The sequence below is a fragment of the Adiantum capillus-veneris genome, chromosome 27 (assembly GCF_014529385.1).
Source record: "Adiantum capillus-veneris isolate H3 chromosome 27, ASM1452938v2, whole genome shotgun sequence".
Lineage (NCBI taxonomy): Eukaryota > Viridiplantae > Streptophyta > Polypodiopsida > Polypodiales > Pteridaceae > Adiantum > Adiantum capillus-veneris.
In genome coordinates, this window is record NC_140957.1 from 51,329,822 (window position 1) to 51,401,910 (window position 72,089).

Below are 72,089 nucleotides of genomic sequence, written 5' to 3' on the forward strand. Positions count from 1 at the left end.
AACACAAATAAAGACAACACATACTAACTTGTATGAAAACCTCACTGAGTTGCAAGTGCGCATATGTATTCAAAAATGCACACATACTTACTCTTGACAACTTGAAGCCCACTGGCCCAGGACTTTGCCAAATCAGAGATTACCATATTACAACCCAGCTTGACACACTGATCCCTGCTTTGTAACAGAGCACTAAAGCACAAGGGATGATACTAGTGTCGGCACTCTAGCATGAAGGTTCCGACTACATGTGCGCACTCCAAGGGCTCACCACATGCAACACACATACCAAACACCGGGATCACATTTACCGAATCATTAACCTGGGGCCTAGGATATAGTAGGAACCTCTTCCCAAGCCTGATATCAGACAACATCTCCTTCACAAATAGGGTATGCTCTTGACCTTCCTTCCATTTTTTCTACAGAGTGTCATACTCAGCCTGTTGACAACCAGCGGTCCCAATTAGTTTCAAAAACTACCAAGAAGTCACACCGAGACTGGTACTTCTAAGTACTGTACTACGAAACAAAACCCAAACTACCAAAACCACCAAAACTACCAAAAACTACCAAACTCGGGAATCATATAGTACCAAAAACATATAAATACCCTCAATGCAGAACTAAACTACCCAAACCTTATCAAAACTACCAAAAGCCACTTTTTGCAGCACTTTCAAATAGTACCTAAAAGTACCAAAACTACCAAAATCAAACTACCAAACAAGCTTTTTGCATCACTTTCAAATAGTACCTAAAAGTACCCAAAACTACCAAAATCAAACTACCAAACAAGCTTTTTGCAGCACTTTCAAATAGTACCTAAAAGTACCAAAACTACCAAAATCAAACTACCAAACCCACTTTTTGCAGCACTTTCAAATAGTACCTAAAAGTACCAAAAGTACCAAATCAAACTACAGAAGCCACTTTCTGCAACACTTTCTAATAGTACCTAAAAGTATCAAAAGTACCAAAACTCCCAAAATCAAACTTTCAAATAGTATCAAAACAACCAAAACTACCAAGACTACCAAAGAAACACTTTTTGCAGCACTTTCAAAACCTACCAAAACTACCAAAATTACCAAAATCAAACTACCAATTACACTTTTTCAGCACTTTCAAATAGTACCTAAAAGTACCAAAACTAGAAAAACTACCAAAGCTATCAAAATAAAACTACCATAACAACTTTTGCAGCACTTTCAAAAAGTACCTTAAAGTACCAAAACTTCTTCATAGTACCAGAAATACCAAACCATAAGACAGAAGGAAACCATAAACTACCTAGAATAAAAACAATTCTACCATGAGTACCTAATACTACCAATCCCACCAAACCAAGCATAAACAATTCTATCAAAGGTACCTAACACTACCAATCCCACCAAACCAAGCATAAACAGTTCTACCAAAGGTACCTAACACTACCAATCCCACCAAACCAAGCATAAACAGTTCTACCAAAAACTCCCAAAACTACCAGCACCTGTTGCTCTAGAATATCCTTGTCGAGCAATGACGTATCTTCACTGATTCCGTATCAACGTAGCATCCTTCGAGACTGGCAGCCAAATCAGCTTCTATCACATTGATTTCTGCGTCATCGCCAGTGTTGGCCTCTCTCAGTGTTTCCAGTTGGGTCTCATATTCCTTGATTTCATCCATAATCTGCTTGACAAGTTTATTGGAACCCTCTGCCCTCAAGAGTGTTTCCTTCTTCTGCTTTAGAGACATTGTCAGCTCTTTCAGCCTATCGGCTACCCCGACACATGTCCGAGGGACTCTCCCAACCATAGCTTCAAGGTCCGCAATATAATCAGGTGTCTTCTCCTCATGACGCTGTGGGGGGACTTTCTGTGTAGGGGGCATACTACCGACTGGCATAAGTCGGGGCTTCTTGGTATTTGACGGGTGGCCACCTTGGGACGCACCGTTTGCCTTTTGCCAATTCTCAACCTTCTTTTCCAAGCCTCCTGGTCGGGAGGAACACATGTTGAGTACACTCTCACCAAACCTGGCCCATGCAACCCTGTGGCCCGAAGGGTCCTTTGTGGCTGCATGACACTTCTCATATGCAAAACAGCGGGAAAATTTTGTAGTGATCTCCCCACATGATGGTGGGGCTTGGTACACCTTATGGAACAGGAACCTGCATTCATCCTGAAGCCGTGGCTTCACGTGATTTAAGTAAATCTTTGTCTTCTTCTGGCTGGAATGCCTGAATACAGTGAGCCACTGGTCATCGGGGATGTCATCTTCCGTAAGATCCTTTGGCAGCACCCCCTCCATGCTCAATCCATACTCATCATGAAGCTCTTGTGCTGTATAGCAGAACTTTGTCAAGATAGGGTACTCCTCCATCTTGTTTTTTCCTGCGATGTGGAAACAACACGCAAGTAAAGACATGCCCTCATTATATGCCTCATTTTAGTTGTGCAAAACAAAACACATGGAATGAAATGAATGTATCTCATTCACGTGACAATTGCAAAATTCAGTTGTGTACAAAGCCAAATTTGGTAGTGGTTAGTATCAAATTTGGTACTGGTTAGTACCAAATTTGGTTATACTGACATCCCTACTGAGCTTCAACTTTGTGCTATGCTCATGCACAACATATACTGATTTTTGCACTTGCATGCATGCAAGTTAGCAATCTAAAGAGCAGCTTATACATGTAACTTTGTAACTTTCCTAAACCCTAAATTCCTAAGAAGATCCCAAACATGCACATGTACTTGTTGCATGCAAAAAAAGCAAATGCGGACCTCATCAGATAAAAGACATGCAGAAGCTTGCATGCATGGAAAATAAAATGGTAAATCACCAGAAAACGCATAGCTCTCATAGCACCTACCTTTAGATGTTGTAGATGACCGTGGAGTCTTATCATTGGCAAAAAGAGGCCCAGGCTTAAATGAAGTCTCCATGGACACAGCAGGTTTCTCCCTCTCCACAAAGGAGGCCCCCTTGCTAGCCCTTGTATTTGGGGTGTCGATGTTCCGAGGGGATTTTGCATCCATTGTCCTCTTCTTATTTTTCCCATTGTCCGGTGACGCTTTGGCTGCTGATTTCCTCGCTGGCGTCCTCATCTTCCTGATTGTGAGTAGTCGGGGAGCTTGTTACCTGCAACTATAGTGGTTTGTAGAAGGCGATGTAGTAAGAGAGCAAGGCGGAAGCTGGAAAATGTGTTGAGCAACTGCGCCACTCACAAACGCTGTCTGTGATGGGACTTTTGGCACGGTTTCAAAACACCACTCGCATTACTTATTGCCCCACCCACGTTCTCTTTCACGGAAAGTTTAAATCATACAAATTTCCCTCCTACCATTCTTTAACATAGATGAAAAAAAAGGTTCCCTCCAAAGTGTGGACATATGTAGAAGTACCAACTAGGTAGAAGCAATATATGTCATTTTTTTGTACCACCAAACCATGCTTTCACCCAACTCACCTAACAAGATTTGTTAGCTAAGGATGAAGCTTGACCCGCAGGCGCGTGGAAGCAAGCATAGGGTGTTAACCTATACTCAACCAAATCCTAACTAATTCCTACAGAGGTCTCTACCCAATGTCTAAGCTACAGCCTTCAAGAGTGCATAAGAGAAGATTTCCTACAACACTTTCTAGAGCCGAATACCCATCAAACGATCTCGCAATGCCACAGAACTTGAAGGAGACCCTACTAACACCAATAGGTCACTCTCCCTAAGGTCTACGAACCAAAACCCCAACCCAAAACACCTGGTGAAAAATCACGTAGGATGTCTGACTGAAATTTGTAGGTCGTCGTTTCCAAAATCTAAAGTTCCTAATGTGTAGCTCTACTCAATGCGAACGCGTGGATATGCTGAAATGCAAAAAAGGATAACATATGCTTACCGAATCACCAAATGAAGCTCGTAGGTGGAGCTCACAAAACCGGACCGTACACGCACAATGTAGGTATTGATGCGTAGCTCTCCTCGGGGGCAACACACTTCGCTTCTCCGCACTCGATTCCGACCACTGGTACACGCGTAGCGTCAAGATGAAGCTCGCACTCTCTCTTGTACACAGTACGCTCACTCACAGACTTCAACTTTTTTTTAAATGACAAAGGTTTTTCCATTAAGGTCAAAAAGTGGTATAAATACCTTACAATCTCAAACCCTAATGTTCCAGTTTAACCATCTACTCAATCTAAATGTCAAAACTGGGATACAATCTGGAAACTTCTGTAAGCCCCAATATTTACAAAGGTAAAATGTCGAGTTTTCTCAATTAATGAACAATTACAAAAAATAATAATCCGCCGAGCAGTCATTTTCCGTAGGGTGTGTCCAGCTTCTAACACTCCCCCCCTCCTTGTTCATGTCGTCCGCGACATGGCTGTTGAGCTGCTTCTTCATCGTAGGATTTCTCTCATCTTGAGCAGTGACTCATATCTTGCATGTTGAGCTAGTAGCATCGAGCCGAATATATATGTGCTGATTGTGAAGAAGCTGGTGTAGAAAGCTTCTTCAAAGGCTTGGAGGTGATAGGATGGCAAAAACATGTTCCTTTGATACAATGCATGTAACACCTCGTGGGATGGCTGACTAGACATATCGTATGCACATTTATATGTATCTTGAAAGAAGAAGATATTGTCTGTCGCCTGGCCTGGTTTGAATGTCTCGAAGACTGTCAAAAGTGTTTTGCAAATCTTTCTCATCATGATGCAAGATAGGTCAGGCGAGCCAGTGAACAATTTGATGGCACCCGTTAGGGTTTTCACCATGTATTTCTCACTTATTCTCTCGCCTGCCTTCAAGCCGGGAAGCTTCAGGTAATTTAGCCAAGTAGGTTGGCTTCTTTGCAATAGCTCATGGGCCTTCCACGTTCGCATCCTTGGTAGAGGGCAGAAACTTAGGTTATCTCTGATGACTTTAGGTGCCTCTACCAGATGGATTAGATACTGTGGATACTTTGTCAGCCATGCCTTTCTCCACTTGGGTTGAGAGTCGACTATCAACTTTACCCCTTCAGGCTTGGAGATGTCTGCTTTGTACAGTGGCACTATTGAATCTTCTCTGATTCGCTTGTTGATTGTGGCAGCTTCATATTTCAATAGAGGATATGGGAGAGAGGGCTGTAGCCATTCACACCAAAGGTTGCTGGCATCTATTTTCTGAATAGTCATTGACTTAAAGACCCTCTGCTCCCATTCCAAGGCTTCTTTGGATGTGTCTCTGATTTCCACTTCTATGGCCTTTCGTAGCTTCTCTTCTTCTTCTGGTGTCAGATCTTGTGGCTCTTGAGAGGGTCCTACAAGGATTTCCTCTTGCATGGTGGTGTCCACTGGATCTGCCACATTCTCTAAGTCTATTCCCTCCACGACTCTGCTGGCCTGGTGCTAAACTGATCTTCTATTGGCTGTTGGCCTCTCAGCTCTTCTATTTGCTTTTGGAATGTCTTCTTTTCTTCTTCAGCTTGCTCTCCCATATTCACAAGGAGGTTGTTTAGACTGGCATTTATCTTTTCTACCTTTTCGAGCTTTCCCTTGATGGTTTCTAGCTCATTCTGCATTGCTTTGTGCTCTCCTTTCATGCGGGTTTGCATCACCACTGACCCCTCGGCCATCATCAGCCTCTGCTTTTTCTCCAAGGTTAACTCCTTTTGGAGCTCTTTCATTTGTTCTTCATGAAGCTGACTCTCTAAAGTGGTGTGAGTCGAGCTAGTAGCTCTGACTCTGGCAGGAGATGCCCGTAGCCGTTGGATGGTTTGATATTTGACTTTAATCTAGTATTTTAGCTTGATGACCTCATCCTGGCTAGCCTCAAGCTCAATCTCCGCCTTTTCTTTGGCATTTCTCAGTGTTTCCACTTCCTTAGATTCTTCAGCAAGTTGTAGGGTTAGGTTGTCCCTTTCCCTCTCTGCATTTGTCAATGACCTGCTGATTTTTTTGTATTCTTCTTCAGCTCTTTGCAATCTTTGAGCTGCTGCCTGATTCTCTCGTTCCATCTCTTGGCATCTTTGCAATGCCGTGGCCAGACTGGCTTGCAACTCTGCCTCTTTCTCTATATGCCCTTGGCTTTGTTTTTGGAGAGAGTCAACTTCAGCCTTGATCTGAACTTCATTGGCTTTGAGATTAGCAATCTCACTTTTCGTGGCCATTGATTGTTCCCTGAGCCCTGTTAGCTTGTTCATCACCACATCCCAATCATTGGTGGGTGGTTGCAGGTCCACTATATCAGTGACCATCTCTTTTAGTTCCACTAACCTCAGGCTCTGCATCTTTTCTTTGGGGCTTGTGCTTGCCAAGTCAAATGCTACTGCAGCTGCCTCTTCTCTTGAATATCCCACAGCTAGTAGATCACGAAATGTGTTAAAACTTCTTTTCTCTGGATGTATCTTTTCCTCTTTCTGTTCATCTTCTTCTTGTTGCTCTTGCTCTTGGCTCTTTTCTTGCTGAAAAACTTCTTGTTCCTCCTCCTTTTGTTGGGTTTGTGGAGGGCTACGAGGAGGTGGTGATGGCGGTAGGTTGGACTCCGGGCTTGACGGTGGAGTTGGTGGCTTCTTCTTGAAGTCCCGGCCCGCCTTGGTCTTCCGCTCTCTTTCCTGGCCTTCTTGCTCTTCTAGCAGTTGCCGTCTTACTTCATCCACTTCTTCTTCTGTAAATGGGATGTTAGGGATGTTTTCTGCCGTAGCATCCAGGATCTCAAAATTTTTGATGTAATCTTCAAACCTATCTATGTGCACCCTTCGGGATGATCCCGACATGGCTTCCAGGGACGGCTTCCATAACTCACTCAAATCTCCCTTGAGTGCTCTTTCGGCTCTGAAGCTTTCCATTAGCCGCTATAGCCGTGCTGCTTTCTGTGATTTTGTCTCTTTGATTGGAACTTGTACACTCTCTTTCTTTCCTTTCTTCAACTCTGGTTGCTCCTCTTGCACGGTCTCTAACCGGCGCTTCAATCGTGTGGCAACTCTGGGTGCTTTGGGCGGTTCATCCTCTTTATCTTCCTTGAGCCTTAGCCAATCATTTTGTGATGGAGGGTCAGGCCATCTTCCCTTGGCGTGCAATGCCCCATAAATCACTTTCGTTATCAGCTCACCCGGCACAATGTAGGTGGGGTTCTTGTTGCCCATCTTCACCATATTGTCATGGATATAGGCAACATAGTTGATCACCTTCGGCTTGCTCTTCTGCATTGCCCAGGTGAAGGTTGTGGCAATTGCTCCAGGTGGAATTCTATACTTTTGGTGCTGCTTTGTACACATATGGAAGTACTGGTTATAAATCTGGCTCATGATAGCCACTTTAGGGTTTGCAATGTCTTCAAAGGTATAGTTGCTCTTCTTTTCGGTGTACACCTTGACTTCATCTCTTCTTTTGGTTACACTATCCCCTGTGTTGGAGAGTTCTAGTGTGGCTACCACTACTCTCTCTGTGATTACAATCATAGTGTCTGGCTTGCCGTGTAGATCAGTAACTCTGGCCACTCCATCTTCTTTGATAGTGGTCACAAACTCCCATACTCTTTTTATGTCAATTCCAACTGGCACAACTTCAAAATAGTTATGGAGATCTATCTTCTCCAGGTACTCTGCCATCTTGCTTTTGACAAACTCATTGAGCTCCCGAGGTAGCATGGGTAGCTCTATTACATTTCCTTCAATATCTTTAAACACACCTTGGTAGATCTTCAAGTCATTAGACTCTAGCAAATCCTCCTGAATCCACGTGCTGGTTGGCTTCAGAGTTTCTTCTGGGATGACAAACGGCTCTACTTCTTCCAAGTAATCTTTTATGGTCATCCTCTACTTCTTTTCTGGTGATTTTGCGGCTGCCATAGATCCTGTTGCACTCAATAGTCCGAAGTTAGCGTTCTTTTCATATTAGTCGAGAAACTGAGTTTTAACTATCCAAATGACTTGAAAATTGAAAATAGAACTTAAAATGAACTTGGGAAACTGTGCATGTGCTCACAATATAATTGTGGCCAAAATTTATCATTTAGACATCCTACGCGTAGGATGTCTTTTTCATTAGTTTTTGGTGATACTTGGCATGCTGGTGGTCCTTGACCCGTTGAACATGGCTATGTGATTGGAATTGGGTTTGGGCATCAAAAAGTGCATTTTTGGGCAGATTCAGGCTTTAGGATCACAAATTGGGTAGGATGTCCACAACAGGTGGCAAATGATATTCAAATGGGTTGAAATTTGATATATGGGCTCCTTGCACCATGGTAATGGCTCTCATGATGTCATTTCTTGCACAGAAGGTCAAAATCATGTTGGAGACATCCTACGCGTAGAATGTCTATTTCATCAAAATTGCTTGGGATTTATTCTGTGGGTAGCCCTGGGCATGTGGAACATGGCCCTGTTGTTGGATTTTGATTTGGACAAGAATTGGTGTTGGTAAGACCATGTGTAGTGTTTTTTAGCTCAAAAATTGCATCTTGGATGTGTTGGGGGCCAAAAGTGATGGGAATGGCTTAAAACTTGATATATGAGCTCTTGAAGGTGATATGGATAGATCTGGAATTGAAAACCACCATCAGTGGGCCAAAAATGTCATTTAGACATCCTACGCGTAGGATGTCTACTTCATCGTTTTTTGCATGTGACTACACGGATAGGTTGGCAATGTGCCCATGAATGTATTGTGCAAGTTTCATGTGATTTGGACAATTTTTGGAAGATCCATGGCCTATTATTGCCTCTATGCCCTGACTTTGCATTTTTTGGTGCACATGAGGTCAATTTTTGTCAAATGTGATGAAACTTGGTGGCTAGCATGTAAAGGCTATTCAAAAAATGTGTGCGATGAGAGTTAGGTTTGGTGCCCAGATTTGGCCTTGAGACATCCTACGCGTAGGATGTCTCCTGATGAAATTTTTGTGCAGATTGCTACTGGTGCCTGCCTCCTGAGTCTCTTTTAAGCCCTATTTCAACAGAAAAAGTCAAATAGATAGAAAGTAACTCCCTGTGTGGATTTCAGAGCCTCTGAGCCGTTTTTTGACTTTTGGAGTGCTTTTCGGCGATGAAATTTCTTGATGTTGGTCTTCATAGCTTCCCTATCCCATCGGGATCCTTGCCGTATGGTTTTTGTCGACTTTGGCTTCACCGGAGCTCCATTTGGCAATTTGTCTCTCTAGAAGCACCCGTGGTTGCGTTTACATGTTTTTGATGACTTGTGGTGGTCTACCACCATAGGACTTGGTTGTTGATGGTCTAGGAAAGCCGCTCGTGAAGTTTGATGGCAAACGGACATGCGGTTTGGCCGCGAGAGCTATTTGACGCTTTGTGTGTCTGATGCCGTTTCTGAAATTTAGTGCCGCTTCGGGTCACCTTTTGGTCATGTGGGCTACATAGACTTGTTGAGCATGTCGAGATGCTCCTACCCATGAATTTTGGTAGCATTTGGGCGCCTCTCTGTCGCTTTCCCATTTGGTGGTCTCTTGCGAGGGAATTAGGGTTTTTTCCGATAGTTTTCTACTGCCTTTGGGCATCCAAGACTAGTCTCCTATGCTAGGATAAGATGCCAATGAAGTGTCATTGCTTTTGGGTTAGCCGTTAGGTGGCCACTTCTACTTGTAGGTCTATACTGCCCGCTTTCTGTGTGAACCCTACGCTAGTTTTCACGACAAAACGACAAACATGTGCGAAAAGCTCAAGGTGGTGAGCCTACCTCTCATGTCTGAAGCCTTTCGGGTAGTCATGTGCTTCATAGAAGCTACTAGAAGTTCCGTTCGCTCTAGGTGGCAGAAGCTCTCTCTCAAAAGTCAATAGTGGAAATGAGCTTAAAATGAAGTGAAAATTTCTTATAATGGGGGCCCCTGAACCACTTTTCATAAAATTTTACATGTGCTCCCATCTTCTTGCGAGATGCGGTTTAAGCTCAAAAATTTCTTGATTTGGACTTCATTTGCCCAGTTTACGAGAAATTTGACGCTTCGGTCAAAATCTGGCCAAATCACGCTTTCCGCTCCATTCACATAATTGCAGCCCCACTGTACCATAGGTTGTCCTTTAGTTACTGATCATCCTCATATTTTTTGTTTTTCATTACTATCGTTTTTCACCTGCTTTTTGTATTTTTGAAGTTTTTATGTCGAAAATTAACAAAATTGAAAGAAAAATAGCAAATCAAACCTAAAAAATTCCCAAAAATCATAATAAATCAAAAACATCACCGCAAAACATTATATACACTCACATGAAATTTTTATGACCGGATTTCTCCATTTTACCAATATTTTGCCCAAAAAATGGCTATTTTTATATATATACACAAACCTAGGGGCTTGATTTGGCGTTTGGCCCCATATACCTGTAGATTCATGCTGTATAAGGGCATATGTACTTGGGTTGGTCCAAAAAAATTTGCAATCAAACAACAATCCTTAAAATAGTAAAAAAACATGTCCTTTTTTGCTCTTTTTGCCATTGGGTCCGCATTTGAGAATGCCTTCCCCCCCTCCTAGCCGGAGTCCTCCCGGACGACAAGGTATCGCCTTGGAGTATGTCCATGCATGGTTTGAAAAAATTGTGCTAATGCTTGGCCGTGTAATGTGGCCCTATATTATGCATACTCGGTCAATGCATGGAAAAATTAATGTTGTGCAAGAGAAGGGTATAAGCAAGATGCTTATTGGCATTCGCCGTCAAGGTTTCCTGTCGGTTGTTGATTTGGTTTGTAGATTTTCTTTGCAAGTAAAAGCTGTAAATCTACCGCTCTTTGTTTGATTGTCTTTCTTGCAAAAGTCGCTTGCTTTGCCGCTACTGTTTATATGGCCATGGTTGTCTCCTTGGAGAGAATTGGCTTGGCTAAAATGGCCGGAGACCTTGTCTCTTGTGCTTTCCATTTGTAGCTTTGCTTTGCCGTTTTTTGTAGGTTTATTGCTACTTCCGCGGTTGTCATTGTTTTGTTGCCGATTGGCACCCACATAGATCGATTTGCCGGTTTCATATGCAGTTGTTTGCCTTCCGATGTTGCTTGTACTGAAGGGAGTTCCTGTTGCTTTGGTTTTGGGATCCAAATGCGAGTCACACTTAAGTTGTTGCTGAGCATTTTTTTTGGGATCCATATCTGTTTTATTCCCTTGGTTTTTGCTTGAACTATCTGCTTCTGTTGACTTCTTCTGTTGTATTGTGGTTTGTCTTCCATGTCACCTCTATCCTTCCGCACCCATACTTGTTTTTCACGGGTTGCTAACCTTGATCTTGAAACTGTGGTCTGTGTTATCTTATGTTTGGAGTGAACATGGTTGGTTGTTCCCTGTTTGTTCGCCATGTTTTTCTTTAGTGGCATCCATCCTTTTGGCTCTTTCTCCAATGATTGTGTTGTTGCCATCGGGTTCTTCCGTGGTTACTGAGCAAAGGATATCACGTGTTGTTCTTGTGCATGCTGAATTTTGAACTGCGCATTCCAATCTATATGCACATTATACTCTTTTTGCCAAGGATGTCCCAACAACATGGGGTGTTGTGTGCTTTCATCCTCGACCACATAAAATTTGTGTGGGTAAATATATTGATGTACTTGTACATGTAATATAGTCCAACCCAATGTTTTTAGCGAATGTGATCTACTACTTTCAAGCACTTGTGGTGTAGGATATAGTTGACGTGTAGGCTTGAGCTGTTTGTATAATCTATAAGAGATTAGATTTGCTTGAGCTCCATAATCAAGCAATGCCGTCGATTCAACTTGATTGCTACCCACTTTGACTGCAATTATTGGCTCCACTATGTCTTCATCAAAATTCGTTAGTTAAATGGCATTGATTCGCAACGGTGATCCACATTGTTTCGCAATGGTGATCCACATTGTTGTTCTCATCGTAGAAGCCATCTTTTTGCAATGCGTTCTTTTGCTTCTGCTTGAGCTTCTTCTCGTACCCTTTGTTTCTCCTTCATCCGTTGTTTTTCTTGATGGATTTGTTGAAGCATATCCTGTGTTAGTGGTAAATGATATTTTTTAAATCGACACCCACTAATCCAATTTTGCATTTCTTCTCTTGCTAATGTAGCAAGCTTGACAGCCCCGCTTTGTGAGAGGTCACTAATCACAAAGGGTCACATTCCTCGCTTTTTAAGTTTCTTGGCATGTTGTTTCAAGGTATAAACAAGTACATAATCACCTGTTTTGAACTCTTTCGTGCGCACATGCTTGTCAAAAAACTCTTTTTGTCATCTCTTTTTAGCATAGATCGAAGCTACAACTCTTAAGCGAAGTTCATCCATCTTTTCAAGATCATCTATTCTTGAAGAGAGCTCATGCCCTGTCCATTCTAAGCGTTTCACTACTCCATTAGGAAAAGTTTGGACTCAAAAATGGGCCTTGTAAGAATTGTTGATGTGGCATAGCTTTCAAAAAGTGGGGATCGGTAAATTTTTTGCAAATAAGATCCAAACTTGTCGGAGGTTGGATATTTAGAATCTACTCTTCAAATGCTATCTATTGATATATAGCATGCATGTATTGGACATTGCCTTCATGTAGATCTAGAAAAAGATGATTTTAGATTACCGTAACGGTAACAAAACCTGGCTGATTGAAAAAAAATGGCATAAATTTCATAGAAGTCATCCAAACTTTTCGGACCTTGGCTCTTTAGAATCCATGTTTCAAGAACTTTCCAATGATAGGTCATATCATGGGGTTCTAAGCAATATTTAGAGGGGTCTACCGGGTTGCTTTCTTTTGTACAACTTTGATGATGTGGCACTCTTAAAAGGCCCAAAAATGAGTTCAAAATTTTCCTAATGGTAGAGTTGGAATTAAAAACTCTATGGGTAATATAGCATTTAGGCCAAACACCATGTTGTACGGTGTTGTTCCTATGGATGTTTTGTAAGCTACCCTGTATGCCCATAGTGTTGAGTGTAGCTGTTGATCCCAGTCTGTTCTTGACTCTGATACAATTTGAGTCAAAATCGTGCATAGTGTCTTATTTGTGGCCTCAGCTTGTCCATTTGCTTGTGGATGATATGGAGCAGATTTTCTATGTATGACCATGAATTCCTCTAGCAGATATTCAATGACTTCATTAAGAAAATGTGTTCCTCGATCACTGAAAATTTCTATTGGTAATCCGTATCTTACAAAGACATTCTCATACAAAAATTGTGCAGTGGTTCGTGCATCTGCTTTTTGTGTTGCCTTGGCTTCCGCCCATTTCGTGAGATAGTCAGTAGCCACAATGATATATTGGGTATGGGTGTAATATGCAGGGGGTGAAATAGGCCCCACAAAATCAATGCCCCATTTTGCAAATGCCCTTGCTTCCACCATTGGCCGTAGTGGCATCTCATCTCTCTTTATTGGCACCTTGGTGCGCTGACATGCGTTACAATGCTTTACAAACTCCTCAGCATCCATATGCAATGTAGGCCACCATATTCCTGCGGTTAAGATAATTTTTGCCGTCTTATAAATGGCCTCCACCTATGCCTCTATGTGCGTGTTCTAGAATCAGCAGGTATTCACTTTCACTTGCACAGATTCTAAGTTGATTGTCCTTTCCTCACTTATAGAGTTGGTTCCCAATTAACTGAAAGTCACGAGCCTCCAGCTCTATAGCCCTTTTCCGTGCTCTTGTTATGTTTTCAGGAAACGTCCTTGTGGTTAAGAAATCAATGATATATTGACTCCATGCTGGTGCAATTTTTACCTGAAACAATGTCGTGTGATCCACTGGTCGTTTGGCACTACATATAGTATAATTGTTAACATAAGCATGTGTGTCAGCGTACATAGTTGGCCAATAAACCCCCAATTGTTTCAGTCTCTGATGTGTTTTCATTGTTGAACAATAAAATGCACAATCTTGGACATGTGCTTCTTTAAGATAACACTCGAGTTTCTCCGGATTTATACACAATTGTAGAATTTGGTCCGAGCCTAGGTGATACAGTCGTCCTGCAATCAACTGGAAGTTTTTTGTTTGTCGAATTGTTTGTTGTTTGGATATGTCTTCCTTGTTATCAAACCTTCCTCCAAAGGAAAGAATGCTAACAATTTCCTGAGACCATTTGGGTATCATTTCAATATTGAAAAGATAAGCGTCAGGTATGTCATCATCTACTCCTTCAGGAGCTTCCCCGTTTTGTATCCTTGAAAGATGATCTTCCCGTAGATGTGTTTTACCCTTTTTGACCACCACTGTGAAATCAAACTCTAGCAATATAATAAACCATCGTACAATTTCCCTGTATTGCATGGTTTATTTACCAGATACAAAAGAGCTTGATGATCTCTGAAGAACACAAATTTTTTTGCCAGCAAATAATGCCGAAATTTCTTTACAGCATAAATCATTCCTAACCCCTCTCTTTCGGTGGTTGTGTAGTTATTTTCTACACTATTTAACTATCGGCTTGCATAACAAACTGGAAAATCCATTGTTCCGTCTCCAGGTTGATCCAGAATACTCCCAATTGCATATGCAGAAGCATTAATGTGAACATGGAATATCTTTTCCCAATCTGGTGCTTTAAGTATCGGTGCTGATACAAGGTTTTCCTTAAGCTTTTGGAATGAAGTTTCACACTCTTCAGTCCAGTCGAAATTGACTAGCAAACGATACAAAGGTTGTGCAATGACTGCGTACATATATATGAATCTTCGATAATATCCGCAATGTCCCATGAAGGATTGCACTTGTTTCGCATTAGTAGGCCTGGACAGGTCTACTATGACTTTGATTTTATCTAGGTCAGTGGTTTTCCCATTTCTTGAGACAATGTGTCCTAAGATGCGGCATTGCCTAACCATAAAAATGCACTTTTCCGGGTTAAGACAGATTCGATATGTTCTGCATTTTTCAAATACCTTTTGTAAATGGTCTATATGTTCCTCACGTAGAAGAGAGGTACACAAAGATCATCCATGTATATTTCTAAGAATATTCTCAGGTATTCTTTGAACGCATGCATCATCAACCTCTGAAAGGTAGCTGGGACATTAGTTAAGCCAAAAGGCATAACTCTATACGCATAGATTCCCCATTCTGTGGAAAACGTTGTTTTGTGTTGATCCTCTATTGCAATTGCTAGTTGGTAATACCCTGAAAATCCATCTAGAAAGGAATACGCCTGTTTCCCGGCCACCCTCTCAAGTACATGTTCTATGATCGGCAAGGGATAATTGTCCCTTATGGTGGCTGCATTTACCTTTTTGAGGTTCACACACACTCGCATCTTTCCGTTTTTTTTTGGGACAACCACAATGGGTGATACTCAATCTGTATGTTCGATTTCATAAATGAATTCAGCATCCATCAGCTTGTCAATCTCCACTTTGATTCGTTTAGCAAATGTGTCATTATATGTGTAAGGACGCTGTTTGCTAGGTTTGGCATCTGATTTCAAAGGAATTGTATGTTGGCATATCGATGGATCAACTCCTTTGAGGTCTTTGTAGGACCATGCAAACACATCTTTATACTTATGTTAGCCGTTCTTCTTCTTCAGGCTCTAAATCAGTTGCTATATAGACCGACTGAGGCTTTTCACCTGGTTCAGCGAGGTCTATCCGTTTTACATTTTTCGGCCCATCGTAAGATTCCTGGTTTGTTCTTTCCCTGACTGGTGGTGTCATGATGATTTTTCTGTCCTGGATGGTGAATTTCCGATAGTGGGATGGTACATTCATGTTTCCTTTTTTTGACTCCTCCTTACCATCACTTTCTCGCTCAGTAGTCCATACCTCTCGTAAAGACCGTTTTAATTCTTGGTATTTCCTTTTACAATCCAATTTGGTCCACTCTAGGTCTTTTGTTGTTTCTTTTTTTTATTTTTGAGATTTTTATGATTTTGTTTCTGTTTTAGCTTTTCATACTTGTTTTATTTCCTCTTGAGTTCTTTCCCTTCGCACTCTCGAGAATCTCCCTGATATTTGGTCTTTTACACAATCCTCTGCTTTGACAAGCATTAGATAGTGAGTTTTATCTTTTATCCTGGGCATCAGGTTTTCTCTCATTTTGTTTTCTACTCGTTTTTTCCTATAGTGTTCCTGGCATCTAGGGTGCTGATTGGCAAAATCATAAAACTTGATATTCTCTGTTTTCTCCCCACGCTCGCTTGAGTTGTCTGAACACTCATTATCTGCATCGTTATTTATCTCCAAATGCTTAGAGGAGTTATAAAACTCTTCTTGTTCTGGTGGTTCTACAAACTCATCTCCTCCTAGTATAATGCTTACCATGTAATAGGGTAGCACATCATACCCATCCTTATCATAAAATTTTATCGTTGGACTATCTGTAATGGTACAGACATCCAATGTTGCTAGTATGTGTTCCCATTCCAAAGGTTCTAAGGCATCTTCAGGAAAAGGTTACGGAATATAATCCTTGTCTTCAATCGCTCTTTCTAAGACACATTCCTCTCTTTTTAAGCTCCCACAACGTGAAGCTCCGCACATCCATAGCTCTTTTTGTTGCCCTAACCATGCTGGCCGTTCTGACCCTGCCAATGTAGTTGAATCAAACTCTTCCATTGGTGTCTGGTTGACATCTTTGTAACTATGGTCTTTCAAGTGAATTTTGGTTGTAGTCTCGCTATGTTTGAGGTATATGTTGTCGTAACCCCAATCCTGGACCATCTTTAATTGCCTCATGAATGGTCTTCCCAAGATGATCTCGTAATTGTTCTTTTTGTCGAAATCGACTATTGCAAATGTATGCTCATACTCGATTCCACATGAAGTGACAATTGCTTTTTCTAAGAGTCCTAAAGGCTTTTCCATGAACCCGTCTGCCAATTGTAATTTCATTCTGGTAGCTCTCAAAGCCGGTTTTCCCCATTTTTTCCAGATTTCCTTAGTGGCAATAGCGACTCCTGCTCCGCTGTCAAGAATAGCTTTGGAAACTACTCCTTGGAATTCTACTGGTAGCGTGGTGTTTCCATCTTCTCCCTCGCAATATTCTCCAACCTTGTTTAAAGGTACTGGCCTAGTGTTTAGTTGAGGCCTGTCCAATTCTCTGATCCCTTCTTAAAGCTTTGAGGTGGGATCTTTTACTCCAAATTTTTCTAAGCATTTTCCTATGGTGGTCCACATGTTTGGTAGGAGCCTTAGGAGTTCAGCTAATGTGATTGTGCATGCCACCGAGGTGGACAATGACTCAATCAACCCTTGTGAATCCATCACTCTGTTATAAGACAGTCTTTGAGATGGGATTTCTCTCACCTCAGACTTGGCTTCATACTCTCTTAGGTAAGAGGGTAGAGTTTTTAGCGAGTCTAGTTGGCTGTGCCCAGAACTAATTGATCCCTGGTCTCCCCCTTGTGAATGTATATCAAAGTTCATTTGTGATCTTGCCTCAAATTCTTCAATATGAGGTAAGATCTCACTTTTCTCTTTTCTCGTGCTATTCAGGTGGTAACTCACCCTGTTAGCTTCGTTGGCATCACGGATTTGCTTCCACAGGTCATCTAGACCGTTATAATCCTTATCCATTTCTACTAATGTTTTAGGCTGGAACCCCTCACTTGCCTCATCTGTTGTGTTTGGCACTATGATAGCCTCTCCCCTAGACTCAGAGGCATTCGTGAGTCTTTCCTTTGTTTCTACTTGTCTCTCTAAAGTTGGTTTGATAGGGGTTGGACCACGTACCTGGTACTTCATGCCAACTTGCAGGTTTACCAAGCGGGTTTTCTATCAAGGATTGAGCTGTTTCAATCATTTTTCTACATATTTCCAACCTCTGTTTTTCTATTTCAGCATAAGGATAAGTCATACATCTTTGCTCTTGGGTTTGGTTCTTTTTGAGTCTAGCTTCGTAAGCTTTTAGAAGTGCATCTAACTGCTCATTTAACTTTTCTGCCAACACAGATCCTCCTGATCCTGCACTTTTGGGTTCTGCTATTTCCTTGGGTGATATGGTTGCCACAGTGTGTGAGCTTAGGCTAGCTAGATCCTCTAACCGCTCTAATCTATCCTTCGTGTGTTTTAACTCCTTGGATAGAGCCGTTTGCTTTCGTTCTCTCCTGGCTTTCATACGCGCCTTTCTAGCTTTCCAAGTGCTTCTCTGATTTTTTGTTTCTGAACTTGGGGCATTGGTTTTTGGCTCTTCAATTATGGGTTCGTTCGTCGTTGTTTGAGCTTGGGCTCGTGTTACTGCCTGAATAGGTATGATTGTCTCGTTTTTTGACCCTCCACTGGAAGGCACTGCTTCCAGCATGTTCAAGGTAGTTTTTTCACCTTTGCTTGGGTTCTTAGGAAAATCAAGAATCAAATGAGTAACTCCACACTCGGTGCAATATGCGTTGACTCTAATGATTTCATCATGAGAACAGTCGCTTAGCCAATGGTCTCCGCCACACTTCTAGCAGGGTCCTTTAGGCTGTTGAGGTGCTCCTTGAGCTCCTCTTTGTTGGTATGCATGTCTCTGCCCTCCCATGCCTCCATTGGCTATGAAAAACAATGTTCGTTTATCCAAGCTATATCTTCCTTCTCCTGCTGCCTGTGCAGCGATTGATGGTCCTGTACCTCCCATCATGCTCCATGGTTCTGGTGTTGAGGGTTCTTCCGGTGGATAATAGGCAGGACTTGTAGCATATCCATTGGGATCTTTGTAATATGCATGCATAGGAACCAAAGACTTCTCTTCTGATTCGGATATTGTTGGTGTGTATCTTATGCCGACTGGTCGTAATCCTGATAGGGGTGATTGTTGCCCCAGCACTGGTTGTGGTCTCTCTACGCCTATAGGTCTTGGTAGGTTGTCTACTTGATACCTAGGCATTGGTGGAATTTGAGGAGATGCTACCTGAGCTTGGGAAGCATAAGGTCATTCTCTCACATACCCCTTGTTATAATAACATTCCTCCGTCCCATGGTTTGTCCATTTTTGTTGAATAGCACACCATTTGGGTTGTTTAGCCTGTGGTTTGGCGTACAAGTTAATCTTTTTTAGCACTTTCTCTACAAGCTGCTCTTGGTTTACAGCTACTTCTCCTTTCGGTGTTGTCTTAGCGGACTTGCTTCCACTTTGTTGTGAGGATGAATCATCGTCGAGATCCTTGAATTCGCCCTCTTTGTAGACTGCACAATTTTCTACAAGGTAAAGAGCCTCCTTAGTCAACTCATTTAACATAGTGCTCCTCTTCATATGTAAGTCCTTCTGGAGATCTGCATTCCTTAGTCCTTGGATAAATATAAGCATAAGTCTAGACTGAGTTGCCAGTTCTTCCACAGGCAGAACTTAACATATCTTTTTAGTCGTAGGACTGCTTTTCGAACAGATTCCCCGTCTTTCTGTTTGCATTTATGGATTTGTGAGACTGTATTATGAGCTATCCCCCTTTGTGAGAATTCCTCGATAAACTGGGCAAACACCTCCTCCATAGACTCAAAGTCTCTACGCTCCATAGAGTCAAACCAAGTAGCAGCATCATCCTCTAGGGTTAGTCCAAACCCTGAAAATTGGGTAGGTAAGTCTAACACCTCTTCAACTCTAATTACACGCACAAAGGCTGCTACATGATCTCTAAGATCTGTGTTTCCCATGTATTTCTTGTTTACCCATTTTTGCACTTGAGAAGGTCTAATTCTACGATGGTCTACAAATCTCATCATTGGATCTCCACGTCCTAATCGATATACCTCCTCTGGTCTTCTGTAGTAGGTTGGTTTCTCTCCCAATGGTGCTCCTAAGCCATAATTTCTGACGGTTCTTGCAAGAGATGGTTCATCTCGTCGAATTCGTTCTATGGGTGGTCTTCCAGGCTCTGTTGACCCTTGAATTTTTGGCTTACTCTCGCCTTGATACCGTGAATAGAGTGGTGGTTCTTGTAAATCCCTTACCCCTCGTATGGCTTGATAACCATCTCAGTTTTGGTATTGCTCTTATGTTGCACTCTGTCGAAGCCATGCCTGCAATGATGGCCGAGTTGCTGGTTGGTTTTGGTTGTTGAATGTCTACGGTCGGGTAGAATGTAAGGTCGCGTCATACTCTTCTGAAAAGGGATTTGTCGACTTGCTAAGGGTGTAGGTGTCTCTCGGCACTTCATCGGGGGCATATGTTGATGCTCCTGGAACTGTTGCCTTTTCTACCTCCTCTGGGAGAATACGTTGGTATTCTCTCCCGTACCTATCAACAAAAATGATATCCTTCCCCATAGCAATTTCCGCTACAGGTCGATCAATGTTTGGTGGCGGTTCTTGAGTTTCTGAAACCATTTTCCCTTTTTCCACGTTATCTCCATATCTATTGTAATCCTTAGGGTTACTAACTATCAGATAGTGGTTCCCCTTTTCATCTCGGAATCTATCTCCATCATCATAGACTCGAATTATCTCCAGTCTCTGAGCAGGTCTTTCTTCAATACAAATACACTTGCGTCCTCGATAGTCAGAATAAACTAGGGCTCCCCTCGAGTTTGTTCCTTCTAAGAAGATTACAGTGAACTTGGAATCATTCGAAGGATTTAAGGAGGTGCTTCCCCTTGGCATTGGTCCATCATAGGTGAAACCTCCTGGTTGTTGACTACCCATCATGAAGAAGGATTTGTCTGATGAAGTGTCAGTATCACTACCCTCCTCAATAATTGGTGCTAGTGGATCTAGCCTTGCCAGAGTTACACTCTCCTCGGTGGACAATAAGCTACCTTGGTCACCTACCACCTTTTGGTCTCTAAAAATGTATCTAGGCTGATCTTAAATTCATCAAACTTAGCAATGAAATTTATCACAAATCCAACCACTTCACCTGGCAAAGGATCAGTTTCTGCACAACTTCTTGCTTTGCCGTTGAATGTACCTGTACACAAGCATTTAATTTCGGCAATCGAATCAAAGCATCTAACCGCTAGAGGTGATTTTAGTAATGATTGGTATAACTGGAGAGTTAACCTCAACCACTACTGTATTTTATACACTTCTTATGTTCTGGATTAGGTCTGCTAATCTGGAACTGTACTTCCCTTGGATGTCGGTCAATTTACCTGAAAAAGTCTTAATTTTGTCTTTGCTCCGTCAAAAGGTCAAACAAGGTCCAAATTCACTTCTGAAAGAAGTTCTGGAACCCTTAAGTCAAATGGAACATCACTGTATAACCTCAGTCAAATTTTCTCTTTCCTAAGCCCCAGTAGACATCCTACGCGTAGGATGTCTCCTGCTCTGTTTTGCCTGGGTTTTTGCACTATGGATTCCCCTTGATGTGCTGAGTCCACAACTGTTTTTACTTTTTGATTTGGACACCTATAAGCTGGTCAATGGATCAGAAATCTGTTCCGACAGCCTGATGTTGGTCTGACCAGTCTAATCAACTCCAATTTGGACCAAAATTGACTAGGAGGCTTACCTTAGGCTATACAACACCCTGCTATGCCCACAGTCAGTTTCTGGCTCCAATTTCATGCATTAGACATTCTACGCGTAGAATGTCTAATTGCTCAGAATGGATTCAAATGCAAAGCACAGACTCCCCTTAAGGTGCTGATCACTTTGGTATGCTCAAAATTAAGTTTGGAGTGCAAAATCACATAGATGATATCCTACACGTAGGATGTCTTTTTGGTTTGTTTGACCCGAGACTTGACCCACAGCTTCCCCTTGATGTCAGTAACCCAGTGGTATGCTTAGATTTTGGTTTGGATGTCAAAAGTCTCCAATTTTAGTTGTTCTAGCGTTTTTCAGTCAAAAGTGCTAAAGTCTGCTTAGAACCCAATTTTCTCACCCAATTGAGATGAAGACTCTCTCAGTCACTCAATATATCATGCAATTCATGCTCATGCAGCCATCGTTTTGGTCTTAAAATAATGCCTTGGCACAATTTGTGTAGGATGTCTGGCAATTTCTGTCTATCTGGCCTTATCCTGTCAAGATATGGTCAAATTTCCACTTTCCATGTGAAAATAGGGTAAAACCTACCTTCTGAACACACTGGTCAACTTAAAATTCCAAAATTCCCACCAGATTAGCCTGTAGACATCCTATGTGTAGGATGTCTCCTGGCTTAAAATTTATTTTTTTCCTGACTCTTGATGCTATGCAGCTCTATTAGAAACACTCACAGTAACTTTTGGACTTCACTTCAGCTTTCAAACACACTTTTGCGTCTTTTACAACCTTGTGATGAATCTAACAAGCATGTATACATGCATGAAGTGCTCTAGATCCTAAATCATGATGTCCTACTTTCCCTACTCCTACTCACCATGTGAAATGGTGATAATGGTGTTTTGGTTTCTTCCTGGCCTCTCCGGACTCTCAAGCTCTCCTCTTAGCGCTTCTACCACTCCAACTCCTACTTTTCAACTCAACTAAGACCTAAACTATCTCAATCTACCTAAGTTTACCTAGGTCGAAGGATCTAGGCCTAACACACGCTCTCTAGACTCCCTCTAAGACCTAGAGAGTCCTCCACCCTCTGATCCTATCTAAATGTAAAACGAGACTCTTGGCAAGCCAGAGAACCCCTATCCTCAAGGACTAGTCTCGGTCACCTACCTAGGGTTTTCGTCCCTGACAACGGCGCTAATGTTGATACGCCGCAACGGACGTCAGCACAGCGAGAACTCACCTAACAAGATTTGTCAGCTAAGGATGAAGATCGGCCCGTAGGTGCGTGGAAGCAATCATAGGGCGTCAACGTATACTCGACAGACTCCTATCTAATTCCTACAGAGGTCTCTACTCAATGTCTAAGCTACAGCCTTCAGGAGTGCATAAGAGAAGATTTCCTACAACGCTTTCTAGAGCCGAATACCCATCAAACGAGCTCAAAACGCCACAGAATTGGAAGGAAACCCTACTAACACCAATAGGTCACTCTCCCTAAGGTCTATGAACCAAAACCCCAACCCAAAACACCTGCAAAATCACGTAGGATGTCTAGCCAAAATTTGCATGTCGTCGTTTCCGAAATCTAAAGTGCCTAATGTGTAGCTCTACTCAATGCGAACGTGTGGATATGCTGAAATGCAAAAAAGGATAACCTACGCTCACCGAATCACCAGATGAAGCTCGTCGGTGGAGCTCACAAAACCGGACCGTACGCGTGCAATGTAGGTATTGGCGCGTAGCTCTCGTGAGGGGCAACACACTGCACTTCTCCGCACTCGATTCCGACCACCGGTATGTGCATAGCATCAAGATGAAGCTATCACTCTATCTCGTACACAGTACGCTCACTCACAGACTTCAACTTTTTTTTAAATGACAAAAGGTTTTTCCATTAAGGTCCAAAAGTGGTATAAATAAGTTACAATCTCAAACCCTAATGTTCCAATTTAACCATCTACTCAATCTAAATGTCAAAACTGGGATACAATCTGGAAACTTCTGTAAGCCCCAATATTTACAAAGGTGAAATGTCAGGTTTTCTCAATAAATAAATAATTACAAAAAATAATAATCCGCCGATCAGTCATATTTCGTAGGGTGTGTCCAGCTTCTAACAAACATCTTTGTATTCACTGTGGAAAGACTAATCATCCTTTGAATAGGTGTTTCAAGAAGAAGAAACGACACCTCAATATAGTTGGTGGTGATGCAGAAGCACCAATGCTTCTTGTAGAAAGTAATGTCATGTAGTTCCATTTTGTCTTTATATTAGTCACTGCCAATAAACTGTACGGGTTATAGACACTACCACAAATCAGTGGTAAGACCTCCCATTTATGTTTTGGTTTTGAGTTCTTATTGTCTCATTGTGATTGTTGTCACAGGAAAGTGCACACACACCTAGTCAAGGGGGGGGCTTCTACTCATAGTTTCAGTTGATTAAACTCTGCCATAGTCTACACCAAGTCCATTGTCAGTGATTTGGGTTTGGGGGGGGGGGGGGGGGGAGTTGGGTTTTCAAGCCCTAGTCACTAGTCACTAGCCCTTGGGAGACACCCTAAACTGATAGATACATAAGTACTCTAATGTAGATTAAGTTTGCATAAAAATTAAGATTTTACTCTATAGATGTAGTGGATTTTCATTAATCTAATACAAGCAGGTCCTATTTATCTCTCTCTCTCTCTCTCTCTCTCTCTCTCTCTCTCTCTCTCTCTCTCTCTCTCTCTCTCTCTCTCTCTCTCTCTCTCTCTCTCTCTCTCTCTCTCTCTCTCTCTCTCTCTCTCTGCACGCTCGTCCCTAAGCACGCCATGGCCCTAGGACTCCATCCTCCATAGCCTCGCAAGCTTACAAGGTCTTCTCCTAGTGTCAGACCACCCATCACACATGATAGTGCATCCATTCTTTTTTCACTTATCTCACACATCCAATAAATCACCAACAATGCACTCACTTCATCAGCTATTTATTTTGCCCTCAATTAGAAATACAGAGGATGAAATAGCTAGGACCTACTTGTCCAATTGCCTTCACTATATTCAAGAAAATAGGACTCGTCATGCTCTAGTGAGGTATATCCTCGGCACAATTCTTTTTTAACATTGGGTAATATTTGCCACTCTTGCTCTTGAAATTGCCAAGCATTGGATAATGTGCCTCCCTCAACTAATATTTTTTCTTATGCAGAGGACCCACACTTGGATCTGTACTTGATTGCATAGGTTCTTGCATAGGTACTTTCTCTGCGTTTTGACCCTTCATAAATTCCTCTATATTTTCATCTATATGACCATCCACATCCATACTTTTCTTAGGCACCTTGCCTTTAGCCGCACGTAATTTTCTACATATATCCAAGTTCACAACATCATGTGCAGCTAAGCATTTTGGAACACTTACCCTAGAATATGAGATCTAATGCGGTTTGGCCCTCCATCATATACACAAGGACAATACTTGCATTTGCATATAAAAATTTATCTCCCAAGTACCTCTAATTTTTGGACAAACTCCCACTTCGATCCATAATAATTGGTGGGACATAGCCTCTACTCTCTCATGCTCTCCTACCTACTTGCTGTCTCTATATCAAAAAAAAAAACCAAGAAGATTCCCCCTAAAAAGCCCATTATTCATCTTCACCTCATCCCGCATTCGCCATCTACTCCCTTCATCATTTGTGCCTCAGCCTACCTTCTCCATATGTGCCCTTGTCTGCATCACCGCCCACATTCCCCGATCCCCCCCCTCAACCTCTTTTGGACTTAGCGGCCTCCCCCTTGCACCTTGCCACCCTTCTCCATCTTCGTGTCTCTACGCAAAGACCTCTCCTTCACCCGTCTTCGTTGGTATGTGCAACCTCCTCCACCCACCTTCTATGTCTCTGCACGAAGATGGCATTTACTTGACTCCTACGGGAAGGGGTTGCCACACACACACACACACACAGATGGCACACAATGAGAAGTAAGGAGTGACTAAGACATATGATGTGAAAGATGGGGATGCACGCTCAACTCACTCAGACGATTATGGGCACACTTTTGGTTCTTATTTATAGGCTTCTCACAAAAGGTCATGAGGCCCATTAACATGACAACCACCCTCATCATTGTCATTGGCATCATGGCCATCCTCATCATTGCTGATTTCAATTAATGACCTGCAAATATACCTATACATATATTAAAATATATGAGAATGTATATGTGTGTGTGTGTGTGTATACACACGTAAATATTTGTGTGTGTGTGTGTGTGTGTGTATTGAAAGGTCACGGTACAACACGAGAGGATGTTGTAGTGAAAATATACCTTATGCTTTTCATCATGTTGTGCCATGACAAGAAGTCTAGCCGCAATGAGTTGAGGTGTGGAATTCTAGACATACCCATGGCACATCCCGTTGTGGGGTGGCTGCCACATGAAAGTCGTGGCACAACCTGATGGGCTATGAATATGTTTAACATCCAACACGTCATCGTGTTGTGGTGCAACTACCACTTGTATCAGTTGCACAACAACGCGATGGGCCGTGGGTCTGTTGAACATCTCACGACTCATCATGATCTGGCATGACTGCCACGTGTACCAGTCGTGCCACAACGCGATGGCTAGTGAGATTGTTGAACATCTCACACCTCATCGCGTTCTGGCATGACTGCCTATCATGGCACAATGTGAGGAGCCATGTGTACCTTTTTTGGTCAACCTCTCCTCGCTCTATATTGCAACCTTACAACACACACATATAAGAATATATGTATGTGTGTGTACGTATAGACCCACAATGTACTGCCACATGTCATCCATGCATTCAATCGGGCACTTTCCAATCATTAGGAAGAGAATAGGGTCTAGGAGGGCCTCTTTATTTGGAAGTTTAAGGGTGTCAAACCTCTAGTATCAAGAAAGCAATCAAAAAATGGCTTTTGAATTCAATCATACAAAATAGCTAGTTTATTTGAATTCAAATTTTCCCCCCAAAATGAAATTTAAAATCTACTGGGCAACACCATATCATGTAACATATCTACGGTAAGAGCTTGCCATGAAGATTACATATCTATAGTCTCTACTCAAATCAAAGATCGTATGTAGGAGTTATGGGAGTCCAAAAATCATAAGGAGGGGAAAGTGTATCCTTTGACAACTCTTACACCTTTCTTACACACTCACCATTCTTGCACCATGGCGGCATCTATTTGTCAAAATGTTAATCACCTCCATAATCTCATGGAAAATAAAGAGGCCCTCTTATACCCCATCCTCTTCCTAATGTGTGCCATGATCTTCATTTATGAACATCATCATGATAGTAGTCGTCCTCTCAATTTCATAATTATGTGTGTGTGCTCTACATCTCTCGCTCACTCTTGTGAAGCACTTTTTTCTAATCCATATCAGTTCTCTCTCTTAGCCCACACAATCTTGTTTGGAATACCTTCACACTCATTTGAATTGTTTTCTTGCCACTCTCCCTGATTCCCATGTGTTAGCCGTTCCTTGATGTCTCCTACAAAGCAGACTCCTAGGAATCTTTACTAGAGTGAATGATCATCTAGCAGGGCTCAATATGATGCTCATCAAGCATCAACGTCATGTGTGCTAAGAAAAACTTTGCCTCATCTATGTGCGACCATGAGAAGCAGGAGCTATGAGCAAAATTGAAGTGTGCTATTGGAGCTCAAAAATCTCCAGAAACATATTTCCCATGCTATACCAAAGCTACCTTTCTAGAGAGTTGTCCGTGAAATTTGCGATTGAAAAAACCTTGATTTCAAATGATCTCGTAGTGCAATGGGTTTCCTCCACAAAGCAATGAAGGATTTTTCTGTCAAGCTATTTCAGTACATCTATGTTATGACTACTCATGCCCACAGATCAACATTCATGTCATGGGATTTGAACTCCCTTCCGCTCATCAGGTTTAGTTACGACAAACATTCGTGCTTGTGGCTATATCTGACAAAAAGATGGACAACATTTTGAGAATCCCACTAGTAGGAAAGGTCAAGGTGGTTGACATTTCTACAGATATCCATCAGTATAGAACCCGTCTAAATATAGAACAAGAATTTCAAAGAAAAGTGGAAGCACAAAAATTGGACTTTCAAGCAGATGAGGAAGCACGTAATGTTGAGCACCATGAGCAACGATTGGCAATGGTGCAGTACGAAGCTAATGTGGATGTCGTAGAGTGTCTTTACCCACATTCTGATGTAGTTATTGTGATATGGGGATGCATCCTCTATTTCAATTTTGGGCCCCATGAGATCAAAATTTTTTGGGGACCTTAGTAGAGAGCTGACGAACTCAATTATTAGTTGTTTTTTGTGGTTAGTGATTTTTTCTGCATCTTGTTTTTGCTGCAAGTTTACTGTGCGTTTTGCATGATAGAATATATATTTGCTCACAGTTTTGTGGTTTGAATGTTGCATGGAAAGTCTAGGGTGAGGTTTCCATTCTCGACTCTTAGCTTTCTGTAGTTCTCTCATCCAAGAATACATCGTTGGTGGAGAGATTTGATTGGTTTCAAATCATCAACATGGAGACACTAGCTTACAATGAAGAGTAAGAGTTTTCATTATTAAAAATATACCTTCTATGTGTATGTTGGAAACATGCATCTCAGTTGACCTTACTTGTTGAAATAGCTCCCATTGGAGCCTGGTTGCTTTGACCGTGGAGCGAAAGCTTTGCTACCTTGCAAACTCTGTGCATGGTTACCATTATAGAAGTTTGATTTTTTTTAAATTTTCACACTGCGTTTAAATTGTCCGCCCTCTTTGAGCCCTTTGGATTTAATCAAGAGCTTATTCACACCCTTAGTGCTCTGTGCTTACAGTAGTAAATTGGCAAGTGATCTGAAGGCTTACTTTTAAGCTTAAAAAAATTAAATTCCAAATTTGCAGCAAATTGGCAAGCCTTGGCTCAAAATTTAAAAGCCACTATTTGAATTACATCACATCTCAAAAAGTATCATAAAAAAGACTGCACAATTTTCTCTAATGGTGGTGTGGAAAATCGACTTGTATTCGACATTAGTCTTCTGGATCAAGCTCTTTTGCAGCTCAATATAGCATCGATAGTCGATAAGTTCAATGGAATTGGCTTCTATACTTGGCAAATAAAGGTAAAAGGCTATCTTATGCGAAAAAATCTGTGGAGTGTCGTGAAACTTTTTTCAATGAATGAAGCAAGCACATCGGTTGCAATTACTAGAGCGTTATCTCTCGAGCAAAAACAAAAGGACAAGCAAGCATTATGTATTATTCTAACTTCTCTAGAAGACCACTTTATTCACTATTTGGATGATGTTCAATCCTCCGGTGCTACTTGGATGGAATCAGAGGAATTTTTTGTTCCCAAAGAAAAATACTAAAAAATGAGCCTTAACTTTAGGTTTTTGTTTGAGCCACTTAAGTGGATTCAGCCACAATAGTGGCTTGACACCTAGTTCTATAAAATTGAATCTAAGATTGTATATTTTTCAAGAAAGCTTGATCATAGGATACCATTGAGTTCCTATGACATAGAGGAAAAGTCTAGTATTCCGATTATCCTAAAAAACTGCGAAATTAAAAAAATAAGTTTTCTAAAAATCATAAGAAGCCACAAAATTGGCTTTTAAATTTAACAGCATACATGTTCACGAGGCCTAAACCAAGTCGATAGTTTTTTTTTAAGAAATAGTATCTGCATAGATTCTCATTGTATAAGTCGGCAGTTTTTTTTAAAAAAATAGTATATGCATAGATTCTCATTGTATACATATCCATGTATTTTTCAAAAAAGTTTGAATATGCTTTGAAGGTTTTAAAGGGGTCTACAAGGGATATCAAAAATATTGAACAATTTTTGTTCGATTGTATTTAAAAGATGGCTCTTAAAAAATAACAATTTTACATGAAATCATTTGTTTTTTAATTTTTTTTCAACTCCCTACATGCCTTGAGAAGAACTCCCTAAAAGGTTCACTATGAAAATCTCCAACTGTTTACTGTGCTGTTTTACCGCGTTTTGTAGAGAGAAGGTGCAAAGTCAATTAGAGAAGCAAGAGAGAGGAGGGCAGGGGTGTTTTTTTGTGTTTAAAGTATTACCACGACTTTCTTCATTGTTATTACCGCTGTTATTGCCGCGCTTATTACCGTTGTTATATCCGACTGCAAAATTAGCATCTAAACTTTCAAATTCTGGCTTAATCCCTCCCCCCCATTCAAATTCTGGTGTTTCCCTCCTCTCAATAAAAACTAAAGAATATTGTATATAATTTTTAAATATAAAACAGAAGAAAAAGAAAGAGAGAGAGAGAGAGAGAGAGAGAGAGGAGAAGGAGGCGAGGGATATAAGATTACACTTGGTTACAACTAAAATAATCATTATCAATTGATTAACATAATTGAGCATATTATCAAATCTAAAGAGAGGAAGAGTAGGGAGATAGAGGTGAATGGATTTGTTAACCCTCACAGCTCACGAACACCCTATCACCTACGACGGACGTTCTAACCTACGGCGGACATTGCATTATTTATTTGGTAGAGTCAGGTACCGGGCTTGTCGGTCCAATAGGAAAAGGGTAAGAGTGATTGCCGATGAGAGGCGCACTCTAACTGGAACATTCAAGGGATTAGTTGGCTAATCATGGGCGCCCAAGTGTGAATGGGGCGAGCTCATATAAAAGTCAACTAAACCTAAAATTCACTCATTCTCTCATTTGTGCAATTGAAGAGTGCTCTTGCTCCATCTCCTTCTTCTTCTTCTTCATCTCTTTGTGTGTGTGTGAGAGAGAGAGAGAGTGAGAGAGGGAGAGAGAGGGAGTGTGTGGGCGATCGAGCATTACGAAGGCACGACGGCAGTGAAGCGGTTGAGCGCAGTGTAGCGGCGTCTCCTTCTTCTTCGCGGCGAGGAATCCTCCACGAAGCAAGCGTAGAGCGGTGAGTGACACACCATCGCCTTCTTTGAGATTACTAGTTTAGGCTTGTTGTGTGCTTGGAGCCATTTGTGGCTCGCACACGGTGTATCCTCAAGTTCCTTGCATTGACACGTGCGACATACGCGCACATTTTTGGCGCCGCTGCCGAGGAGTGCCATACATGAAGCTTGAGTAGCACTCTGTGCTTCTCCGTGGTGCAATTTCTATTGTAGGAAAGGTAAGGAAGGAGTGTGTGTGTGTTGAGAAGAGGGATTTGGTGTTATACTGTGTTTTTTTTTATTAATGGAGTTTTCAAAAGTTCTGTGTTTATTCTCTGTGTATTAAGGTAGTTAGTTTTCTGTGTACAGTAAGTAGGAAGTAGATTAGTGAGAGTTAATAGAGTGTGTAAGTGTGTAAGAGTAGGTATATTAGTTAGAAGTAGGTAGAGAGACTGTGTGTGTGCTCTCACGCAGGCCGCGGCGGCCTTATCCTTTTTTTTTTAAAAAAATAAAAAAATAATTTTTTTTTTGTAAAAAAAAATTAAAGGTAGTACCGGGATTGGGAATATCTCCCAGACCCAAGCCCAAGCTCACGCTCAGGCCTAGGCCTCAGTCGCCTTTTAAAAAAACGAATTTTAGCTTCACACGTAGCTAAAAATTGATTTTTTGAGGACCAATGGAACGTCAGATGCCCAAAAATTGTGCTATAAAGCACAGAGCGACCCTTAAAGTGATAGCTCGTTTTTGAGCTATCACACACTTCAATAAAAAAAATCAACACATTAAAAACAAGAAAAAAATCAAGTAAACAACGGGATGCAAAACACCCACAAAAAAAGCAAGTAACCTTTGAGGGTACTTGGACATTGAAGGCCAACCCAAGACACATGTATCTACGCTCTGGTCCTGTGCTAGAGTCCGAACAAAGTGTGTGTGTGTGTGAAAGAGAGAGAGAGAGAGAAAAGAAGAAGAAGAAGAAAAATTTTAATCCATAGGAATTTATTCACATGAAAGTTGTCAGATATATCTTTTTGGGATTATTCACATGAAAGTTGTTTTCATGTGAATAATCCCAAAAGATATATCTGACAACTTTCATGTGATATCTTTTTGGATTTATTCACATGAAAGTTGTCAGATATATCTTTTGGGATTATTCACATGAAAACAACTTTCATGTGAATAATCCCAAAAAGATATATCTGACAACTTTCATGTGAATAAATTCCTATAGGATTAAAATTTTTCTTCTTCTTCTTCTTCTTCTTTTCTCTCTTTCTCTCTCTCTCTCTCTCTCCTCTCTCTCTCTTCTCTCTCTCTCTCTCTCTCCTTCCCATAGATATTCAATTGTGAAAGATTTGTTGTGTAACTTTAACGTCTCTTTAGATAGTTCCTACACCCTTACATTTTGTTCTCTCTTCTCTCTCCCCCCTTCTCCTAGCCCCATCATTTGTCGGGTGAAAGTCCTCTCTCTCTCTCTCTCTCTCTCTCTCTCTCACACTCACACACACCACAACACACACACACACACACACACACACACACACATTTTTTGGCACCTTTGCTTGTCAAAATTTAGAGAATTTATAGATTTTAAAGTATGGTCCATAGTTTAACTCTTAGAAGTAAAAAAGACAAAATATCCCAAAATTGGTAAAAGGTACGTCAACTGGGCAATCTCTCTCCCTATTTGGGGTGCCAATGTGAGGGTTGGTTTTTGTCGGACATTTTATCTCGATTTTCTATAGGTGAAAATGTTAGCTACCCTTTTGAAAATACTATATAATTCCAAGAAATCCATGATATTCTACAATTTGAAGGGCTTGAAGGGTTCCTTGGGTGAGACGAAGCCCTAGAGCTCAATGGTAAAATCTCTCTCTCTCTCTCTCTCTCTCTCTCTCTCTCTCTCTCTATGACATGGATAATGAGCCCTTCATTTTCTTGCATTTTCTCAAAGTGAAACAACCCCAAGTCAAGGCTACACATGCTTTTTCTTTTTTTCAATCTCTTTAAAGAACTACTAACTTCTAGAAATTAGTTTTTTTGTTATGTGCATTTAAACTTAAACATGTACATTTATTCTATGTAGATTAGAAAGTATTTTTACATTCTGAAAAACTTGTCATTTCTTACAATCTTACACTTCACTTTTGCATTTTAAATCTTACCCTTTTTTCCATTTTAGAAGGTCTTTTTTTGAATTGAACCAATGAGTGACACGTGGAGGCCCTCTCCTTCCTTGAAAATTTTAATCTCTATTATATATAGTGTAGATGGTAAGTTCTTACAATCTTTGTCCAAATGGAGATATGATGATATTGTCAACCACCCCGTTTCTTTGGGTCTTTTGTAAATTCCCAACAATCGTGCCCAATGTTAGAGCTTTGTAGCATCGCGCTTGTAGCAATCCAACAAAATCATTAATACATGGATCATAGCTTGGTTAGAGCATGAAAACCCTCATTAAAAAATAGTGAGGAAATTATTGAATTAAGAAGAGGCGACCTCTCTATGATGTGCTTAATGGAAATGGGAGAGTTAGCATCCTCCAACCCACTTCTCCTATCTTCTACTAACTCAATCTGCACACATAGCAATAATGGCACACACACACTAGCTAATCTCTACTCAACACTCACTTATCACACAAAACAAGCACACACACACACACACACACACACACACATAGCGACAATTGTGCACACACTAGATAATCTCTACTCAACACTCACTTATCACTTAACAAAAGCACACATTAGGGATCCAATGAGTCAAGCATGCATTAATCAATCATAGCAACCATTATTGAACACGATCATCAAACCATGCAAGTCCAATGCATACGATCAAATCATACATGAAATGATATGAAATGAAAGAGAAAGTAGGGTCTTTGTGAAGTTTTCTCTGTAATTAGGTTAAAACCCACATAGATTAACCGATAATTGATGAATAAATCACACTAAGCACATCTACACATGAAAATGCTTATGAAAAGAGCAATTAGGGGAGAAAGATTAACGGGTAATTGGTGAATAAATCACACTAATCATATCTTCACATAAAAAACTATGAAAATAAAGTGACAAGTAGTGGAAAGGGAGTGAACATTAACATTTAACCTAAAGCCCAACGAGTATGGAGAAGCTCAAGGACTCCATAGCCATTGCCACAAACTCTTGAATTAGCTATCCCACCAAGAGAGTTCACACATAATGAGAGTTCTTAAATTAGTCATTTCATACCTTCGATAGTATCTTATATACCTCGGATTTTGCCTATGCATTGTCCAAGCACCCAAGGCCATTAGGGCTCCACACTAACTATATATGCTATCCAAGCATACTAATTGGCATCTTTATTACAAGATGGAACTCTTAACAAACGCGTACCACATTACACAAGGTTACATTAACGAAAAATAAAAGATATTTTTACAATGGGTGCTCATGTAATCCTTGATGCATCCTTGGCTTGGAGGTTTCCTTTTACTTGTATCGAAGCTAGTTAACATTTGATAACTTATGAAGAGTTTTTTCTAAAATGAATTGAAAAAACCATTTTTGTCAATGTAATTTTATTAATTTGTCTACATATTTTGAATTAAAATCATTAGAAAAGGAATGGGGGTGTAGTAGGGCCTCTTTATTTTCCATGGGATTAAAAATGAGATTTAGGTATAGGCAAATGGGGGCGCTGCCAATGTGGACTAAAATGGTGGGTTTGGTGAGTCCTAAAAGTGACTGGTCAAGCATATAGGCTTAGAGCTGGAATGTTTTCTTCATTAATCAAATGAGAAAATTTAAGATTTTGAACTTTTTCCATAAAGTTGGGATAAAAACCCACTCTTTATCTCTCTAGAGGTTGTTGACTTCCCCCATCCTTTCCTCCCTAAAATGGGGTCTTTCAAAAAATGTGTTGACATTCTCTCTCTCTCCTCTTTACTCTCTCCAAAGCTGCTAGCTCTATCCTCTCTTCCCTCCAGTTTTGAAACCTACATCTCCTTCAAACCTCTCTCTTCTCTTTACTCTCTCCAAGGCTGCTACCCCTATCCTCTCTCACCTCCAGTTATGAAACCTACGTCGCCGTCTTCAAGCCCACTTTTCCCTCCAAATACCTCTTGCAATAGAGGTTTGAAACCTCCCTTCTCCATTGATCACTCAACCTCACATTCACACCTCTGCATAAAGTTGTAAATATGAAGAAATGGCTGCTTCTAGAGTATATTCATGAACACCTTCCTTGGTCCTTCTGCTTGGCATCTACATCTGATTGGTCTCCCTCACTCATCAACATTGTTTTGAAGATTAGGCATAGGAGCATTTTTTTGTAAGATCATTAAGCTTCTTTCAGAATATATGTTGGTAAGAACAGAGAGCTTCATTCCTATTTACATTTCATAACTTCACTCACCATATTGGTTTTTGTTTTCATCTTGCATGTAGAGATTTGTAGGGGTGCCATTGTCTGTCTTTGTATACATCTTAGCTTTGTTGGTTATGTTGCACTAAGAATAATCGTGTATATAAACTAATATTGATTTTTTTGCAGGGTGTGTTGCATTCATTTTATGGAGTCTCCAAGTGCTTGTCAACCCGAGAGTTTTATTTACTCGATTAGTTGCAACAATGTGCAAGATGATAGCGGTCCTTAGCTTGTTATCAACTATGAATGATTTATGCAAGTGACAATGCAGCCAAGCTTAAGAGGTGTACACAAGGTGTCTAGAATACGTATGGCTTCTCGGGTGCGGGTGCACCATATTGGAAGGGGAGAATCAAAGATTTCAAGCAAACTCAATATGGCAATCGGCTAGCAAAGGTACAACATGTGTATATAGCTTCTCAGTTGAAGCTTGACACATCCTTGTCTCAAACCTAAGTTTCTTACAATTAAGTTTAAGTATTTCTTTAAACTATCAAATAAGTAAGTACTTAAGTTTTAAGTACTTCCTTAAACTGCCAAATTTAAGACGCTCTCATATAGCCCATTCTATTCTTAATGTCTATAAAGGTTGATTATACTATTAGCAACCACATTTGTCATGTCCACATTTTAGATTGAGATGTCCTTTATTTAAAAATACCAATAATGATCTTTTTTTGTTTTATGGTGCCTTGTGAACAACCTTTCACTAGGCACCATTGGCATCCACTTATGTACAGAAACATGTCAACTACAAGAGTTTCTGGTTAATATGAGCCTCGATACAAATTTCGATGGGGCCTAAAAAATGGGAGAAACTTTAGTATTTCAAGACAAGTAATTAACCACTAATTAAATAATAACATAAAGTACTTCAAGACAATGACAAAGAGCAAAGCAAGTAAAGAGATGAACAATGTAAGATGTTAAAGATTGTATTGCATTAAGTAACTAGATGAACCCACTCGCTTAGCATATGATACATCTACATAAGTGTTCAAAACATAGGAAATAGAGCTAGGTTCTCAGGTCTCTGTCCTATCACCATGACAAAGGGTACCTCCCATTTTATTGTATTGCTCCACCTCTTTGGCCCCTTCATCTTGTCTTTCATTTGTTGCAACTTCAGCAGAAACCTTCAATCTGGTTGTTGAAGTTTGGTTCCACACTTGAATGTCCAGCTTGGTTTGGTTCATTCTTGGTCTGCAATAGCCACTAAGTGATTGATTTTATCTCCCTAGGGCTTGAGCATTCAAATGTTGCTGACATAATCTCTATGAAATTTCAAGTTATTGACTTTTGTGATACACCTTTTGCAAATTAAATATGAACACAAAGATGTATAGTATCAAAAGCTAAATACAATGTGAGCCTCTTAAATCCATAGCAATATGAGAATTCAACACTTTACCTCTTCCAAGAGCAAGTATTTGAATATTGTTGAATTTAAGCCAAATTTTCATACTTGTGGCCTACATTGATGAAATGCATTGAAGTCAAGTTTCCCAAGCCATTGATTAGCATCTTATAAATGACTCTTTTGGAGGTACTAATACGAGTTCCCAATGTTGTTGAATATATAAATTTGTTAAAAGTGATTAATAAAGAGTCCTAATTTTAAACACAAAAAAAGGGGGAAATACACTAACCACACACACTTTGCAAGAACTTGCACTTACCCAAGGATCCTTTGACAACCTTGAAAATTTGTGACCCTTGATAATGCTTACATGCACCCCTTTCATTCCACTGCATTGACACCATGTAAAGTAGATCTCTACTCCATTGTAATCCTTTGGTAGTTATGAGTAAACACACTCCTGCTAAAAATTACTTGCATAGTGCATAGTTCACACACACACACACACACACACACACACACACACACACACACACACAACACACACACCACACACATGTTACAACAATTGTGGAAAGAGATCTTGAAAGTGATAAGGAGTCAGAGTAGGGAAGTTAATGTTGCACATCAAGAAAGAGGTTACAAAACTCGAAAGAGAGATGTAAGCTTGGGAAGAGAACAAAAGTGAGGTAGGGAACTTTGTTCAAGGAAAGAGATGTTGGAGAGCTATGGAGAAAGAAATTGTAGCTCTACAAAGAGACGTTGGACCTATGGAGAAAGAGGTTGTTGGTTTAAAAGGAGATGTTGAAGCTATGGAAAGAGGTTATAGATCTAAAAGGAGGAGGTTGTAGCTATGAAGAAAGAGTTGTAGGTCTTTTAAAAGAAACTTGTAGCTATGGAGGAAGAGGTTACAAATCTCAAAGAAGATGTACAAAGTTAAAATGGTGAGTGGTAAACTACTTCACAAAAAGGTGTCCTAGCATGAAACTAAGAGAAATGAAATAGATGCCAATGCGTTTTACAGAGAGTGAGGATAAAGATTGCAAATTTGCACTTTTTAGCAGAGGTTGCAAATCTCAAAGAAGATGTACAAAGTTAAAATGGTGAGTGGTAAACTACTTCACAAAAGGTGTCCTAGCATGAAACTAAGAGAAAAGAAATAGATGCCAATGCGTTTTAAAGAGAGTGAGGATAAAGATTGCAAATTTGCACTTTTTAGCAGCTGGAGAGAGAGAGAGAGAGAGAGAGAGAGAGAGCTTGGGAAACTTTTAGAAGGAGAGAAAGAAGAAGAAAGAGAGAAGAGAAAGAATAAGAGGAAGCTTTTTAATATTTGAAAATTGAAAAGGTACATTTGGAGGGGAGAGTAACTCCAACCAGATCTGATAATATCTACATATACTCTTCAAGAAAAAAGAAAAAGTAATTTTATCTAAGCATGTCTAAGCTATCTACCCCACCATTCTACCTTTTGGTTAAAGCTTGATTAAGTTTTAAGTATTTCTTTAAATTGCCAAATAAAAAGGCCCACTTATATCCCATTCTCTTCATAACGTACCCCTTCTTCTGAACTCACGTGGTATATTAACACCATGCGCAGACTAATAAGCCTTGCCCTTTTAGCTTGCCCAAAGAGAAAAGCCTTAGTAATGAATACTCTTCTTCACTTGGGAGTTTGGTTGATGAAAGAGATGAGTAACACTCATTACCAAGTGTGTAAAACCATTGATGAAAATGCTATCATAGAGAAGACCCAAATCAAATGGATGGAAAATTAAGAATAAGATAATGAAAAGAAGTGTATTTGCAATAATGACTTGTAAAAAGGGTTGTGTATATGGTAGGCCTCGTGAAAATTTCACTTGTTGGCCTTGCTATATTTATCTTTTTGAAGCAAAAAAATTGATTTGAGCACTCTTTCAAAAAGACGCATAGGTGGGAATTTTGTTATACTGAAAATTTCAACCTAATTCATAGAGCATTAAGCCTAAGATAACGGAACAACGGCACTGCAATGTTGACTTGCAAAGAGGGCAGTGTGTTTGGCATGCCTCTGAAAATTTCCATTCGTAAGTTGGTGCCAAGTTTAGTGGTGCACAAGGCACTGTCATCATCAACCCAATTAAGCCAACCCCAGTTTGCAAATCAGCATTCCTTGGTACTACCTACTACCAAATAAAAGATCTGCTAGCATATTTAATGGAACTCCGCAGTTGTTCAACATGAAAGGTCACCAAAATCTTTGTCAAATTAATCAGCCAATGCTTGGGTTACCAAACTGGTCCTGAAACTTCAAAGTAATGGGCAGTGCTCTTAACAGGCTCCTCATGATATTTTTAACTCTGCAACTCTATATAAAAATTCACAGCAATGTTGACATACAGTCCACAAGGGATCCTCTATTTGGCCTCAAGCCGTACTCAAGCCTCAAGTAAAGCTCTTGCACCAAGTTTCTGAATTCGGGACGCATATCAGTAAATTTTCTGCTTTTGCTTGCCCCAATGCAACCAATAACATGCTTAATCCGTGAAGCCTCCATCAACCCACAAAATGTGTCCCCAGGAAGATAGAACCCTTACAACTTTCCTCCCTTTCGCTCTTTTTCCATCGTTGTTTTTATAGTAGCTTCGCTGCAACGCCCATATTCTTGCCGCTGTATACCAAAAACAAAGACCGTGTAACAAGACTGAAAGGCGTGCTTTGATACTCAGGTAATACATACACACAGTCCAGACTTACAAAAAGCAACAAAGTTCTAGCCTTGTTGCGGCTGAATGGACTTAAGAGACTCCTTGTGGCACCTAAGGCAGTGAGATATGGATACTTTGTGTAAAATTTTAGTAGAGCCCTAATTTACAGACCACTTTGCAGTAAAAGATAAAATCTCTTTTTTTTGCTTGAGATGCTTTACTGAACTCAATGTACGTCCGACACGAGTTATAGAATGGCAACATAACATCAAGAGATTACATTATGAGGTCGAAGAAAAGCTCTGCATGTAGAATTCATAGCATAGTTATCAGAGGATTTCCAATGCCTGAACTTGCAATATTCATACAAAAATAGTCATTTCCATTAAATCTCTCCTCCATAACCTCCCGAACCAAGATAGTCTCTTCTTGTCCCTGCAATAGCCTGGCTCTTCTGATGCTCCAACTTGGGGCATTCTCCAATCCGATGACCCAATCCACCACAGTAGGCACACCCTTTTCACACCGCTTGCCTTTGCCAGCTCTTCAACATCTTCCATAGGGTCATCAAGAGTAGCCAAAACTGGGGGTATCCTCTGCTTTGCCTCCTTCAATAGATGCTTCAAGTCAAGAAGTATAGTCTCACTCTGATTCTTGTTGATGAATGATGTGGCGATGCCAGTCTTGCCACAACGTCCAGTACGACCTATCCTGTGAACATAGTTTTCAATCTCTGCTGGCATATCATAGTTTATCACATGCTGAATATCTGGGAAGTCCAAACCCTTGGAGGCCACGTCCGTAGCAACTAAGACGTCCTTCTTACCAGCTTTGAAGGATGCAATGGCATACTCTCGGTCCTCTTGATCTTTTCCTCCATGTATGGCAACAGCTTCAACCCCTTTTCTAAGCAGGTACTCATGAATGGCGTCCACATCTGCCTTGTTCTCGCAAAAAATCAACACAGGTGGAGGGGTTTTCTGCAAGCATTCTAGAAGGTACACCATCTTGGCTTCTTGCTTTACATACTCTACTTCTTGAATGACATCCAGATTAGCAGCACCTGCCCTCCCAACATTCACTATAACAGGTTTCACTAGGGCACTCTTTGCAAAATTTTGAATTTTCTTTGGCATGGTTGCAGAAAAAAGGAGTGTCTGCCTCTGAGCCTTGAAATGGTCGAACACCTCTCGGATGTCCTCTTCAAATCCCAGATCTATGAGCCTATCTGCCTCATCCAGTGTCAGATATTTGCAGTTGTCAAGATTCATCCGTTTCTTTGCCAGCATATCTTTCAGTCTTCCGGGGGTGGCGACCACAATGTGAACACCTCTCTTGACAACTTCAAGCTGAGATCGCATGTCAATGCCCCCTATGCAAAGCATGGACCTAAGGTCTGGGTATCCTCCCTTACTCTTCAGCACTGATACAAACTCTTCCACCACATCAAAGGTCTGCCTTGCAAGCTCGCGTGATGGACACACAACCATTCCAAGGGGCCCTCCCCGCCATGGAGAGGCATCCTCAATTCTTCTTGCAAGGCCAGCATAATCAAGGGTAAGATAAACACAAGAGTCTTACCTGAGCCAGTGAAGGCAATCCCAATCATGTCTCTACCAGACAGAATAACAGGGAGGCCTTGCACCTGGATGGGAGTCGGCCGGGTGATGCCCTTGTTCTTGAGCTTTTGAAGAATAGCATCAGGGAGGCGCATGTCCTTAAAGTTCTTGCAAGGGGGAGGAATGCCCTCCCCTTCAACAAGGATGTGCCATTGCTTGCGAATCTCCTCGCACTCTTTCTCACTCATGTGGCGAACATGGGAAGGGGGTTTCCAGCCCGTCTCCATGGATTCTGTGTACTGAATGCCCTTAGCGAGTTCACGTACAGACATGAGTGTCTTGCGCTCTGAGAGCCGCTCAATCATCTCTTTCTCCTGGTTGACAAGCTGCTCCGTGGCACTAATTTCAGGGAGATCCTTCTTGAGCTGGGAGGCTTTAACAAGAAGACTAGGTTTTGACTCAGAAATACCTTGTTCATCTCCATCCTCAGTGGTAGAGGACGCAAGGCCACGGCCCTTTCTCTGCAGGAATTTCTGGGCTTCAAGCTGTTTTCTCTTCTTGACAGGCACATACTCCTGATATTCTTCATCACCGTCTGCATCTCCAGGGCCTGCGTCTTCCTGCTCTTCATGAGGCCTTTTCCCTGTACCACTCACTACAGGGTCCCTGCTACCACCAACGTCGTCTTCTTCTTCGGCAATTTCCTCTCTCAACGCCATCTCACCCAACGTTGCGCAGAGAGACCCTTCTCTCTCAGTATATATTTTCTCTCTCTCTCTCTATACATAAGAGGTTTTAAAGCCCAGTTTTTTAAACTGCAAACGGAGTTGGTCTTAATTGTGCGAGCTTAGGCTGGGTTCAGACTGAACCGGCGGAAGAAACAAGGTTTCTTAAATGTGCCACCGTCTAGTGTGAACAGTGTGGAGGAGGAAAAGTGAAAAAGTGAAGGGGGCTGAGAGAGGCCATCAACTCTTGGGGGGGGTTGGAAGAAAAACGGAGGGTCGGCGGGAAGAGTGCCTCAACTCCAGCCAATTAAATTTTGCCATGGAGGAAGAACGCCCCTTTGCTTTTTTCGTCCGTCGCCTAGTCTAAACCCATCCTTAGGGTCCTCATTACTTCGTTAGTGTGATGGGCAATTCCAAATCCCTAGCATGTCGTTAGCCCATGTGGCTCCTCTTTTTAAAAAAAACCCAAACATTGAAAAGCTCTCAAAAAAAACTACGCTGTCAAAAGCTACCAAGTGAATAAAATAACGAAGTAAAAAAAGCATTCTGCGTTGCTCTCAGGAGCAATTCGATCTTCTCCACAAGCAGTTCGCAGGTTACAGAGCTTGTTGGCCAGTATGTATGTTAAGTGCGGTGCACTTGTCACGGCACAACAAGTTGTTGATGAGCTTCCAGTCCGGGATGTCGTCGCTTGGATTGCAGTTATTGGATATGCCCGACATGGGCAGGGTCACGAAGCTATGGGCTATTTTCATCGCTTGCGAAGCGAGGGCCTGTCTCCTGATGCGGTCACCTATGCTTGTGCCTTGAAGGCATGCGGTATTATTCAAGACGTTGATCTAGGCAAACAAATTCATGACGAGATTGTTAATCAAAGGTTGTTGGAGAAGAATGTCGTGCTTGGCAATGCGTTGGTATACATATATGCTAATTGTGGTGTACTTTGGAAAGCACAACAAGTTCTAGACAAGCTTCCCAACCGAGATGTCATCTCTTGGACTGCATTAATTGCAGGATATGCCCAACAAGGCCAGGGCCATGAAACTTTGAATTGTTTCCATTGTATGCGAAGTGAGGGTTTCTCTCCACATGCAGTTGAAAAGAACTGTCATGCTTGGCAATGCTTTGGTTGACATGTATGCCAAGTGTGGTGTACTTTTGAAAGCTCAACAAGTTCTTCACGAGCTTCCTGATCGAGATGCGGTCTCTTGGAATGCATTGACTACAGGTTATGCCCAACAGGGGCAAGGCCAAGAAGCATTGGGATGTTTCTAGCGGATGCGAAGCGAGGGCTTCTCTCCAGATGCAGTCACCTATGGTTGCATTTTGAAGGCATGTGGCACTTTGAAAGACGTCAACATAGGAAAACAAATTCAATGAGCTTGTTAGTCGAGGGCTGTTGCAAAAAATTGTCTTGGTAATGCTTTGGTTGACATATATGCCAAGTGTAATGTACATTCCAAAGCACAACAACTTCTTGACGAGCTTTATGTCCGGGATGCAGTCTCTTGGAATGCATTGATTGCAGGATATGCCCAACAAGATCAGGGCCAGGAAGTGCTTGGCTGTTTTCATCGGATGCAAAGTAAGGGCTTCTCTCCGGATGCGGTCACCTGTGCTTGTGTTTTGAAGGCATGCGGCATGATGCCAAACGCTATCATGGGCAAGCAGAGTCATGATGAGATTGTTAGGCAGGGGCTGTTACAAAAAGATATCGTGCTTGGCAATGCTTTGCTTGACATGTATGCCAAGTGTGGTGTACTTTTGAAAGCACAACAAGTTCTTGACCAGCTTTCTGTCCGGAATGAAGTCTCTTGGAATGCACTGATTACAGGATATGCCCGACAAGGGCAGGGCCAAGAAGCTAAGGGGTGTTTTTAGCGAATGCGGTGGGAGGGTTTCTCCCCCAATGTAGTTTCTTGGACTGCACTGATAGGAGGATATGCCCAGCAAGGGCTTGCCAACGAAGCTCTAGAGTGTTTTCAATGCATGCAGCAAGATGGCATTTCCCCCAATGCAATCACTTATGTCAATGTGCTCTATGCATGTAGCCACTAAAGTTTAGTCTATGAGGGTCAGATGCATTTTGATAACATGAGGGAAAAACATGACATTGCACTAACCAAAGAACACTATACTTGCATGGTTGATCTTTTTTACCCCAGCATTGAAAAGCTCTAAAAAAAACTACACCGTCAAAAGCTACTGAGTGAATAAAATAACGAATTAAAACAAGCATTCTGCATTGCTCTTAGGAGCAATTCCATCTTCTCCACAAGCAGTTCGCGGGTTACAGAGCTTGTTGGCCAGTATGTATGTTAAGTGCGGTGCACTTGTCGAGGCACAACAAGTTGTTGATGAACTTCTAGTCCGGGTTGTCGTCGGTTGGAGAGCTTGTTGGCCAATATGTAAATTAAGTGCGGTGCACTTGTCACGGCACAACAAGTTGTTGATGAGCTTCCAGTCCGGGATGTCGTTAGTTGGACTGCACTTATTGGATATGCCCGACATGGGCAGGGTCACGAAGCTCTGGGCTATTTTCATCGCTTGCGAAGCGAGGGCCTGTCTCTTGATGCGGTCACCTATGCTTGTGCCTTGAAGGCATGCGGTATTATTCAAGACATTGATCTGGGCACACAAATTCATGACGAGATTGTTAGTCAAAGGTTGTTGGAGAAGAATACCGTGCTTGGCAATGCGTTGGTATACATATATGCTAATTGTGGTGTACTTTGGAAAGCACAACAAGTTCTGGACGAGCTTCCCAACCGAGATGTCATCTCTTGGACTGCATTAATCGCAGGATATGCCCAACAAGGCCAGGGCCAGGAAACTTTGAATTGTTTCCATTGTATGCAAAGTGAGGGTTTCTCTCCACATACAGTTGAAAAGAACTGTCATGCTTGGCAATGCTTTGGTTGACATGTATGCCAAGTGTGGTGTACTTTTGAAAGCTCAACAAGTTCTTCACGAGCTTCTTGATCGAGATGCGGTCTCTTGGAATGCATTGACTACAAGTTATGCCCAACAGGGGCAGGGCCAAGAAGCATTGGGATGTTTTCTAGCGGATGCGAAGCGAGGGCTTCTCTCCAGATGCAGTCACCTATGCTTGCATTTTGAAGGCATGTGGCACTTTGAAAGACGTCGACACAGGAAAACAAATTCATGATGAGCTTGTAAGTCGAGGGCTGTTGCAAAAAATTGTCTCTTGGCAATGCTTTGGTTGACATATATGCCAAGTGTAATGTACATTCCAAAGCACAACAACTTCTTGACGAGATTTATGTCCAGGATGCAGTCTCTTGGAATGCATTGATTGCAGGATATGCCCAACAAGATCAGGGCCAGGAAGTGCTTGGCTGTTTTCATCGGATGCAAAGTAAGGGCTTCTCTCCGGATGCGGTCACTTGTGCTTGTGTTTTGAAGGCATGCGGCATGATGAAAAACGCTATGATGGGCAAGCAGAGTCATGATGAGATTGTTAGGCAGGGGCTGTTACGAAAAGATGTCGTGCTTGCAATGCTTTGCTTGACATGTATGCCAAGTGTGGTGTACTTTTGAAAGCACAACAAGTTCTTGACCAGCTTTCTGTCCGGAATGAAGTCTCTTGGAATGCACTGATTACAGGATATGCCCGACAAGGTAGAGCCATGAAGCTAAGGGGTGTTTTCAACGAATGCGGTGGGAGGGTTTCTCCCCAATGTAGTTTCTTGGACTGCACTGATAGGAGGACATGCCCAGCAAGGGCGGGCCAACGAAGCTCTGTAGTGTTTTCAATGCATGCAGCAAGATGGCATTTCCCCCAATGCAATCACTTATGTCAATGTGTATGCATGTAGCCACTCAGGTTTAGTCTATGAGGGTCAGATGCATTTTGATAACATGAGGGAAAAACATGACATTGCACTAACAAAGAACACTATACTTGCATGGTTTATCTTTTTGACCCCAGCACTGAAAAGCTCTAAAAAAAACTACGCCGTCAAAAGCTACCAAGTGAATAAAATAACGAATTAAAACAAGCATTTTGCGTTGCTCTTAGGAGCAATTCGATCTTCTCCACAAGCAGTTCGCGGGTTACAGAGCTTGTTGGCCAGTATGTATGTTAAGTGCGCGGTGGCACTTGTCGAGGCACAACAAGTTGTTGATGAGCTTCTAGTCCAGGTTGTCGTCGGTTGGAGAGCTTGTTGGGCCAGTTTGTATATTAAGTGCGGTGCACTTGTCACGGCAACAACAAGTTGTTGATGAGCTTCCACTCCGGGATAGTGTCACGTTGGACTGCACTTGTTGGATATGCCCGACAGGGCAGGGTCACAAAGCTCTGGGCTATTTTCATCGCTTGCGAAGCGAGGGCCTGTCTCCTGATGCGGTACCCCTATGCTTGTGCCTTGAAGGCATGCTGTATTAGGTATTATTCAAGACGTTGATCTGGGCAAACAAATTCATGACGAGATTGTTAGTCAAAGGTTGTTGGAGAAGAAATGCCGTGCGCAATTGCAATGCGTTGGATACTATATATATCTATAATTGTGGGGTGTACTTTGGAAACAGCACTAGAACCAGAAGTTTCATGGACGAGCTTCCCAACTGAGATGTCAGTCCTCTCTGGACTGCATTAATCGCAGGATATGCCCAACAAGGCCAAGGCCATGAAACTTTGAATTGTTTCCATTGTATGCGAAGTGAGGGTTTCTCTCCACATTCAGTTGAAAAGAACTGTCATGCTTGGCAATGCTTTGGTTGACATGTATGCCAAGTGTGGTGTACTTTTGAAAGCTCAACAAGTTCTTCATGAGCTTTCTGATCGAGATGCGGTCTCTTGGAATGCATTGACTACAGGTTATGCTTAACAGGGGCAGGGCCAAGAAGCATTGGGATGTTTCTAGCGGATGTGAAGCGAGGGCTTCTCTCCAGATGCAGTCACCTATGGTTGCATTTTAAAGGCATGTGGCACTTTGAAAGACGTCGACACAGGAAAACAAATTCAATGAGCTTGTTAGTCGAGGGCTGTTGCAAAAAATTGTCTTGGTAATGCTTTGGTTGACATATATGCCAAGTGTAATGTACATTCCCAAGCACAACAACTTCTTGACGAGCTTTATGTCCGGAGGATGCAGTCTCTTGGAATGCATTGATTGCAGGATATGCCCAACAAGATCAGGGCCAGGAAGTGCTTGGCTGTTTTCATCGGATGCAAAGTAAGGGCTTCTCTCCGGATGCGGTCACGTTGTGCTTGTGTTTTGAAGGCATGCGGCATGATGCAAAACGCTATCATGGGCAAGCAGAGTCATGATGAGATTGTTAGGCAGGGGCTGTTACAAAAAGATGTCGTGTGCTTGGCAATGCTTGCTTGACATGTATGCCAAGTGTGGGTGTACTTTGAAAGCACGAACAAGTTCTTGACCATTCTTTCTGTCCGGAATGAAGTTTCTTGGAATGCACTGATTACAGGATATGCCCGATTAGGGCAGGGCCAGGAAGCTAAGGGGTGTTTTCAGCGAATGGAAGGGAGGGTTTCTCCCCAAATGTAGTTTCTTGGACTGCACTTATAGGAGGATATGCCCAACAAGGGCGGGCCAACGAAGCTCTGGACTGTTTTCAATGCATGCAGCAAGATGGAATTTCCCCCAATGCAATCACTTATGTCAATGTGCTCTATGCTTGTAGGCACTCAGGTTTAGTCTATGAGGGTCTGATGCATTTTGATAACATGAGGGAAAAACATGACATTGCACCAAACAAAGAACACTATACTTGCATGGTTGGTCTTTTTGACCTCAGCACTGAAAGCTCTAAAAAAACTACGCCGTCAAAAGCTTCAAGTGAATAAAATAACGAATTAAAAAAAGCATTCTGCGTTGCTGTCAAGAGCAATTAAGATCAGAGGGTGGAGGACTCTCTAGGTCTTAGAGGGAGTCTAGGGAGTGTGTGTCTGGCCTAGATCCTTCGACTTAGGTAGTTCTTAGTTATGTTGTGGTGTAATGAGTAGGAGTTGGAGTGGTAGAAGTGGTGAGAGGAGAGCTTGAGAGTTCGGAGAGGCCAGGAAGCAACCAAAACACCATTATCACCATTTCACATGAGGAGTAGGAGTAGAGTAAGTATGACATCATGATTCAGGATCTAGAGCACTTCATGCATGTATACTTGCTTGTTAGATTCATCACAAGGTTGTAAAAGACGCAAAAGTGTGTTTGAAAGCTGAAGTGAAGTCCAAAAGTTGCTGTGAGTGTTTCTGATAGAGCTGCAGAGTATCAGGAGCATTTCTGTCAGGAAAAAAATTAATTTTAAGCAAGGAGACATCCTACGCGTAGGATGTCTACAGGCTAATCTAGTGGAAATTTTGGAATTTTGAGTTGACTAGTGTGTGTAGAAGGTAGGTTTTACCCTTTTTTCACCTGGAAAGTGGAAATTTGACCATATCTTGACAGGATAAGGCCAGATAGACAGAAATTTCCAGACATCCTACCCAAATTGTGCCAAGGCATTATTTTAAGACCAAAACCATAGGATGGTTGAATGAGCATGATCTGCATGATATATTGAGTGACTGAGAGAGGTTTCATCTCATTTGGGTGAGAAAATTGGGTTCTAAGCAAACTTTAGCACTTTTGATTAAAAAAGGCTAGAACAACTAAAATTGGGGACTTTTGAAATCCAAACCAAAATCTAAGCATACCACTGGGTTGTTGACATCAAGGGGAAGTTGTGGGTCAAGTCTAGGGTCAGACAGGCCAAAAAGACATTCTACGCGTTGGATGTCATCTGTGTGATTTTGCACTCCACACTCAGTTTTGAGCATACGAAAGTAATCAGAACCTTAAGGAGAGTCTTTGATTTGCAATTGAAGCCATTTTGAGCAAAGAGACATGCTACCTGTAGAATGTCTAAACCAAGAAATTGAATCCATAATTTGACTGAAGGCATAGCAGGGTGTTGTATAGCCTAAGGCAAGCCTCCTAGTCAATTTTGGTCCAAATTGGAGTTGATTAGACTGATCAAACCAACAGTAGGCTGTTGGAACAGATTTCTGATCCATTAACCAGCTTATAGGTGTCCAAATAAAAAAGTAAACACAACTGTGGACTCAGCACATCAAGCGAAATCCATAATGCAAAAATCCAAGCAAAACAAAGCAGGAGACATCCTACGCGTAGGATGTCTACTGGGGCTTAGTGAAGAGAAAATCTGACTGAGGCTATACATTGATGTTCCATTTGACTTAAGGGTTTCAGAACTTTTTTCAGAAGTGAATTTGTACCTTGTTTGACCTTTTGACAGAGCAAAGATAGAATTAAGACTTTTTCAGGTAAATTGACCGACGAAAAGGGGAAGTACAGTTCCAGATTAGCAGACCTAATCCAGAACATCAAAAGTGTATAAAATACAGTAGTGGTTGAGGTTAACTCTCCAGTTATACCAATCATTACTAAAATCACCTCTAGCGGTTAGATGCTTTGATTCGATTGCCGAAATTAAATGCTTGTGTACAGGTATATTCAACGGCAAAGCAAGAAGTTGTGCGGAGAGTGATCCTTTGCCAGGTGAGTGGTTGGATTTGTAATAAATTGCATTGCTAAGTTTGATGAATTTAAGATCAGGAAGATACATTTTTAGAGACCAAAAGGTGGTAGGTGACCAAGGTAGTTTAGTATCCACTGAAGAGAGTGTAACTCATGCAAGGCTAGATCCACTAGCACCGATTATTGAGGAGGGTAGTGATACTGACACTTCATCAGACAAATCCTTCTTCATGATGGGTAGTCAATAGCCAGGAGGTTTCACCTATGACGGACCAATGCCAGGAGGAAGCACCTCCCGAAATCCTTTGAATGATTCCAAGCTCACTGTAATCTTCTTAGAAGGAACAAACTCAAGGGGGGCCCTAGTTTATTTTGACTATCGAGGACGCAAGTGTATTTGTATTGAAGAAAGACCGGCTCAGAGACTGGAGATAATTTGAGTATATGATGATGGAGATAGATTTCGAGATGAAAAAGGAATCCACTATCTCATAGTTAACCCTGAGGATTACAATAGATATGGAGATAATGTGGCAAAAGGAAAAATGGTTTCAAAAACTCAAGAACCGCCACCAAACATTGATCGACATGGAGCGCTTTCTATGTATGATAAGAAAACAACCACGGTTTCAACTTATAATGAGAATGTGGGAATTTACAAGCATGAGATCAAGGGAATAGTCTCTTACTTTTGTTGCAAAGAACCATACCCAAACGAGGCTCTTTACTTATTCTCTTATGAAATTGCTATGGGGAAGGATATCATTTTTGTTGATAGGTACGGGCGAGAATACCAACGTATTCTTCCAGAGGAGGTAGAAAAGGCAACAGTGCCAGGAGCATCAACATATGCCCCCAATGAAGTGCCAAGACCAACCTACACCCCTAGAAAGTTGACAAATCCCTTTTCAGAGGAGTATGATGCGACCTCACATTCTACCCAACCAGATATTCAACAACCAAAACTAACCACCAACCCAACCATCATTGCAGGCATGGCTTCGACAGAGTGCAACATTGGAACAGGACCGAAACCGAGATGGTTATCAAGAAGCACGAGGGCTAACGGATTTACAAGAACCACCACTCTATTCACGGTATCAAGGAGAGAGTAAGCCAAAGACTCAAGGGTCAACAGAGCCTGGAAGACCACCCATAGAACGAGTTCAGAGAGATGAACCATCTCTGGCAAGGACTGTTAGAAATTATGGCTTAGGATCACCATTGGGAGAGGAACCAACCTACTACAGAAGACCAGAGGAGGTATATCGAATAGTACGTGGAGATCCAATGATGAGATTTGTAGACCATCATAGAATTAGACCTTCTCAAGTGCAAAAATGGGTAAACAAGAAATACATGGGAAACAGGGATCCGAGAGATCATGTAGTAGCCTTTGTGCGTGTAATTACAGCGGAAGAGGTGTTAGACTTCCCTACCCAATTTGCAGGGTTTGGACTAACCCTAGAGGATAACACTGCTACTTGGCTCGACTCTGTGGAGCGTAGAGACTTTGAGTCTATGGAGGAGGTGTTTGACGAGTTTATCGAGGAATTCTCAAAAAGGGGATAGCTCATAATACACTCTCACAAATCCATAAATTCAAACAGAAAGACGGGGAATCTGTGCGAAAGGAAGCTCTATGACTAAAAAAATATGTTAAGTTCTGCCTTGTGGAAGAACTACCAACTCACTCCAAACTGATGCTTATATTTATTCAAGGACTAAGGAATGCAGATCTCCAGAAGGACTTACATATGAAGACGAGCACGACATTAAATGAGTTAACTAAGGAGGCTCTTTACCTTGTATACAATTGTGCGGTCTACAAAGAGGGTGAATTCAAAGATGTTGACGATGATTCATCCTCACAACAAAGCGGAAGCAAGTCTTCTAAGACAACACCGAAAGGAGAAGTAGTTGTAAACCAGGAGCAGCTTGTAGAGGAAGTGCTAAAAAAGATTAACTTGTACGCCAAACCTCAGGCTAAATAGCCCAAGTGGTGTGCTATTGAACAAAAATGGACAAACCATGGGACTGAAGAATGTGATATTAACAAGGGATATGTGAGAGAGAGACCTTATGCTCCCCAAGCTCAGGTAGCATGTCCTCAAATTCCACCGATGCCTAGGTATCAAGTAGGCAACCGACCAGGACCTGTAGGTGTAGAAAGACCACAACTAGTGTTGAGGCAATAACCACCCCTACCAGGATTACGACCAGTCGACATAAGGTACACACCAACCGTAACTGAATCAGAAGAGAAGGCTTTGGTGCCTATGCAGGCATACTATGAAGATCCCAATGGATATGTGACAAATCCTATCTATTATCCACCGGAAGAACCCTCAACACCAGAACCATGGAGCATGATAGGAAATACAGGACCACCAACCGCTGCACAGGCAGCAGGAGAAGGAAGATATAGCCTGGATGAACAAACATTGTTGTTCATAGCCAATGGAGGCATGAGCGGACAGAGACATGCATACCAACAAAGAGGAGCTCAAGGAGCACCTCAACAGCCTAAAGGACCCTGCTACTAGTGTGGCAAAGACCATTGGCTAAGAGACTGTCCTCATGATGAAATCATTAGAGTCAATACATATTGCACCAAGTGTGGAGTTACTCATTCGATTCCTGATTGCCCTAAGAACCTGAGAAAAGGAGCAAATACTACCTTAAACATGCTCGAAGTAGTTCCTTCCAGTGGAGGGTCAGAAAACAAGACAATAATACCTATTCAAGCAGTAACACGAGCCCAAGCTCAAAGAATGACGAACGAACCCAAAATTGAAGAGCCAAAAATCGATGCCCCAAGTTCAGAAACGAAAAATCAGAGAAGCACTTGGAAAGCTAGAAAAGCGCGTATGAAAGCCAGGAGATAACGAGAGCGAACACTCTATCCGATGAGTTAAAACACACAAAGGATGGATTAGAGCGGTTAGAGGATCTAGCTAGCCTAAGCTCACACACTGGACAACCATAGCACCCAAGGAAATAGGAGAACCCAAAAGTGCACGATCAGGAGGATCAGTGCTGGCAGACAAGGTAAATGAGCAGTTAGATGAAATTTTAAAAGCTTACGAAGCCAGACTAAAAAAGAACCAAACCCAAGAGCAAAGATGGATGACTTATCCTTATGCTGAAATATAAAAACAGAGGTTGTAAATGTGTAGAAAGATGATTGAAACAGCTAAAACTTTGATAGAAAATCCACTTAGTAAACCTGCAAATTGGCATGAAGTACCACCTCCAACCCCTATCAAATCAACTTTAGAGAATCAAGTAGAAATGAAGGAAAGACTCGCGAATGCTTATGAGTCTAGGGGAGAGCCTATCATAGTGCCAAATACAATAGATGAGCAAGTGACGGGTTTCAGCCTAAAACATTGGTAGAAATGGGTAAGGATTGTAACGGTCTAGATGATCTGTGGAAGCAAATCCGTGAGGCCAACGAAGCTAACAGGGTGAGTTACCACGTGAATAGCACGAGAAAAGAGAAAAAAAAAACCTCCTATTGAAGAATTTGAGGCAAGATCACAAATGAACTTTGATATGCATTCACAAGGGGGAGACCAGGGATCAATTAGTTCGGGGCATAGCCAACTAGACTCTCTGAAAACTCTACCCTCTTACCTAGGAGAGTATGAAGCCAAGTCTGAGGTGAGAGCATTCCCATCTCAAAGGCTTTCTTCTAACAGAGTGATGAATTCACAAGGGTTGATTGAGTTATTGTCCACACCGGTGGCATGCACAATCACATTAGCTGAACTCCTAAGGTTACGACCAAACATGTGGACCACAGTAGGCAAATGCCTAGAAAAATTTGGAGTGAAAGATCCCACCTCAAAGCTTCAAGAAGGGATCAGAGAATTGGACAGGCCTCAACTAAACACTAGGCCAGTACCTTTAAACAAGGCTGGAGAGTATTCTGATGGAGAAGATGGAAATACCACGCTACCGGTAGAATTCCAAGGAGTAGTTTCCAAAGCTATTCTTGACAGTGGAGCAGGAGTTGCTATCGCCACCAAGGAAATCTGGAGAAAATGGGAAAAACTAGCTTTGAGAGCTACCAGAATGAAATTGCAATTGGCAGATGGGTTCATGGAGAAGCCTCTAGGAGTCTTAGAAAAAGCGATTGTCACCTCATGCGGAATCGAGTATGAGCATACATTTGCAATAGTCAATTTCGACAAAAAGAATAATTACGAGATCATCTTGGGAAGACCATTCATGCGACAATTAAAGATGGTCAAGGATTGGGGTTACGACTACATATACCTCAGACATGGCGAGACAACAACCAAAATACACATAAAAGACCATAGTTAGAAGGATGTGAACCAGACGTCAGTGGAAGAGTTTGATTCAGCTACATTGGCAGGGTCTGAGCTTCCATCATGGTTAGGGCAATAAAAAGAGCTATGGATGTGCGGAGCTTCACATTGTGGGAGCTTAAAAAGAGAGGAATGCGTTTTAGAAAGAGCGATTGAGGACAAGGATTATATTCCGGAACCTTTTTCTGAAGATGCCTTGGAACCTCTGGAATGGGAACACATATTAGCAACATTGGATGTCCGTACCATTACAGATAGTCCAACGACAAAAATTTGCGATAAGGATGGCCGGAAAATTCCTTTTTTGCCGGCATATTATGGCCGGACGGCAGCCGAAAAGCGGTCATTTGGCCGGTGGCCGAATTCAAAAGTGGATTTCTCTACACAAGGGTGGCCACACATGGGTGGATTGGAGGGTCCGATTTGGACTTATTCACATAAGGGTGGCTACACATGGCTGCCTCTCATAAGAGAGGCCAGCCCTTTTGGCCTATAAAAGGAGGCCATTTCTACACACATTTCATAGTGTGAAGTTGATGCAACAAGGTGAGTGTGAGGTGGTGAGATTGAACCAAGGCGAGAGCTCCATTAAGGGTATAATCCCTTTGTAAACTACTTCTTGTTTTGAAGTACTAAAGCCATTGAGTGGCTGCTTTCCCATGGACGTAGCCCACATTGGGTGAACCACGTATATCGTGTGTACTCTCTTCTCTCTCTCTCTCTCTCTCTCTCTCTCTCTCTCTCTCTCTCTCTCTCTCTCTCCTCTATAATCTCGTGTATGTAAATTTTTCTCTCTCCATTAAGTAATCTAGTCAATTATCTATTTAGCTACGTCTTATTTCCAAACAACTGGTATCAGAGCAAGGTTTGCTCGTAGCTAAATTATCCCAAGGAAAGGATTCCTTGAATTGAGTGGGAGTTATGGCGGAGGAAGGGAAGCTCAAGATTGAGAAGTTCAACGGCAAAAACTACCAACATTGGAAGATGCAGATTGAAGACTATCTCTACCAAAAGGACCTCTATTTTCCACTAGGCGGTCTTGCGAAGAAGCCCGCAACAATGGCAGATGAAGCATGGATTGTCCTTGATCGAAAGGCACTGGGAACAATCCGGTTAAGCTTGGCATCAACGGTGGCCTTCAATGTTTTGGAGATGAAGACCACGAAGGACTTGATGAAGTCACTTGACGACTTCTACGAGAAACCATCGGCATCCAATAAGGTATTTCTTATGAAGCGCTTGTTCAATCTAAAGATGGCAAAGAATGGTTTAGTTGCAGAACACCTAAATGACTTTAACACAAACATAAGTCAACTTCGATCGGTGAAAATCAATTTCGATGACGAAGTGCGAGCTCTCCTTATACTATCATCTCTACCGGATAGTTGGGACAGCCTTGTGATGGCTGTAAGTAATTCTATTTCTGGCACAAATACTCTTAAGTTTGATGATGTTGTGGGTGTTCTCCTAAGCGAGGAAATACGAAGGAGAAGCACAGGAGAATCATCAAGTGCTGCACTGTCAGTGGAAACAAGAGGAAGGCCTAAGGAGAGGTTCAAAAACCAAAAGGGTCGTGATCGCTCAAGGCGGAGCAAGTCGCACACAAAGTCAGTTCTTGAATGTTGGAACTGCGGCAAGAAGGGCCACGTCAAGAAAGATTGCTGGTCCAAGAAGAAGAAGGAGACTGAGTCTCAAGACAACAAGCCAACATCGGAGGCCAATGTGGCAGGTAAAGTGGAGCAAGATGCTCTAATTCTCTCATTAGCCAATGTGTCTAATTCCTAGATAGTAGATTCCGGGGCTTCATTCCATGCGACACCACACAAGCAACATTTCCAAGATTACATCAAAGGTAATTTTGGGTATGTATACTTGGGAGATGATGAAGCTTGTGAGATTGTCGGCAAAGGTACGATTTCTGTCAAAACTACCTAACGAAAATGAATGGAAGCTTAAAGATGTTAGGCATGTTCCTTCTCTTCGGAAAATTTGATCTCTACAGGACAATTGGACGATGAAGGTCACAACATTGCATTCGGAAACAAACGGTGGAAGATCTCAAAGGGATCTTTGGTGGTTGCCAAGGGAGAAAAGGTCGGTACACTTTACTTGTGTACTGTTAACACGCAACCTTCAGCTTGTGCAGCAACTACAGAAGTTGAGAGTGCGGTGTGGCACTACCGGCTTGGGCATATGAGTGCCAAAGGAATGCAAATCCTTCAAACAAAGAAGCTTCTACCAGGTATGAAAGAAGTGGACTTACAGTTCTGTGAAGATTGTGTTTATGGTAAACAAAAGAGGGTGAAATTTCAAAAATCAGGAAATGAAAGGAAAAATAAAAAACTTGAGTTGGTTCATTCTGATGTGCAACAACGTCAACCAAATGAGGAGCCGCAACCTATTCCCCGAAGATCTACAAGAGCAAGTAGACCTCCAGAAAGGTTTGTTCCTTCCTTCAACCATCTCTTGATCTCAGATTCTGGAGAGCCGGAATCATATGAAGAAGCTATGCAATATGAATCCAAAGAAGAATGGACAAAGAGCATGCAAGTGGCGATGGACTCACAACATTGCAACCAAACATGGGAGTTGGTTGAGTTGCCTAAAGGTAAGCGGGCACTTCAAAACAAATGGGTGTACAAGCTGAAGGAAGAAGAAGGTGGGAACAAAAGGTACAAGTCTAGGCTTGTGTTAAAAGGTTTAGACAACTCAAGTGAGCGCGGGGAGAAAACAGAGAATATCAAGTTTTATGATTTTTCCAATCAGCACCCTAGACGCCAGGAACGCTATAGGAGAAAACGAGCAGAAAACAAAGCGAGAGAGAACCTGATGCCCAGGATCAAAGATAAAACTCACTATCTAATGCTTGTCAAAGCAGAGGATTGTGTAAAAGATCAAATATCAAGAATATTCTCAAAAGTTCGAAGGGAAGGAACGTGAGAGGAAATAAGACAAGTACGAAAAGCTAAAACAGAAACAAAATCACAAAAATCTCGAAAAACAAAAAAGGACCCAGAGTGGACCAAATTGGAGCGTAAACAGAAATACCAAGAACTAAAATGGTCTTTACAAGAGGTATGGACTACTGAGGGAGATAGTGATGGTAAGGGGGAGTCAGAAAAAGGAAACATGAATGTACCATCACGTTTCGGAAATTCACCATCCAGGATAGAAAAATCATAATGAAACCACCAGTCAGGGAAAGAACAAACCAAGAATCTTACGATGGGCCGGAAAATGCAAAAAGGATAGACCTCACTGAACCAGGTGAAGAACCTCAGCTGGTCTATATCGCAACCGATTTAGAGCCTAAAGAAGAAGAACTGCTAACACAACTTCTCAAGAAGTATAAAGATGTGTTTGCATGGTCCTACAAAGACCTCAAAGGAGTTGATCCATCGATATGCCAACATACAATTCCTTTGAAATCAGATGCCAAACCTAGCAAACAGCGTCCTTATACATATAATGACACATTTGTTAAACGAATGAAAGAGGATATTGACAAGCTGATGGTGGATGTTGAATTCATCTATGAAATCGAACATACAGATTGGGTGTCACCCATTGTGGTTGTCCCCAAAAAGAACGGAAAACTGCGAGTGTGTGTAAACCTCAAAAAGGTAAATGCAACCACCATAAGGGACAATTATCCCTTGCCGATCACAGAACATGTACTTGAGAGGGTGGCCGGGAAACGGGCTTATTCCTTTCTAGATGGGTTTTCAGGGTATACCAATTGGAAATTGCAATAGAGGATCGACACAAAACAGCGTTTGCCATAGAATGGGGAATATATGCGTATCAAGTTATTCCTTTTGGCTTAACGAATGCCCCGGATACCTTTCAAAGGTTAATGACGCATGCTTTCAAAGAATACCTGAGAATATGCTTAGAAATAACACCATTTTAGATAATTTGGGAAAATCCTGTTTTCCAAATTCTAAATGTGTATGCTAGGATTGTGTTATTTAATGATTTCTAAGCTCTAGCTGCCTTTAATTTAGATAAATTATCATGATTGTATGAGTCTATTTTAATTTCTCTACTATAAAATTTAAGAATAAACCTCCAATATAGTTTTTGGAAAGAGGATTTGTATGACATCAGTGCTTTTCAAAATTCAACAAATGCTTCTAGAAGTAGCTTCTCAAAAAATGAGGTGTCAAAAAAACCAATTGATATGATTTTAAAGCAGCATATAGATTGATTACAGCAATAAAAATAGATTATATGTAAAGGCAAATACTATTAAACACTCTTGTCATAATTTGGTGACCTTAATCCATGTATAACAAAATACTTGGTCATGGTTTTGTAGCATGCTATCAAGTTTTAAATACACAATAATTTAAACAACATTCAAACTAATATTTCACACTTAAAAGTCAAAACAATACTATATAGTATCCTATGGCTATAAGAGCATGAGATGCCATCTATTGCACCCATGGCCTTAAGGCCATATGGTGCTCTTTGTAGACATGTCTATGAATTTAATATGTCTCTTTATGACCTCAAGGCCATAGGGTTAGGATTGTTAGCTGGTCCCAACGTATAAAGAGGTCCAGTCCTTCAAAGCCATATGGGACTTTATTTATGTGCCACCCTATGTCCCTAAGGCTGTAGGTTGTCTTAGGGCCACAAGATGTTGTTTATGACAATAAGAAACCCTTCTATGCTCTATGTTGGAACACTATGTCCCCAGGCGCACAAGGTGTGCCTCGTATGCTAGTTATGTTGTCACCATATGGCCTTAGACCATAGGGTGCCCTCTCTGCTAGTAAGAAATCCTTTATACTCTGAGTTTGCACCCTATGGACCTAGGGCCACAAGGTACCCTCTATGCTAGTAAGAAATCCTCTACGCTCAATATTGAGACCATGTGGCCCCAAAGCCATAGGGTATCCTCTATGGTAGTGAGAAAAACCCTCTATGATCTATGTTCACAAACAATTAAACAATCTAAACAATACTATAGAGTATCCTATGGCCCTAAGACCATAAGATGTCATCTATTGCACCTATAATTCCATTTGGTATTTTATTTAACTATACAAAGTTAGATGAGGCACTTACTTAGATAGACTATCATAATTCTAACTTTGAAATTATTTCTTAACATAAAACTACAATATAAAAACTCCTAATATAAGTTTGTGCCAAAGAATCAATGTTAAGATGAAGATTTTTTACATCAAGTACATGCTTTAAAACTTCACTCAAAGGTTTTAGAGATGGTGTCTCAAAAAAAGGACTTGTTTAAAAACACCATTTGATGTGAATAATACGAATTGTATACATTGATTATGTCAAAATAGTATAAAGTATAAACATAAAGATTACCACCAACTTGACAGTTTCATAAAAATGATGGTCTTCATCGCATGTACAATAAAAGACTAACTAGAAAGAGTATGATATCTCCAAGATTGAGGGTGTTCAAAAAACACCGTTTTGTAACACTACCAAATGTTAAGAAATTCTGATTGTTTGGATCACTTAATAAAGACAATTAATAAGAAGAAAAAGTTAACAATACCATAGAAGCATCAAACAATGAAACCAAAGAACTTGAATGAGAGAAGTCTCTTGACAATAGGATGCACTTCATTAAAAAAACAGTTTAAAGATGTTTCAAGATATCCCACAACATTCCATCAAGTTTAAATTTTGAAAAGTACACATTGCCAAATACTTGGTAGATGCTATTTAGAATACTTAACTAGTACACTTAAAATGGCCTCCTTCTCTTGAGATTTTGAGTCCTTTGAGACATATAATATTGCATTACATAGTGAGTCTCAGGATCAGGATGGAACATTACATTTCTTATGGTATAGTCTCTCTTGTCTTTAGCATACAACCATCCACATAACCATGGAACAATTTCATCTTTTAAAAAACTTTGAAGCAATTGAGTAGGTTGGTTCCAAAACTTTGGAAAAATCATATAAGTTCCTTGCAAATTCCACATCACTCGATATGGACTATCATCAAATATTATAGTGTTGCCCCCATCTAAATAATCAAATAGCTTCCATATGGTCGAAAGATTTTTGTGATAGGCTCTTTTGTAACCGATCATGAAATTTGAATTTTGGCAGCACCGGTTATCCATAATCATATTGAATTTGTGACTTTGTGTAGGAAAACATGTCTTGATTATGTGTTGAGCTTTTTGTAAACAATGGTAGCTCCAAATCCAAACCACAAAGAACTCAAAGAAAAATCTTAAGAAATACTCTGCATCTGGACGCACCGCATACACCTCATTGTTATCTTCTACAATGCACATGTACTTGGTCCAAGTTGGCCTTGATTGAAGCTCAAATGTTGTAAGAAGCACACCCTCTAAATCCAAGATAAGCGTTCTTTTGTCCTTTTTAAAAGATGTTGGTAGATAATGAAACCATTGCTCTTGGTTTGAATGTGATATTTGATGTAATATGAAAGGGAGCTCCTCTATTTTGTGATAGTCTAATAGCAAAACATTTTTTCTTAGAAGCCCTGAAATGATTTTTAAAAAAAAGTTAATATAGAGATCTTAAGTGTTGAAGACCTTAGGGACATAGGGTGCTAATTTGTGGTTACACTTAGTAAGTCCTATGCAAGAACACATGCCAAACTATGACCCTATGGCCTTAGATTCATAGGGTGTTGAGACCATAAAGTGAAATTCCCCCAAGGTTATAGAGCAAGATTTGACCTTATGAGCATGTAGATTGTCCTTGATGGCACAGTGAACTCAAATTTCAAAGCAAACAACTATAAAAGCTTTTTAAAAAAAAGAGCATTTGGCACATGAAACTCAGAAGTTACTTATAGTATTGTAAGACAATTTAAAAAACTATTAATAATTTACATCTTCATATATCTTAAAACCCTAAGCACTCTAACAAAGTCTCTGAGTACATAAAGATCTTTGTAAATGACAAAATGTTACAAAACATTGCTCCATCATTTCTTGATATAGGGCTATTTGAGATCATACTGAATTTTTAGATGCTTTATATAATTCCTGGCTTCATGTACTTTGATCACAAGCTCCTTGTATCCCAATTTTTGGGCAAGCATGATTGCTTCTGTACCTTTCAAGGCTGATAATGATTTGATATTCTGACGTAGACCTTCGGTTGTCTAAGTCACCTGCATAATCTGAGTCTGTAAAACCCTTTACACTTAGCTCCTGACTCCCATAGCATATACGCATACTCTTTGTAGCTTTCAGGTATCTCAATATTCCTTTCACTGCCTCCCAATGTTTCTTGCCTGGGTTTGACATGTATCGACTTACTACTCCCACTGCAAATGCAATGTCTGGGCGAGTAGCAATCATTGCATACATCAAACTACCCACTGCAGACGCATATGGAATCTTATCCATTTCAGCTTGTTCTTCCTTAGACACAGGACAATCTTGTTTGCTAAGTTTCACATATGGTGGCAATGGAACACTCAATGCCTTTCCCTTCTCCATATTGAAACGTTGCAAAACCTTGTCAATATACTATGTTTGAGATAACCAAATCAACTTCTTTGATCTGTCTCTCTCAATGCGCATACCAAGTATATGACTTGCCTCACCCATGTCTTTCATGTCAAACGATTTTGCCATCTTTGACTTCAAAGCTGAAATTTCTTCCAAGTGCTTGCCAGCAATCAACATGTCATCCACATACAAAATAAGGATCAGCCAAATGCCATCCTTAGCCTTCTTTGTATATAGACGATGATCGAACTCACTACGTTTGTAGCCTTGAGAAAGCATAAACTTGTGGAATTTATGGTACCATGCCCTCGGTGATTGTTTTAAGCCATAAAGACTCTTTAACAACTGGCATACCCAATCTTCCTTGCCTTTCTCAACAAACCCTTCTGGCTGCTGCATGTAAATTTCCACATCTAAATTACCATGCAAGAATGCTGTCTTGACATCCATTTGGTGCAACACCAAATCCAATATGGCAACCAATGCAAGAAAGCATCTCAATGTAGTCATTTTGACCACCGGAGAGAAGACTTCATCAAAGTCAATGCCTTGTTCTTGCTTAAAGCCCTTGGCAACAAGCCTTGCTTTGTACTTTGGCTGACTATCATGAGCGGTGATCTATAACTGTAAACCCATTTACAAGGTAGAGCCTTTTTGCCCTGTGGTAATTTAACTAGCTTCCATGTCTTGTTTTTATGCAGAGCTGTCATCTCTGACTGCATGGCCAATTGCCAATTCCCGGAGTCCTTCATTTGCACTGCTTCCTTGTAACATGAAGGCTCATTGCAATCAGTCAACATGACATAGTTCATAGATGGAACAAACCTATCAGGAGGTCGCGTGACACATCCAGATCTACGCACAATAGGTGACTCAGGCTCAGCCACAACCTGTGGTTCCACTCTATCCTGTCCTTGCTCCTCTTGAGCCCTGACATTTTGTCTTGCACGTGCAGGTCCATCTTCTTGGAAGACAACTCTTCTAATCTCCTCAACCCTCTCTGGTTTAGAATGATATTTGGATTCATTAAAGTGAACATCATTGCTGCGGACAACCTTTCTGGATTCGGGATCCCAAAGTCTGTACCCCATCTCACCAAAATTACCATAGCCTAGAAAGATGCACTTTCTACTCTTTGGCTCAAGTTTGTTCCTAAATTCCTTTGGAACGTGAGTATATGCCTCACAGCCAAAGACTCTGAGATGCTTGTATGAGGGCATTTTGCCTGACCATACCATCTCTGGCACTGAATCCTTCTGCAAAACCTTGCTAGGAGATCTATTTACAAGATGAACAATTGTTGATACAGCTTCAGCCCAAAACCCATTTGGCAGCTGTGCATTAGACAACATACTTCTGACCTTCTCTTGTATGGTCCTATTCATCCTCTCAGCAACACCATTTGGAGGAGGATTGTAAGGAGCAGTAAGTTCACGTTTGATACCTTTTGACTCACAAAAGTCCTGAAAGGCCTTTGAAACATACTCTCCACCATTGTCAGTGCATAAGCATTTAAGGTTCTTGCCACTCTGATTCTCCACAAGTGTCACAAACGTTTTGAAAACACTAAACGCTTCATCCTTGTGCTTGAGAAAGTAAACCCATACTTTCCTCGAGTAATCATCTATAAATGTCTTAAAGTAAGAAGCTCCCCCTAGAGATAGGTTAGGCATAGGTCCACACAAATCACTATGAACAAGTGCCAACTGTGTATCTCTTCTATTGCTTTTGTGCTTATGTGGCTGCTGTGTTTGCTTACCATACAGACAATGTTCAGAGAATTCAAAATCATTAAATGAAAAGCCAGGCAAATAACCAGAACGAGACAAGATTTCCATTCCCTTCTTGGACATATGTCTTAACCGGCTATGCCACAAAGAAACGTTCGGCTGCTCGGTTACATTGATTACATTTTTAGAGACATTTGATACATAAATCATGTAAAGTCCTCCAGACTTTACTCCATGTGCTACTGTCATAGAACCCTTGGATATCTTCCACATGTTCTGTCCAAAAGTGGTGACGTAGCCAGCATCATCAAGTAAACCTGTGCTGATCAAGCTCTTTGTAATTGCGAGAACATGTCTCACATTCTTCAGCGTGAAAGAAGAGCCATTCTGAAACTTCAATTGAACATCTCCAACACCTAAGATCTCACATTTCTGCCCATTGCCTAGCCGAACATGATCTTTAGTGGTCACATAAGAGGTAAACCACTCCTTGTTTGGAGACACATGAAGTGATGCCCCTGAGTCTATAATCCAGTCACTCAGTGCATTTCCATCAGATGCTGTAAGAAGAGCTGAGTCCATTGTATTCTTCAAGAAGTAGATGTCTCCTGACACTAGACTGTCATCCTCTGCAACAGTGTTTGTCACATTTATTTCTTGAATCTTCACTGAGGACTTGTTCTTCTCACCATGGTCTTCAGCTTTCTCTTTGCCTTTTTCTGCTTTCCATTCTCTGCAGTCTCTTTTCATGTGACCCTTCTTGCCACAATGGTAGCATTCTATGTCACTCTTGCCTTTAGCACTGCCGGACTTGCTACGAGACTGATTCCTCTTTCCACCTTTGTACTTTTCTTTGGTCCTTCCCCTAACAACTAAGGATGTTCCTTTGCCTTTGTCCATTGTCTTTCTATTGGTTTCTTCAGTAAGCAGACTTCCTTCTACACCTGCTATGTTCAAACCATCTGGAGGTGCATAATTACTCAAAGCTGTGCGAAAAGTGTCCCAACTTTCTGGCAATGTGATCAACAGGAACATAGCTCTAACAGGTTCATCAAACTTGACACCTTGAGCTGACAACTGACTATAGATTGTGTTGAATTCATTCAGATGATTGGACATAGGTGTCCCTTCTTTCATCTTCAAGTCAACAAGCTTCTTAAGCCAGTATACCTGTGAAGCTGCACTCTGCTTCTCATAAAGATCACTCAGCTTTAACCATGCTTGATAAGCCGACATCTCGTTTGCTACATTGAAGTAAATGCTTTCTGCCAAAGTCAGCATAATGGTAGAAAGTGCCAATTCATCCATTTCGTTCCATTCATCTTCGTCCATATCTTCTGGTTTTATCCCCTTGAGCTTTATAGGTTTTATCAGCTTCTTTTGTACCAACACGTGCCAAATCTGCTTTTTCCACAATGGGAAATTGGTTCCATCCAGCTTCTTGATATTGTAAAGACCAGTGTCCTATGATCCAGCCATAGCTATGCTTCACAGTAGTTTACTTTCCTGGAAAAATTCGGTAGAGTTTCCCCTGTAAACTGACCTCTGAACCAATATCAACTTGTCAAATGAACCAAGAAAGCTTCAGATTCTGCATAAATTTTGGCAGAGTCTCCTTTGTAAAATGGCTCCGATGTACTAAAAAACAGACCAAAAAAAAGCTCAAAAAACACTGTCTCTCTGACACCCGTCCTGCACCTGTACTGTCTCTGACTGTCCTGTCACTGTCCTGTAAGCATAGACTGCGACAATGCCTCAACGGCAGTAAAGCAAAGATGCAATCCCAACTGTCTAACTCACAGTCAATACATCCTAGCTGCCTATCTAAGGGTGCTCGAGGGATCGCTCCAAGACCTGTATCACCGAAAGGATCTCAACATTCGAGAATCCCCCAGCTCAATAAAACCTCACTCGACCCTCAACAAAGGCTGTAGTAAATCTGACAGTACATAGACTTCCCACAAAGTCATACATCCACAAATTTCCCACTGTATGCTATAACCGCTGCGGCGGTTGTTTGCTGCGTGACTCACAGCCAGCAAACCCTCAACACACATACATCATCTCTGACAATACATCCCATGTGGAAGTACCTGCAATGTCAGGATGAAATCTGGAATATCAAGCAGCAAACACAAGCTACGTGATGAACTAGTGGATGTCGCCTACAGTCTGTGTGTAGATGCGCCCGTGTCGTATGTGACACGCCTCCAAGAACTGTGAGCCGTCCTTCGATGTGTAGACAGCCACAAATCAACACTCTGGGAGTGTCGATATCCTCAGCACCTGCAGTCGTAGGCCGAAAACCCCACATTTGCAGAGTCGGATCTGCACCCGTCGAGACCACGTAGTCGAAAATGGTCTGCGCAGACCTTTGTCGAAGCCAAACGGTGGCCGAGATGACCTCAAAATGAAATTCTGAGCACACCAAGCCCTCAGGGCTTTCCCACAAGATTTGGGGCCGTGTCTTTGCCTGTCGAATTTCACTCCAATCTGAGCTGGTGACTCTAGCCTCCTGTAGTGCTGTCCCGAGCCTCGATCTGAGCTCTGATACCAGTTGAAGGAGTACGAGCGGAAGTGCGACGCGAGAGAGAGTGCGAGAAGAAGAGCACGACGATATGGTGAACTCGCTCTACTGTAATGTGTAGAGCATAGTGAGTTCTTATTAGGTTTTAACAAAAGAATATGTGTACATACCTAGCGGCCCACCCACTTACCTGGGCGACCACATTGGGCTTTATACCCCAACATTTTGATGATGCAATAGCCAACGGTTTCAAAAGTGCTTCTACTCGTGGATTATCTAAGCGAGTGATCCTTGATTCTACGCATGGTTGACATTGGCTTTGCCCCCAGATCATAAAGAATGGAAATTTTTCTTTAGCTTCCTTTTCTAAAATCTTGATAATGTCCACAACATGCATGTCATTAGCAGCTGACCATATCCCTACATTGAAATTGCTAAATAGATCCTTTAAAAACTCAATGCATCCTGGACGAAGAACAATATGCTCATGTCCAAACTTTAATCTCTTCATTTTCTTGGACTTTTGCCAGTATCTCCTCAGGAAGAATCCACACAAGCTCACTATTATAGTCAGCATTGGTTTGTTGGTGGATGGAAGGTCTGACTCACCATGCACTTCGATTTCCAAATCCTCGGGTGCTAAAATATTTGTGTTGGATTCTCCTTCTGACGTTGCACATGTTCTGGAACGTCCATTGCCTTCTACTTCGATTGTGGTGTCATGCAATCCAATTCCGAACTCTTGGGCTACTAGAATATTTTCATTGGATTCTACTTCTTCCCTTGCAAATGTTCTGGAACTTTCACTGTCTTCTTCCATTGGATTACTCTTTAAATTTATCTCCAGTCGTTGTAGCAGTTGACCTTCAAAGACTTGTAGATTCTTGTCATCTTCGTCAGAAACTCCTTGGTTGACATGGAGATTGATCGAATCTTTCTCAGTAGGGTCAATGGCATTAGCATCCTCTATACCAACAATCTCGAGTAAAACTTTGTCAGCCGCAATATCTTGTTGAAGGACTGCAAGTTTAAAGAACACCTAATTTTAGATTCCAAAGTATCTACATTTTGATAACTCTTTTTTTCACACTCTTAGAAAAAACTAATCGCAAATAGAAAATTTACTAACTGAAAACACATCTACAATGAATTTATTTCTATGCTCCTTATTGTCTAGAGATTCCTAATCTTTATCTAGCTACATTAGTTCTTTGTCCATGATGGTGGCGCCTAGAAGTATACTTGGAGAAACATTTATGCCTTTAAGCTCTAGAGCAGAAGTCTCATTTTCTATTACCATGATCTTCTTGCATTGGATGATTTCCTTGACTAAGTTTCTTATGGCCTTCAGGCCATACGGTTCTCTTTGTAGATATCTCTATGACTTTATAATAATCCAAAATATGTCTCTTTATGGCCTCAAGGCCATAGGGTTAGGATTGTTGGGAGGTCTGAACATATAAATAGATATATGGCTTCAAAGCCATATGGTACTTTATTTATGTGTCACCCTATGGCCCTAAGGCCATGGGTTGTCATAGGGCCACAAGATGCCCTCTATGAGCACTAGTAAGAAACCATATATGCTTTATGTTGGCACCCTATGACCCGAGAGCCACAAGGTTTGCCTTTTATGCTAGTAAGAAACCCTTTATGCTACATGTTATCACTCTATGGCGTTTGGGCCATAGGGTGCCCTATGTGCTAGTAACAAATCCTCTATGCTCTATGTTTGCACCCTATGGACCTAGGGCCACAAGGTACCCTCTATGATAGTAAGAAATTCTTTATTCTCTATGTTTGCACCCTATGGACCTAGGGCCACAAGGTAGCCTCTATGCTAGTAAGAAATCCTCTATGCTCAATATTGAAACCCTATGGCCCCAAGGCCATAGGATGTCCTCTATGCTAGTAAGAAAAACCCTCTATGCTCTATGTTGGCACCCTATGGAGATTTGAGGGCCACAAGGTACCCTTTATAATGCTACTGAGAAACTTTGTATGCTCTAGGGGAGCACCAAATAGCCCCTAGGCCACAAGGTTCCCTCTATGCTAGAAAGAAAACCTCTACGGTCTACATTGGCAACCTACAGCCCTTGGGCCATAGGGTGCATCAAATGGCTCCTAGGCCACATGGTGCCCTCTATGCTAGAAAGGAAACCTTTACTCTCTACATTGACACTCTATGGCCGCAAGGCCATAGGGTGCCCCTTACGCCTAGTATGAAACCATTGAAACTCTTTATTAGCATCTAAAGACCGTAGGCCGCAAGGTGAGCTCTATGTTAGTAAGAAACCATCTAAACTCTATGTTGGTAGCCAAAGGCCTTAGGATAGCCAAGGAACCCTTTAGGAGCATTCCCCACAAAGACCACCTTATGGCCCCATGGTGATTTAGTGGCCTAGGTGCCCTTCTTAAGACTCTTTTATTTTTGTATCATATGGCCCCATGGAAATAAGCTATCCTCTATGCTATCAAAAAACCGTTTATGCTCTTTGTTGGAATCATATGGCCCCAAGTCCATAGGGTGATCTTTATGCTAGCGAGAAACCCTCCATGCTATATGTTTGCACCCTATGGCACCAAGGACACAGGGTGTCCTCCATGATAGTAAAAAACCCTCTATGCTCTAAGTTTACACCCCATTTGACTATGTTGACACCCTATGGCCCTGGGGCCATAGGGTGCTCCCTAGGGCCACAAGGTGCCCTTCAACGTAGGAAGAGACCCTTTATGCCCTAAATTGGTACTCTTTGGCCTCAGGGTCATAGGGTGCCTTCTATGCTATTAGGATACATTATATGGTGTAGGTTTCCACTCTATTGTGTAGGGCTAAAAAGGTTTTCTCTATGAAGAAACCATGTATACTATATGTTGGCAGTGTATGGCCCTAGGGATAGAAGGAAACCCTAGGGCTATAGGGTGTCCTCTATGCTACTATCATATGGTCCAAGGGCCAGATATTGACCAAGGTATTATGTGTGTCCCAAGGGTAACATGGTGCTAATAAAAAGCCCTCTATGCTCTATGTTGGCACCCTATGGCCCCAAGGCCATAGGGCGATCTTTATGCTAGTAAAATTCCTTCTATGCACTATGTTTGCGTGTATACTTATAAGAAGCCATTTATGCACTATGTTGGCATCTTATGACCCTAGATCCATAAGATGTCCTCTATGGTAAAAGAGAAATTGTACATGGGATATGATGGCATCCTATGGTCCTAGGGTCATAGGGTGTCCTCTATGCTAGCAAAATGTGTAAGTTAATACTCCGAAATTGAAAGATCTTTTCAGAAGAAAAAAAAGAAAAAAAAACCTTCTACTTCAATTGTGGTGTCATGCAATCCAATTCCCAACTCTTGGGCTACTAGAATATTTTCATTAGATTCTTCTTCTTCCCTTGCACATGTTCTGGAACTTTCACTGTCTTCCTCCATTGGATTACTCGTTAAATTTATCTCCAGTTGTTGTAGTAGCTGACCTTCAAAGACTTGTAGATTCTTGTCATCTTCGTCATAAACTCCTTGGTTGACATGGAGATTGATCGAATCTTTCTCACTAGGGTCAATGGCATTAGCATCCTCTATACCAACAATCTCGAGTAAAACTTTGTCAGCCGCAATATCTTGTTGAAGGACTGCAAGTTTAAAGAACACTTAATTTTAGATTCCAAAGTATTTACATTTTGATAACTCTTTTTTGTCACACTCTTAGAAAAAACTAATCGCAAATAGCAAATTTACTAAACTGACAACACGTCTACAATGAATTTATTTTTATGCTCCTTATTGTCTAGAGATTCCTAATCTTTATCTAGCTACATTAGTTCTTTGTCCATGATGGTGGCGCCTTTAAGCTCTAGAGCAGAAGTTTCTTTTCTATTGCCATGATCTTCTTGCATTGGATGATTTCCTTGACTAAGTTTCTTATGGCCTTCAGGCCATACAGTTCTCTTTGTAGATATCTCTATGACTTTATAATAATCCAAAATATGTCTCTTTATGGCCTCAAGGCCATAGGGTTAGGATTGTTGGGAGGTCTCAACATATAAATAGATATATGGCTTCAAAGCGATATGGTACTTTATTTATGTGTCACCCTATGGCCCTAAGGCCATGGGTTGTCATAGGGCCACAAGATGCCCTCTATGAACACTAGTAAGAAACCATATATGCTTTATGTTGGCACCCTATGACCCGAGGGCCACAAGGTCTGCCTCTTATGCTAGTAAGAAACCCTTTATGCTATATGTTGTCACTCTATGGCCTTTGGGCCATAGGGTGCCCTCTGTGCTAGTAACAAATCCTCTATGCTCTATGTTTGCACCCTATGGACCTAGGGCCACAAGGTACCCTATATGATAGTAAGAAATCCTCTATTCTCTATGTTTGCACCCTATGGACCTAGGGCCACAAGGTAGCCTCTATGCTAGTAAGAAATCCTCTATGCTCAATATTGAAACCCTATAGCCCCAAGGCCATAGGATGTCCTCTATGCTAGTAAGAAAAACCCTCTATGCTCTATGTTGGCACCCTATGGAGATTTGAGGGTCACAAGGTACCCTTTATAATGCTACTAAGAAACCTTGTCTACATTGGCAACCTACAGCCCTCGGGCCATAGAGTGCATCAAATGGCTCCTAGGCCACATGGTGCCCTCTATGCTAGAAAGGAAACCTCTGCGCTCTACATTGACACTCTATGGCCCCAAGGCCATAGGGTGCCCCTTACGCCTAGTATGAAACCATTTAAACTCTATATTAGAATCTAAAGACCGTAGGCCAGAAGGTGAGCTCTATGTTAGTAAGAAACCATCTAAACTCTATGTTGGTAGCCTATGGCCCAAAGGCCATAGGATAGCCAAGGAACCCTTTAGGATCATTCCCTACAAAGACCACCTTATGGCCCCATGGTGATTTAGTGGCCTAGGTACCCTTCTTAAGACTCTTTTATTTTTGTATCATATGGCCCCAGGGAAATAAGCTATCCTCTATGCTATCAAAAAACCATTTATGCTCTTTGTTGTAATCATATGGCCCCAAGGCCATAGGGTGCTCTCTATGCTAGCGAGAAACCCTCCATGCTATATGTTTGCACCATATGGCACCAAGGACACAGGGTGTCCTCCATGATAGTAAAAAACCCTCTATGCTCTAAGTTTACACCCCATTTGACTATGTTGACACCCTATGGCCATGGGGCCATAGGGTGCTCCCTAGGGCCACAAGGTGCCCTTCAACTTAGGAAGAGACCCTTTATGCCCTAAATTGGTACTCTTTGGCCTCAGGGTCATAGGGTGCCTTCTATGCTAGTAGGATACATTATATGGTCTAGGTTTCCACTCTATAGTGTAGGGCTAAAAGGTTTGCTCTATGAAGAAACCATGCATACTATATGTTGGCAGTGTATGGACCTAGGGATAGAAGGAAACCCTAGGGCTATAGGGTGTCCTCTATGCTACTATCATATGGTCCAAGGTCCAGATATTCACCAAGCTATCATGTGTGTGAGAATTCTCTACTATATATACAAAAACCACTTTATGGCACAATGGCGTCCCAAGGGCAACAAGGTGCTAATAAAAATCCCTCTATGCACTATGTTTACGTGTATACTTATAAGAAGCCATTTATGCACTATGTTGGCGTCTTATGACCCTAATCCATAAGATTTCCTCTATGGTAAAAGAGAAATTGTACATGGGATATGATGGCATCCTATGGTCCTAGGGCCATAGAGTGTCCTCTATGCTAGCAAAATGTGTAAGTTAATACTGCGATAAATATGCAACACGATATACAAAATTGAATCATTATCATACATCATACATTTGTTGCTTTGCCACACAGTTGAAGGGGTTTTTGCCTTCAAATATCATCATAACATTCAAACATTTAAATCAAATTTGCAAGTACTTTAATTCACAAATGCATTGATTTGTTGGTGGATGGAAGGTCCGGCTCACCATGCACTTTGATTTACAAATCCTGAGGGGAAAAAGTATTTGTGCTAAATTCTCCTTACGGCATTGCACATGTTTTGGAACTTGCATTGCCTTCTACTTCCAATTTACAAACTTAAACAATGTTTATACATTATACAATCATTTCTTTGCAAAAAAACCTTGATACAATGTTCCGATTGCTACATGACAAGCTAAAAAATAATACTAGTCCTAGCTTCCCTCTATTGAAAAAAATTCAAGATGTAAATTCCAATTCTCTGCATCATCTAGAAGAGAAACAAAATCATAGTTTGGAACAAAATACTCGCACTTTATATCTTTGAATAAAATCTTGTTACAATCAAAGAACTAGATCTTCACATAATCTAAAGGACAAATGCTTCAATAACCATTTATACTCGATGTTTACTATCTAAGAAAATAATTGGCATTTACAACAAATTTTGAATATATGTTTAATCTAGTTAGTTGCAATACAAAGATAATTATTTCAAAGAGAATATGTTTAATCTAGTTAGTTGCAATACAAAGATAATTATTTCAAACGCTTACACCATCAATTCACAATAGAAGAACTTACACCCAACAAAAAATAATCATACATCAATTGTTCAAACTCTCATTTTGGAATTTTGAGGACTAAATACTTTTTACTTTTTTCTAGCTTATTTCATTCTCAATAGAATATTAAACCTTAATCACAAGATAAGAAATATATGCCCCTAATGTATATGGACACAAGATATAAGGCCAACGAAAAATGTTCTTGAAACACTTAAAGAGTCTTTAGGTGACCTAGAATAACCAACCTATGGTCTAAAGGCCATAGGGTGTCATGTGATGTTTTATAAGATGTGTCCATAAGAGCTAGGTGATTTGCATCCATGGGGTGATTTAAGTGTCCCTGTGGAGATTCTATGTCACCACCCTATGGCCCTAAGGCCTTAGGGTATCCCAAATTCTCTTGGATAACTTGTGTTTCCTTCTAGAATATCCCAAATACTCATGTGTCCGTTTAGAGACTTTATGTAATCTCTCTATATACATAAGATTGTAGGATAGTTGTGTTGACATCCTATGGCCTTAAGGCTGTAGACTAGCCCAGATGCTTATGTGCCCTTTTAGAGACTCGGTGTAATCACCCTACATCTGTAAGGTTGTAGGGTATCCCATTTTCTTTTGGGGGATTCTATGGACCTAGGGCCATAGGGTGTCATGTCTACAAAGAACTCTATGATCCTCAAGTCATAGTGTATTCTTCCCAAACCTCATATGATCAATTAACTTTAAAGTATTAAATAATATATATCTTATGACCATATATAAATGTAGAATTCTATTTACCAAAACATGTCCATATAATATCATACACTTAAGTCTAATTCATTTATTGTGAAAAAACTCAAACTCACAAGTTCACATGTTTTCAAAGAAAATAAATTGAGAAAAATAACGAGCCAAACATCAATGTTTTTAACATCATGGGCAGATTTGAGATGGGACAAATAAAATAAAATGACAACAATAATAATCTAAATATCAGTAATGTAATATCATGGGTGGC

At 41.2% G+C, this 72,089-nt stretch overlaps 1 protein-coding gene and 1 pseudogene across 1 annotated transcript; one reads left to right on the forward strand and one right to left on the reverse strand.

Moving 5' to 3' along the window:
• Positions 1-38,841: 38,841 nt before the first annotated feature.
• LOC147421964 (DEAD-box ATP-dependent RNA helicase 35 pseudogene) lies at positions 38,842-41,039 on the reverse strand (annotated as a pseudogene).
• Positions 41,040-41,568: 529 nt separating this feature from the next.
• On the forward strand, positions 41,569-46,305 carry LOC147421965 (pentatricopeptide repeat-containing protein At2g03380, mitochondrial-like). The gene is made up of 11 exons (XM_086502995.1): positions 41,569-41,865; positions 42,398-42,674; positions 43,207-43,325; positions 43,370-43,654; positions 44,074-44,127; positions 44,243-44,486; positions 44,555-44,640; positions 44,738-44,883; positions 44,994-45,047; positions 45,116-45,320; positions 46,093-46,305. The coding sequence occupies exons 1-11, from the start codon at positions 41,569-41,571 to the stop codon at positions 46,303-46,305; spliced, it is 1,980 nt and encodes a 659-aa protein (XP_086359121.1).
• The last annotated feature ends 25,784 nt before the right edge of the window (positions 46,306-72,089 follow it).

Coding starts and splice junctions, on each gene's coding strand:
- LOC147421965 (XM_086502995.1), top strand. CDS start 41,569: ATGTATGTTAAGTGCGGTGCACTTGTCACGGCACAACAAGTTGTTGAT. Junction 41,866..42,397: donor TCGTGCTTGGCAATGCGTTG/GTATACATATAT, acceptor ATATATGCCAAG/TGTAATGTACATTCCAAAGC. Junction 42,675..43,206: donor ACAAAAAGATATCGTGCTTG/GCAATGCTTTGC, acceptor CATTGCTCTTAG/GAGCAATTCCATCTTCTCCA.